The following is a 71,753-nucleotide window of genomic DNA, read 5'->3' as shown; positions in this document are numbered from 1 at the left end:
AATAAAGGGAATTACGAGGGTATGAGACGGGAATTGGGTAAGATTGATTGGGTGGTGTTTCTGGGGGGATTGACAGTGGATAGACAATGGCAAGCATTCAAAGATAGAATGGAAGAATTCCAGAACATGTTTATACCGGTTTGGCATAAAAATAAACCTAAAAAGGTGACTCAACCGTGGATAACGAGGGAAATTAGGGACAGCATAAAATCAAAAAAAGGGCACATCAACTGGCAAAAAAAAGCACCAGACCGGAAGATTGGGGGCAGTACAGGATACAGCAAAAGAGGACAAAGGGATTAATCAGGAAGGGGAAAATAGAATACGAAAGTAAACTTGCAGCAAACATAAAGACAGACTGCAAAAGCTTTTATCGGTATATCAGGAGGAAAAGACTGGTAAAATCCCAAGTCGGTCCCTTGCAGTCCGATTCGGGAGAATATATAATGGAGAATAAGGAAATGGCAGACCAATTAAACTCATACTTTGGTTCTGTATTCACAAAGGAGGACACAAATAACCTCCCAGGAATATCGACAAACATAGGGACTAATGAGAGGGAGGAGCTGACAGAAATTAGTATCTCTAGGGATATGGTGTTGGGTAAGTTGAGGGGACTGAAGGCCGACAAATCCCCGGGGCCTGATAAACTACATCCTAGGGTACTTAAGGAGGTGGCCCTGGAGATAGCAGATGCTCTAAGGATCATCTTCCGGAACTCCATTGACTCGGGAACAGTACCCGTGGATTGGAGGCTAGCTAATGTTACCCCAATATTTAAAAAGGCTGGTAGAGAGAAAGCAGGGAATTATAGACCAGTAAGCCTTACATCGGTTGTGGGCAAAATGCTAGAGTCCATTATTAAGGATAAAATAGCGGAGCACTTGACAAATGGGGAAAGGATCGGACAGAGTCAACATGGATTTACAAAGGGTAAATCGTGTTTGACTAATCTGCTGGAATTTTTTGAGGAAGTAACTGGTAAAATAGATGGGGGAGAGCCAGTGGATGTGGTGTACCTTGACTTCCAGAAAGCCTTCGATAAGGTTCCACACAAAAGATTATCATGCAAAATTAAGGCTCATGGGATTGGGGGCAAAGTATTAACGTGGATAGAGAACTGGCTGGCGGATAGAAAACAGAGAGTTGGAATAAACGGCTCGTTTTCGGAGTGGCAGGCAGTGACCAGCGGGGTGCCACAAGGATCTGTCCTGGGACCCCAGCTGTTCACAATATATATAAATGATCTGGATCAGGGAATTGGATGCAATATTTCCAAATTCGCTGACGACACTAAACTAGGAGGAGGGGTGGGCTCTGATGAGGATGTCAGGAGGCTACAGTGCGATTTGGACAGGTTGGGGGAATGGGCGGATACGTGGCAGATGCACTATAATGTGGATAAATGCGAGGTTATCCACTTTGGGGGTAAAAACAGGAGGGTGGATTATTATCTAAATGGCAATAGATTGGGAGATGGGTGTTCTTGTGCACCAGTCACTGAAGGAGAGCATGCAGGTGCAACAGGCGATTAAGAAGGCAAATGGTATGTTGGCCTTCATATCAAGGGGGTTCGAGTATAGGAATAGGGATACCTTACTACAGCTGTACAAGGTGCTGGTGAGACCGCATCTGGAGTATTGTGTACAGTTTTGGTCGCCCCATCTGCGGAAGGATGTTCTTGCCATGGAAAGAGTGCAACGGCGATTCACCAGGCTGATACCTGGAATGGCGGGAATGACCTACGAGGAGAGATTGAATAGTTTGGGCTTGTACTCACTGGAGTTTAGAAGATTGAGAGGGGATCTCATCGAAACATATAAAATTATGGCAGGCCTGGACAGGCTGAATTCAGAGAGAATGTTTCCAATGGCAGGGGAGCACAGAACCAGGGGCCACAGTCTAAAAATAGCGGGCAAATCATTTAAAACAGAGATGAGGAAGAATTTCTTCACTCAAAGAGTGGTGAGCCTGTGGAATTCCCTGCCACAGAGGGCTGTGAAGGCTAATTCAATAAATATTTTCAAGAGAGAATTGGATATATTTCTGAAGGCTAAGGGGATTAAGGGTTACGGAGAAAAGGCGGGGACGGGGTACTGAACTGGTAAGATCAGCTATGATCTCAGACGAAGATCAGCCATGATCTCATTGAATGGCGGAGCAGGCTCGAAGGGCCGAATGGCCTACTCCTGTTCCTATCTCTATGTTTTCTATGTACTGTTCTAAGAAACTGTCCTGAAAACATTCTATGAACTCCTCATCTAGGCTACCTTTGCCCATCTGATTTTTCCAGTCTACATGTAGATTAAAATCCCCCATGATTATTGCCATACCTTTCTGACAAGCTCCCATTATTTCTTCCTTTATACTCCATCCTACCGTGTGGTTACTGTTAGGGGGCCTGTACACCACTCCCACAAGTGATTTCTTGCCTTTATCATTTCTCATCTTAACACGCAGGTGCAGCAAGCAATTAGGAAAGCAAATGGTACGTTAGTCTTTATTACAAGAGGATTGGAGTATAAGAGTGAAGAAGTCTTACCACAATTATATAGGGCCTTGGTGAGACCACACCTGGAGTATTGTGTACAGTTTTGGTCTCCTTACCTAAGGAAGGATATACTTGCCATAGAGGGAGTGCAACAAAGGTTCACCAGACTGATTCCTGGGATGGGGGAATTGTCCTATGAGGAGAGATTAAGTACACTAAGCCTATATTCCCAGGAATTCTGAAGAATGAGAGGTGATGTCATTGAAGCATACAAAATTCTTACAGGGCTGGACAGGGTAGATTCTGGGAGACTGTTTTCCCTGGCTGGGGAGTCTGGAACCAGGGGTCACAGTCTCAGAATAAGTGGTCGGCCATTTAGGACTGAGATGAGGAGAAGTTTCTTCACCCAGAGGGTGGTGAATCTTTGGAATTCTCTGCCCCAGAGGGCTGTGGAGGCTCAGTCATTGAGTATAATCAAGGCTGATTCACTCATGGGGAATCAAGGGATATAGGGATTGGGTGGGAAGGTGGAGATGAGGTAGAAGATCAGCCATGACCTTATTGAATGGCGGAGCAGGCTCAAAGGGCCGAATGGCCTGCTCCTGCTCCTATTTCTTATGTTCTTAAGAAAGCTGTTTGCTATAGCCGGCTGCCCCACGACTAATACACAGAGGATTTCAGTTACGTGGAGAGACTGGAGAAGCTGGGATTGTTCTCCTTGGAGCAGAGAAGGTGCAGCAGAGATTTAATAGAGGTGTTCAAAACATGAAGGGTTTTGATAGAGTAAATAGGAGCATGGGAACAGGAGGAGGCCATTCAGCCCCTCCAGCCTGTTCCACCATTCAATGAGATCATAGCCGATCTGTGTCTTAACTCCACCTACCTGCCTTGGCTCCATATCCCTTTGCTCCCTTGCCTCTCCCCAGTGTGAACTTGCTGGTGTCTGGTCAGAGCCCCGGAGCTTTTAAAACTCTTCTGACAGACAGAACATGTAAACACTCTCTCATTGGTGTGAACAAGCTGGTGTTGCTTCAGGGCCCCAGAGTACTTAAAGCTATTCTGACAGACAGAATATTTAAACGCTCTCTCATCAGTGTGAACTCGCTGGTGTGTGGTCAGAGCCCCGGAGCATTTAAAGCTCTTCCCACAGTCAGAACATTTAAATGGCCTCTCATCGGTGTGAACAAGCTGGTGGTCCTTCAGATCCCTGGGGCATTTAAAGCTCTTCCCACAGTCAGAACATTTAAATGGTTTCTCATCAGCGTGAACAAGCTGGTGTGTCAGCAGCTGGGATGAATAAACAAATCCCTTCCCATACAGGGAGCAGGTGAACGGACTGTCCTTGGGATGACTGCGCCGATGAACATCTGGCGTAGACGGGGAACTGAATCCCTTCCCGCCGTCCCCACCTTTACCCGGTTTCTCCCCGGTGTAACGGTGCACATGTCTCGCCAGGTCAGGCGATCGGCTGAAGGCGAGTCCACACATGGAACACATGTGCGGTTTGTCCGTGCTGCGATCGCTGCTCTCTCCTTCCATGTCCAAAGGCCGATGATATTCAGGGCCTGATGAATCGAGCGACTGTGTCAGATCTTGACGTGATGTTTGGTTTGAGCTTCCTGTCTGTAAATGCTCCACTTCTAAAACTCTGTAAAAGGAGTGTAGAAAGTAGTAAGAGGGAGAATGTTGCCTCATGTCCCCCTTTCCCAGCCCAGGGGCAGTGAAGCTGATTTTCAGGCCCCAGCTGCTGCACAGGTTGGTTGAAAGAATCAACAGTAAAGGCGGCTGCAATCCCCACAAGCGCCCACGCTCCAGAAAGTGCTCCGGCCTCCGCGCTGAGTTGCGGCTGACCCTGCACATGCGCCCCATGGCCCCGCCCTCTCCTGCTCCACAGGCACCCGGCCCGCACCGTGCATGCTCAGCACACACCCTGGGCCCCTGTCAATCATCCTCCCCCATGCCTGCACGCTGGGCCCCTGAGCTCCAGGCTGCTACGCGGGGCTTTCTTTGTAAAGTCGGTGTTGGTGAAGAGCCGCAATCAGTGAGGGAAACATAGAAACATAGATGATAGGAGCAGGAGTAGGCCATTCGGACCCTCGAGCCTGCTCCGCCATTCAATGAGATCATGGCTGATCATCCAAATTCAGTACCCCGTTCCCACCTTCTCTCCAAATCCCTTGATCCCTTTAGCCTTAAGAAATATATCCAACTCCTTCTTGAATATATTTAATGCATTGGCCTCTACTGCCTTCTGTGGTAGAGAACTCCACAGGTTCACCACTCTCTGGGTGAAGAAATTCCTCCTCATCTCAGTCCTAAATGGCTTACCCCTCCATCCTTAGACTGTGACCCCTGGTTCTGGACACCCCGGCCATCGGGAACATCTTTCCTGCATCTAGTCTGTGTAGTCCTGTTAGAATTTTATAAGTTTCAATGAGATCCCCTCTCATTCTTCTAAACTCCAGCGAGTATAATCCCAATCGACCCAATCTCTCCTCATACGTCATTCCTGCCATCCCAGGCATCAGTCTGGTGAATCTTCGCTGCACTCCTTCCATGGCAAGAAAATCCTTCCTCAGATAAGGCGACCAAAACTGCACACAATACTCATGATGTGGTCTCACCAAGGCCCTGTACATCCTTGTTCCTGTACTCAAACCCTCTCGCTACGAAGGCCAACATACTACTTGCCTTCTTAACCGCCTGCTGCACCTGCATGCTTACCTTCAGCGACTGGTGCACAAGGACACCCAGGTCTCGTTGCACTTCCCCTTCTCCCAATCTATTGCCATTCAGATAATAATCTGCCTTCCTGTTTTTGACACCAAAGTGGATAACCTCGCATTTATCCACATTATATTGTATCTGCCATGCTTCTGCCCAATCACCCAACCTGTCCTAATCATATTGGAGTTTCTCGGCATCCTCCTCACAGCACACACGCCCACCCAGCTTTGTGCTGTCTGCAAACTTGGAGATATTACATCTAGTTCCCTCGTCTAGATCATTAATATATATTGTGAATAGCTGGGGTCCAAGGACTGATCCCTGGGTACCCCACTAGTCACTGCCTGCCACTCGGAAAAAGAGCCGTTTATTCCAACTCTTTGCTTTCTGTCTGCCAACCAGTTCTCTATCCAAGTCAATACCTTACCCCCAATCCCATGTGTCTTAACTTTACACGCTAATCTCTTATGCGGGTCCTTATTGAAAGCCTTTGGAAAGTCCAAATACACCACATCCACTGGTTCTCCCTTATCTATTTTGCGAGTTACATCCTCAAAAAATTCCAGTAGATTAGTCAAGCATGATTTACCTTTTGTAAATCCATGTTGACTTTGTCCGATCCTGTCACTGCTTTCCAAGTGCTCTGCTATTACATCTTTTATAATGGACACTAGCATTTTCCCCACTACCGATGTCAGGCTTACCGGTCTGTAATTCCCTGTTTTCTCTCCACCACCTTTTTTGAATAGTGGGGTAACATTAGCTACCCTCCAATCCATGGGTACTGTTCTAGAGTCTATCGAATGTTGGAAAATGACCAGCAATGCATCAACTATTTCTAGGGCCACTTCCCTGGTGATTGTAATTTTCTTGAGTTCCTTCCTCCCTTCCATTTCCTGATTTACAGCTATTTCTGGGATGTTACTTGAATCCTCTATAGTGAAGACCGATGCAAAATACCTGTTCAATTCAACTGCCAACTCCTTATTTTCCATTAGTAATTCCCCAGACTCACTTTCTATAGGACCAACGCTCACTTTGTTAACTCTTTTCTTTTTTAAATATCTATAGAAACGCTTACTATCTGTTTTTATATTTCTAGCTAGCTTTCTCTCGTACTCTAATTTTTCTCTCCTTATTAATCTTTGAGTCATTCTTTGCTGTTTTTTATATTCTGTCCAATCTTCTGACCTGCCAGCCATCTTTGCGCAATTATATGCTTTTTCTTTATGTTTGATATTTTCTTTAACTTCTTTAGTTAACCACGGATGGTGGGTCCTCCCCTTGGAATTTTTCATTCTCGTTGGAATGTATCTATTCTGTGTATTCTGAAATATTCCCTTAAATGTCTGCCACTGCAACTCTATTGAACTATTCCTTAACCTAACTTGCCAGTTCACTTTAGCTAGCTCTGCTTTCATGCCCTCATAATTGCCTTTAATTAAGTGTAAAATACTAGTCTTGGACCCACACATCTCTCTCCAACTGAATGCAAAATTCAATCATATTATGATCGCTGCTACCTAGGGGCACCTTCACTATGAGGTCATTAATTAATCCTATCTCATTGCACAATACCAGGTCTAGTATAACCTGCTCTCTGGTTGGCTCTAGAACGTGCTGTTCTAAGAAACTATCCCGAAAATATTCCATGAACTCCTCATCTAGGCTACCTTTGCCCACCTGATTTTTCCAGTCTATATGTAGATTAAAATCCCCCATGATTATTGCCATACCTTTCTGACAAGCTCCCATTATTTCTTCCTTTATACTCCATCCTACCGTGTGGTTACTGTTAGGGGGCCTGTACACCACTCCCACAAGTGATTTCTTGCCTTTATCATTTCTCATCTTAACACGCAGGTGCAGCAAGCAATTGGGAAAGCAAATGGTATGTTAGTCTTTATAACAAGAGGATTGGCGTATAAGAGTAAAGAAGTCTTACTGCAGTTATATAGGGCCTTGGTGAGACCACACCTGGAGTATTGTGGACAGTTTTGGTCTCCTTACCTAAGGAAGGATATATTTGCCTTAGAGGGAGTGCAACAAACGTTCACCAGACTGATTCCTGGGATGGGGGGATTGTCCTATGAGGAGAGATTGAGGAGACTAGGCCTATATTCCCTACAATTTCGAAGATGAGAGGTGATCTCATTGAAACATCTAAAATTCTTACACGGCTTGACAGAGTAGATGCTGGGAGACTGTTTCCCCCTGGCTGGGGAGTCTAGAACCAGGGGTCACAGTCTCAGAATAAGGGGTCGGCCATTTAGGACTGAGGTGAGGAGAAATGTCTTCACCCAGAGGGTTGTGAATCTTTGGAATTCTCTGCCCCAGAGGGCTGTGGAGGCTCAGTCGTTGAGTATAATCAAGGCTGAGACATAGATTTTTGGACTCATGGGGAATCGAGGGATATGGGGATTGGGCGGGAAGGTGGGGATGAGGTAGAAGATCAGCCATGATCTTATTGAATGGCGGAGCAGGCTCGAAGGGCCGAATGGCCTGCTCCTGCTCCTATTTCTTATGTTCTTAAGAAAGGTGTTTGCTATAGCCGGCTGCACCACAACAAATACACAGAGGATTTCAGTTATGTGGAGAGACTGGAGAAGCTGGGATTGTTCTCCTTGGAGCAGAGAAGGTGGAGCGGAATTTAATAGAGGTGTTAAAAACAGGAAGGGTTTTGATAGAGTAAATAGGAGCATGGGAACAGCAGGAGGCCATTCAGCCCCTCCAGCCTGTTCCACCATTCAATGAGATCATGGCCGATCTGTGTCTTAACTCCACCCACCTGCCTTGGCTCCGTATCCCTTTGCTCCCTTGTCTAGCAAAAATCTATCGCTCTGGGATTTAAAATGATTAATTGAGCTGGCATCGACTGCTTTCTGTGGGAGAGGGTTCCACACTTCTACCACCCTTTGTGTGAAGAAGTGTTTCCCAACTTCTCTCCTGAATGGCCTGGCTCTGATTTTAAGGTGATGTCCCCTTGTCCTCGACTCCCCCACCGGCAGCAAAAGTTTCTCTCTATCTACTCTACCAATTCCTTTCAAAATCCTAAAATCCTCAATCACTCCTTAACCTTCTAGATTCCAGGGAATACAAGCCTAGTTTATGTAATCTCTCCTCATAATCTAACCCTTGGAGCCCGGGTAACATTCTGGTCAATCTGCGCTGCACTCCTTCCAAGGCCAGTATATCCTTTCTGAGGTGCGGTGCCCAGAACTGTACACAGTGCTCCAGGGAGTTCCTGGGAGTTAATGTGCGTAGGTCCCTGAAGGAGACAGGACATATTGAGAGAGTGGTTAACAAAGCATATGGGATCTTGGGCTTCATAAATAAAGGAATTGAGTACAAAAGTAGAGAAGTTATGCTGAACCTTTATAAAGCGCTGGTTAGGTCACAACTGGAGTATTGCATCCAGTTCTGGTCACCAAACTTTAAGAAGGGTGTGAAGTCCCTTGAGAGGGTGCAGAGGAGATTTACCAGAATGGTTCCGGGGAAGGAGGATCTTAGCTACAAGGACAGGTTGGAGAAGCTGGATTTGTTTTCATTGGAGCAAAGGAGGTGATTTGATAGAGGTGTACAAGATTATGAGGGGTTTGGATAGGCTAGACGGGGAAAGGCTGTTCCCACTAGTTGATGGTAGAAGGACTAGGGGACACAGATTTAAGGTTTTGGGCAAGAGATACAGGGGAGGGGTGAGGAAAAACTTTTTTACGCAGCGAGTGGCGAGGACCTGGAACTCGCTGCCGACGGAAGTGGTGGAAGCGGAGACACTCAATGTTTTCAAGGGGAGGCTGGATAGGCACTTGAGGGAAATAAACTTGCAGGGCTACGGGGATAGAGCGGGGGAATGGGACTGACTGGATTGCTCTACAGAGAGCCGGCACGGACTCGATGGGCCGAATGGCCTCCTTCTGTGCCGTTATGACTCTATGACTCTCTGGGGACTAACCAGGGCTTTGTATAGCCGTAGCTTATAAGGAGAAACTGGTTCCAGTGGCAGGAGGGTCGGTAACCAGAGGACACAGATATAAGGTCATTGACAAAAGAACCAGAGGCGAGGTGAGGAGAATTTTATTTACGCAGTGAGTTGTGATCTGGAATACGCTGCCTGAAAGGGCGGTGGAAGCAGATTCAATAATAACGTTCAATGGGGATTTGGATAAACACGTGAAGGGGAAAAATTTGCAGCACTATGGGGACAGAGCAGGGGAGTGGGACTAAATGGAGAGCTCTTTCAAAGAGCCGGCACAGGCACGATGGGCTGAATTGCCTCCTTCTGTGCTGTATGATTCTAGGAGCCACTCCTAGAGCGGAGTGGTGCCCGCAGGGATCGCTTGGCAGGAAATTGGGAGTAGGTGGTTCACACGCAGACAGCACCTGATTTCGAGATGCTGTCCTTTTAAAATTGGCCCTCCAAAGGCAAGGAGGGACTCGGTCCCTTTAATGAAAATCACATTGAAAAGGAGAGTCCCTGTCCCTTTAAGAGCCCTCTGCCCACCACTCCCACCTTTTTCTTAAAGTCTTTGAAATTATCATAAAAGTTCATGCAGAAAAAATGTGAGTGTGTGACTGTATTTTTGTGAGTATTTGTGTCTGTGTGTCTGTCTGACTGTATGTGTGTGTGTCTGTGTAGAATAGCATCATAGAATGATACAGTACAGAATCTCCTCTTAATCTTCTCTGCTCCAAGGAGAAGAACCCCAGCTTCTCCCGTCTCTCCACAGAACTGAAGTCCCTCATCCTTGATCAAATTCTCCTAAATTTATTCTGCACCCTCTCAAGGCCTTGACATCCTTCCTAAAGTGTGGTGCCCAGCGGAAGCCTAGCCAGTGTTTTATAAAGGCTTAGCATAACTTCCTTGCTTTTGTACTCTATTCCTCTATTAATAAAGTCAAGGATCCTGTTTGCTTTATTAACAGCCTTCTCAACTTGTCCTGCCACCTTCTAAGATTTGTGTACATACCCCCCGAGGCCTCTCTGTTCCTGCACCCTCTTTAAAACTGGACCATTTAGTTTATATTGCCTCTCCTCATTCTTCCTACCAAAGTGAATCACTTCACACTTCTCTACGTTAAATTTAATCTGCCACGTTTCTGCCCATTTCACCAGTCTGGCTACTTCCTCCTGAAGTCTATTACTATCCTCATTGTTTGCTACATTTAAAAGTTTTGTGTCATCTGTAAACTTTGAAATTATGCCCTGTATACCTGATAGGCAATAAGCAAGCTGTAAAGCCATAAAAGGCGTTCCGCCCTTCGTCCAATCAGGATGCAACAGCGAGTAACTCGCTGTCACAGCATGACAACTCAATGCTGCACCGGGAGGCCAATCACAGCACGACAACTCAAGGCCAATCACAGCATGACAACTCAATGCTGCATCGGGAGGCCAATCACGGCATGACAACTCAAGGCCAATCACAGCGTGACAACTCAAGGCCAATCACAGCATGACAACTCAAGGCCAATCACAGCATGCCAACTCAAGGCCAATCACAGCATGACAACTCAAGGCCAATCACAGCATGACAACTCAAGGCCAATCACAGCATGACAACTCAAGGCCAATCACAGCATGACAACTCAAGGCTGCACCGGGAGGCCAATCACAGCACGACAACTCAAGGCCAATCACAGCATGACAACTCAAATAGCTGATGCCAAAGGCCAATTACAATGTAAGAACTGGGTGTGCTCAAAAGAATCAAACTGTATCGAAACTGAAACTGTAAGGGTGATTATTGTAATGAAGATCTGAAGCAATAAAGATCACCTGAATCTACTACCGGACTTCAAATCTCATTTAAGAACTAAGAGATCTATCAATACCCAAATCCAGGTCAGTAATATATACCAAAAAAAGCAGTGGTCCGAATCAATGTTTACGTTACTGCATGGTCACAAAGCGATCTGGAGGTCCAGCGCAGCCGGCTCACCGCCATATAAATAGAAAAAACGCGCCTGTGCGGAAATTTCAATGTGCCGCACAGCCCGTTAAAGGGGCCACGCACTTAAAAAAAATTAGAGGGAACATTGGTCCTAATACTGACCCCTGGGGAACGGGTTCTTTAGGAACCCATTTTATGCCTGCAAAACAGATGTGGTCCATTCAAATTTGTAGACCATGATTTGATCTCTCTCTCGTTAAAAGAACCAGTGCAGCATCTGTCACATTCCTGACGGGAAGTTGGGAGGAACTGAGCCTTATCCCCAAAATGTAACTAAATAAAAGCAGGGACCATTCAATCCAACAGGTTTACTAATCAAGTAAAAGCAGCAGCCATTTGATGCAACAGGCCTCCCATCACAACACAATTTTAATTGGTCAATTAAAAGCTGTTTACCTCCCTCCAGTCTGAAAAGAAACCGTTCACCAGAAAATGGCAGAAAATTGGGAGGGGCGAGAGCAAACCACCTGATTTCTTGCCAAGTACTCACGGGAGCAGGGGATTTGCCCTACTTTAAATGTCAAGTCTCTTACATATACATTATAAAAAGGGAGACGCTGTCCCTTTAAAATCAGTCATCTGTGGGGACACGGTCCCTTTAATGAAAAATCACATAAAAGAGAGCGCCTGTCCCTTTAAGAGAACCCACACCACTCCCATATTTCTCTTAAAGTGCTTGAAATTAATAATTAAAAATGCTGAAAATTAATATTAAAAGCATTAATACAGGGAGAAAAAATATTTTTACTCACAAGTATTTGCTCCTCAGGTTTTCTAGTTTCATCAATGTAAAAACAACTTTTTTTTAAAAAGTATCTTCTGCAAAACAAAATTAGTTTGAGCTGTAAAATGTGAAAGGAACATTAAAAATAAACTTTCCCAGGCTCACAGATTCTGACCAGGCCCCTTTACAAAATGGCTGCAGGCCGATCCGTCCAATGAGCCGGTTCCAGGTGCCGCCTCCTCCTTCGCCGTGATTGGTTGGAGGACCAAAGCCCCTCGGTCGGTCCTCCAGGCTCAGCCTCCCCTCGCTCATTGGTGGAGAGCTCAGTGTCAGTCAGTGCACGCCGGCGACGCCGTGACGTTGCAGGGTGGGCAGTTGGAGCAGGCGGGAAATTAATTTAAAATTAGAACCTCCCGTCAGCCTCCTCTGTCCCAATCAGCCGGCGCAAGTCCCACCCCTCAGACTCCCCGATTGGTTGGAGGACCCGCCGCCGGCTCACTCTTCCAGCCCCGCCCCACTCACTCCCTATTGGTCAGAAACTCCCATCAATCAGGCTCTGGGCCCGGGTTACGTGTCCCTGGAGCGCGCTCCGCCAAACTGAAGAAGCTCCGCTCGGGGCCCGGATCCGCGGACTTTCAGGTTTGGATTCCCCTTTATTCTCTCCCCTCCTCTGATCTCAATCGGATCCGAGGGAAAACTCACTTTCCCTCACTGATTGCAGCTCTTCACCAACACCGACTTTACAAAAAGATCCCCGCGTGGCAGCCTGGAGCTCAGGGGCCCAGCGCGCAGGCGCGGGGGAGGATGATTGACAGGGGCCCAGGGTGTGTGCTGAACATGCGCGGTGCAGGCCGGGCCCCTGAGCTCCAGGCTTTCTGGAGCTTTCTGGAGCGCTTATGCTTGTGGGTATGGCAGCCGCCATTACTATTGATTCTTTCAACCAACCTGTGCAACAACTGGGACCCGAAAATCAGCTTCTCCATCTCCGCCGCGTCTGTTCTGACGATGCCACCTTCCATACCAGTGCTTCCGACATGTCTTCCTTTTCCCTCAACCGAGGATTCCCCTCTACTGTGGTTGACACGGCGCTTGACCGTGTCCGTTCTATTTCCCACACTTCTGCCCTCACCCCTTCCCCTCCCTCCCAGAACCATGATAGGGTTCCCCTTGTCCTCACCTTTCACCCCACCAGCCTCCACATTCAACGGATCATCCTGCGCCATTTCCGCCACCTCCAACGTGATCCCACCACCAAACACATCTTCCCCTCACCTCCCCTTTCAGCATTCCGTAGGGACCGCTCCCTCCGCAACACCCTGGTCCACTCCTCAATCACCCCCAACAGCCCCGCTCCTTCACCTGGCACCTTCCCGTGCAAGCGCAGGAGATGCAACACCTGCCCTTTTACCTCCTCCCTTCCCACTGTCCAGTGCCCCAAACACCCCTTCCAGGTGAAACAGCGATTTACTTGTACTTCTTGCAATTTAATATACTGTATTCGCTGCTCACGATGCGGTCTCCTCTATATTGGGGAGACCAAACGCAGATTGGGCGACCGCTTTGCGGAACACCTCCGTTCAGTCCGTACGGGTGACCCTGAGCTTCCGGTTGCCCGTCACTTTAATTCACCGCTTCACTCCCACTCTGATCTCTCTGTCCTCGGCCTATTACATTGTTCCAATGAAGCTCAACGTAAGCTCGAGGAACAGCACCTCATTTTTTGATTAGGCACTTTACAGCCTGCCGGACTCAACATCGAGTTCAACAATTTCAGATCATTATCCCTGCCCCCATTTTTCATGCTGTATGATTTTTGCCATTCCCATTTGCAACATTTTATCTTTCCTGCCTCTTGCAAAAGTACAGGATGTTTTTTCAATTCCTTCCACCCCTCCTAACACCTGGTCTCTGCACCTGCTTAATGTCTGTTACATCTCCAGCTTTTTCCAGTTCTGATGAAGGGTCCCAGACCTGAAACGTTAACTCGGTTTCTCTCTCCATGTTTCTCTCTCCACAGATGCTGCCTTGCCTGCTGAGTATTTCCAGCATTTTCTGGAATATGCAGCCTTGTTTTTCCAATAGTTCAACAGACGCCTTTGTTACGTCTCACCTTTCACAACTCTCACCAGATTGTGTAAGCTTTGACCTTGAACAGTCGAGCAGGCCACAGTCAGTCTGCCCTCCTGTTCCGTTCTGGGCACGGCCCCTCAGGAAGGATATACTGGCCTTGGAGGGACGCAGCACAGATTCACCAGAATGATACCGGAGCTGAAAGGGTTAAATTATGAGGACAGGTTGCGCAGACGAGGCTGGTATTCCCTCGAGTATAGGAGATTAAGGGGTGATCTAATTGTGGTGTTTAAGATGACTAAAGGATTTGATAGGGTCGAGAGAGACCAACTATTTCCTCTGGTGGGGGTGGGGGGGCGATTCTAGAACAAGGAGGGGCACAACCTTAAAATTAGAGCTTGACCGTTCAGGGGTGATGTCAAGAAGCACTTCTTCTCACACAGGGTGGTGGAAATCTGGATCACACTCCCACAAAAAGCTGTTGAGGCTGGGGGTCAACTGAAAATATCAAAATGGAGATTGATAGAATTTGTTGGTTATGGGTATTAAGGCTTACAGAGCCAAGGCGGGTAGATGGAGTGAGATACAGATTAGCCGTGATCTGATTGAATGGCGGAATTGGCTCGAGGGGCTGAATGGCCCCGCCCTGTTCCTAGGTTCCTTCCCCACCCTGTGCAGATTGTGAATCTCCATCACCTGTTGTAGAGGTGAGTAAAGGGGATTTAGTCCATCTATGACCAGACCATAACCACAAGCCCGTCTGGGTATCACACCTATACGGTCCGTGAGGTTATTATTGTGGTGTATGTGCCTTTAAGAGCCCCTGTGTACTGTAATGCCGGTAGTGACCACTTGGGCTATATAAGCCTGTATAGTGTCTTGTATCTTTTAGTTCACCTCCAGACTTTGTTCAGTAAACACCTGTTAAACCAACTCCTGCATTCCGTGTCTCCATTAACACACGGACACAACAGTGGCGACGAATTGGAAACGGACTTACCTGCAATTCGGCAGCACCTCAAGGAGATCGATTCCTCAGACGAAGGTCGAAGAAAAAAAAAAAGAAAAAACTGTGGTTTCACCAGCTAGCCGGGCTGGTGGCAGGTACTGCAATAATACTTCCTGGGCGGCGGGCTGGGGCTTGATTGGCTGGCTCTGCAGCGGGGCCGAACAGCGAAGGCGGAGGCAAACAGAGAAGGAGGGTGGAGCACTCGGGAGACGGCCAGCGCTGCAAAGCAGGTCGGCGTTCGGACCAAGCAGAGGGAGGGAAAAGTCCCAGAGAGTCCGGCGGGAACAAGTCTCCAACTATTAAAAATATCTGTATAAATAAAAACCGCGGAGAACAGCGTTGTCAGCAGCGGCAGCGGCGGGAAAGTGCGGGAGGCGCCATTTTTTTCGGCAGGGAAGAAAGGAAAGCACGGGAGGCGCCATTTTTTTTCAGGATGCCTAAGACTGGCAATATTACTGCTTTCGATAGTGATGTAGAGGATTGGACCACATATGTGGAAAGAGTGGAGGTATATTGCACAGCAAATGAAATAGAGGATGATAAAAAGGCATCGGTACTTCTAAATCTAATGGGCGCAAGGACATACGGGCTGTTACGAAACTTAATCACTCCAGCCAAACCAATGGACAAGAATTTTAAGGAGATTGTTGATACCCTACAGGAGCACTTAAATCCAACACCACTGCTGATAGCTGAATGATTCAAATTCTTCAGGAGGAATCAGCACAAGAATGAAAGTAACGCTGATTACCTCACCGAATTAAGGAATCTGTCAAAGCACTGCCAATTCGGGGCAGGACTGGCAGATTCTCTTCGAGACAAATTCGTCTGCGGTCTCCTAAGTGAAGGAACACAGAAAAGGCTACTTTCTGAGAAAGATTTAACACTGGACAAGGCTTTCAGTGTGGCTGTATCATACGAAGCAGCAGCAAGAGGAGCTGCAGAGATACAACAAAAGCCACAGGACTTCGGCACCCATGAAATGACACAGGGTTTCGAGAGATGTTATCGCTGCGGCAGATCCACCCATGACCAGAGGGACTGCTGGTTCAAGGACAAAGCATGCAGGCAATGCGGAAAGATGGGACACATTGCACGTGTATGCCGATCTGGAAACAAAAAATCCACTGACAGAACAAAAATCAATGAGGAACAGTACAGAAAGGTACAAATGATGGCGGACAGTAGCTCCGAAGACCAGAAGAGCAATAGCGACTCCGGAAACAAAAGACTAAGCTGTCTCAAATTACAAAATGTAATTGCCAAAGAAGATTACCAGACCATTTGGGTTACCCTCACGATAGTGGGGTCCTCAGTTAAAATGGAGCTAGATACAGGATCAGCTCTGACCGTCATAAGTCGACGGGATTACGAGCGGCTATTTCTGCATATACCTTTGAAAGACACATCCATTATCTTGAAAACATATACGGGGCAGAAAGTATACCCCAGAGGGAAAATAAGGGTGCCTGTTGTATACAACGGCAAGGAAATACAGAAGTTGTATTTATACGTTCTGCAAGATGGTGGTCCACCGCTGTTGGGACGTGAATGGATCAGGAAGATACGTTTAGACTGGCACTCCATTCAGGCACTGACGGTGACCAGTAAGAAAAAAAATGATGATGACATCATACCTGAACGATTAAAAGACATCTTGGCCAACGCCAAAGAAGTGTTTCAACAGGAACTAGGAACCTTGAAAGGCGTCACCGCCTCAATAAAAGTGGAAGATGTGGCAATTCCCAAGTTTTTTAAGGCAAGGCCAGTGCCATACGCAATTCGTCCAGCAGTCGAGGCAGAGCTGGAGAATTTGGAAAAGGCAGGCGTGCTATCCAAGATAGATTGGAGCGAGTGGGCAACACCCATCGTCCCGGTCATGAAGAAAACGTTGAATAATGATAAATCTGAAGAACAGAGAAAAATTCGCATCTGTGGGGACTTCAAGGTGACTGTAAACCCAGTCCTTCACACGGTACAGTATCCTCTTCCAAGGATAGAAGATATTTTCGCCTCACTATCCGGAGGGAAACATTTCACCAAAATTGACTTGGCACAGGCATATCTATAGATGGAGGTTGAGGAGACCTCTAAAAAGTATCTCACGATAAACACACACAAAGGCCTGTAGCAGTACAATCGACTGGTTTTCGGAGTAGCATCAGCTCCAGCTATCTGGCAAAGAGCTATGGAGCAAGTCCTGCAAGGGATTCCGGGGACTCAATGCTACCTAGACGACATCCTTGTAACAGGAGAAAATGACAACGAGCATCTTGCCAATTTGGAGCAGGTGCTCACTAGGCTGAGAGAACGGGGCCTACGAGCAAATCGCCCCAAGTGCGAATTTTTCCAGAAACAAATATCATATTGTGGCCACGTAATTAACGAAGAAGGGTTGCATAAGTCACCTGAAAAAATTGAAGCGGTCATAAAAGCCCCAGCACCTGAAAATGTCTCATAATTAAGGTCGTTCCTGGGATTGATAAATTACTATCATAAATTTTTACCGAACTTGTCAACTGTTCTGCACCCTCTTAACGAACTGCTACAAACGGGAGTAATTTGGAAATGGAGCGAAGGCTGTAAACGTGCCTTCCATAAATGCAAAGGCTTGATCACGTCCAAGGAAGTTTTGGCTCATTACAACCCATCACTGCCAATTAGACTGGCGTGCGATGCATCCCCTTACAGCGTAGTAGCGGTATTATCGCATAGATTCCCTGATGGCTCGGAGCGGCCGATAGCTTTTGCGTCACGCTCATTGAACTCAGCTGAGCGTAACTATGCCCAGATCGACAGGGAAGCACTCAGCCTGGTATGGGGAGTGAAGAAATTCAACCAGTACCTACACGGTCAAAAATTTACCTTGTTGACTGACCATCAACCCCTCGTCTCCATATTCAACCCTAAAAAGGGCGTTCCCATTATGACAGCGCAAAGGCTACAGAGGTGGTCCCTTTTCCTAGGGGCACACCAATATGACATAGAATACAAAGGATCAAAACAGCATGGAAATGCTGATGGTTTATCGCATTTACCGTTGCCAACGGTAGAAGAGTGGAGATGTTCCACTCAACCATAGTGGAATGTCTACCAGTTACAAATTCTACCATTGAAAAGGAAATGAGAAATGATCCGACTCTCTCACGAGTCTACGATTTAACGGTGAAGGGATGGCCAGCACATGGCGAACCACTGTTGCCAGCATTCTCGCAAAGAAGAGAACAGCTGTCAGTGTGCCGAGGAACCTTGATGTGTGGATCCAGAGTGGTGATTCCACCCAAACTCCAGGATAAAGTGCTAAAGGAGCTTCACGAGGGGCATCTGGGTGGAGTGAAAATGAAGAACCTAGCCAGAGCGTTTGTGTGGTGGCCAGGTATCGATGGAGACATCGAAGAAATGACCAAGGGCTGTCTAGGATGCCAGAAGGTTCAAAACGCCCCACCACAAGCCCCTCTACATCCATGGGAGTGGCCCTCATCTCCATGGCAAAGGGTACACATCGACTTTGCTGGTCCATTTATGGACTCAATGTTCTTAATCGCGGTTGATGCACACTCCAAGTGGCCGGAGGTAATAAAGGTGTCCTCCACCACCACGGAAAAAACCATCACAGTATTAAGGACCATATTTGCCAGGAATGGGCTGCCTGAACAGATCTGTTCTGATAATGGACCGCAATTTGTGTCCGAAGAATTCAGGAAGTTCTTAAAAAACAATGGGGTTAAGCACTACACGTCCGCCCCATACCATCCCGCCACCAATGGATTGGCTGAAAGGTTTGTCCAGACCTTCAAGAAGGCCATAAAGGCCATGGGCAATGAAGACATAAAGCTACAGCATAAGGTAGATAAGTTCTTGTTTGCATACAGGAATGCAACACATGTGGTTACAAACCAAACTCCCGCCATGATGTTTTTCAATAGAAGACTAAGATGCCGGCTGGATTTGATCAAGCCAAACATCAGAAGGGACGTAGAGAACCGGCAATTTCAAGGCATGAATGAAAGGCCAACTAGAACCTTCCAGATAGGTCAACAAGTTTTGGCCTGGGACTACCGTACCGAGAAATGGCAGCAGCCTGGAACTATTTGCACACGACTAGGACCGCTGATGTATACCGTGGACATTGGAGAAAGCATAATAAGGCGCCATGCTGACCAGATCATAGAGTCATCCGAAAAGGGACAACCTACACCACAACTCTATACGCCTAATGATGAAGCAGAGATACCCATAGTATCTACCTCCGATCCGGTGATACTGGAACCAGATGAACCCGACACTGGCATTCAAGCCGAATCGACCTTGCCAAAAGAACCTACTACACCACCGAAAACAATACACCACTGAGGCATTATCCGGCCCGAGTCAGGAAGCCTCCAGAGAGACTGACTTATAATTGATTAAGTGCAGCAAATGTGTAGATTATTGTTCTTGTAAACATGTTAATTAATGATTACTTAAAATGTTATGTACTGGTTGTCTAAAAGGGGAGGAATTGTGGTGTATGTGCCTTTAAGAGCCCCTGTGTACTGTAATGCCGGTAGTGGCCACTCGGGCTATATAAACCTGTATAGTGTCTTGTATCTTTTAGTTCACCTCCAGACTTTGTTCAGTAAACACCTGTTAGACCAACTCCTGCATTCCGTGTCTCCATTAACACACGGATACAACAATTATTAGATTCACACCCAGATGTTGTGCCTTTACTTGTCGACCTATTCTATGTGATAACATGAACAGTCCACCGGCATGCTCGAGGCCTTCCACGACCGGTGGGTACCGGAGGGACTGGCGTGCATCATCACCACCGAAAATAGAATTTAAATTTCATTTGTTAAGTTCCCTTTAAACTTTTTTTTGTTATGTTACAGGTTTTATTGGTTGTGCCCCTTTAAAAAGGGGGCACATGGTTGACTTTTAATAGGCATTTGCCTGTGATAAGGGAAAAAAATAACATGAACCGTCAAATCAAGGGAATCATCAGCACAACAGATTGAAAGATTAAACAAAAGTACAGGAATTTATAAAACATTCATCCATTCCATGTTCATGTCGCCCCAGCTGTCTACAGGGCCCTGCGCTACAGAACAGTGTGAACTCGCTGGTGTCTCAGAAGGTTACTGGAGTGTTTAAAGCTCTTCCCACAGTCAGAACATGTAAACGGTCTCTCATCAGTGTGAACAAGCTGGTGTCCCAGCAAGGTAGATGAATCACTGAATCCCTTTCCACACATGGAGCAGGTGAACTCCCTCTCCCCAGTATGAACTCGCTGGTGTCTCAGCAGGTTATTGGAGTGTTTAAAGCTCTTCCCACAGTCAGAACATGTAAACGGTCTCTCATCAGTGTGAACAAGCTGGTGTCTCAGCAGGTGATTGGAGTATTTAAAGCTCTTCCCACAGTCAGAACATGTAAATGCTCTCTCATCAGTGTGAACAAGCTGGTGTCCCAGCAGGTGATTGGATCTTTTAAAGCTCTTCCCACAGTCAGAACATGTAAACGGTCTCTCATCAGTGTGAACAAGCTGGTGTTGCTTCAGGTCCTCGGTGCATTTAAAGCTCTTTTGACAGACAGAACATTTAAAGGGTCTCTCATCAGTGTGAACTCGCTGGTGTTGCTTCAGATCCTTGGAGCATTTAAAGCTCTTCCCACAGTCGGAACATTTAAACGGCCTCTCATCAGTGTGAACTTGCTGGTGTGTCAGCAATTTAGATGAATCAGTGAATCCCTTTCCACACACAGAGCAGGGAAATGGCCTCTCCCCAGTGTGAACTCGCTGGTGTCTGGTCAGAGCCCCGAGGCTTTTAAAACTCTTCCCACAGTCAGAACATTTAAAGGGTCTCTCCCCAGTGTGAACAAGCTGGTGTTGCTTCAGGTCCCCGGAGCTTTTAAAGCTCTTCCCACAGTCAGAACATTGAAATGCTCTCGCCCCAGTGTGAACAAGCTGGTGTTGCTTCAGGTCCCCGGAGCTTTTACAGCTCTTCCCACAGTCAGAACATTGAAATGCTCTTTCCCCAGTGTGAACAAGCTGGTGTTTCAGCAGGTTGTATGGATCAGTGAATCCCTTTCTACACACGGAGCAGATGAACGGACTGTCCCCAGGGTGACTGTGCGGATGAACTCCTGACGTAGACGGGGAACTGAATCCATTCCCACCATCCCCACCTTTACCCGGTTTCTCCCCGGTGTGATGGTGCACGTGTCTCGCCAGGACAGGCGATCGGCTGAATCCGAGTCCACACACAGAACACGTGTGCGGTTTGTCTGCGCTGCGATCGCTGCTCTCTCCTTCCATGTGCAAAGGCCGATGATACTCAGGTCCTGATGAATCGAGCGACTCTGTCTGACCCTGATTTGATGTTTGGTCTGAGCTTCCTGTCTGCAAATGCTCGACTTCTAAAACCCTGTAAAAGGAGTATAGAAAGGGGTAAGAGGGAGAATGTTGCCTCATGTCACCCTTTCCCAGCCCAGGGGCAGTGAAGCTGATTTTCAGGCCCTAGCTGCTGCACAAGTTGGTTAGCCTTCCATCAGTAGTAGGGAAAATGCTAAAGAGTCTATTATAAAGGATGTGATAACGGGGCACGGTGGCATAGTGGTTAGCACTGTTGTCTCACAGCGCCAGAGACCCGGGTTCGAATCCGGCCTCGGGCGACTGTCTGTGTGGCGTTTGCACATTCTCCCTGTGTTTGCGTGGGTTTTCTCCGGGTGCTCCGGTTTCCTCCCACAGTCCAAAGATGTGCGGGTTAGGTTGATTGGCTATGATAAATTGACCCTTAGTGTTAGGGGGATTAAATACATGGGGTTACAGGGATAGGGTGGGATATGTGTTGGTGTAGGGGTTACGGGGATCGTGTGGGATATGTGTCAGTGCAGGCTCGATGGGCCGAAATGGCCTCTATCTGCACTGTGGGGTTTCTGTGAAAATATCAACGGGATTAGACAAAGTCAGCATGGATTTATGAAAGGGAAATCGTGTTTGACAAACCTACTGGAGCCTTTTGAGGATGTAACTGGTAGAATAGATAAGGGAGAACTGGTGGAAGTGGTGTATTTGGATTTTCAAAAGGCCTTTGATAAAGTCCCACATAAAAAGAGGTTAGTGTGCAAAATTAAGGCAATGGGATTGGGGGTAATATACTGGCATGGATTGAAAATTGGTTGACAGACAGGAAACAGAGAGTAGGAATAAATGGGTCTTTTTCAGGGTGGCAGGCGGTGACTAGTGGGGTACCGCAGGGAGCAGTGCTTGGGCCCCAGCTATTCACAATATATATCAATGATTTGGATGAGGGAACCAAATGTAATATTTCCAAGTTCACTGATGACATGAAACTAGGTGGGATTGTGAGTTGTGAGGAGGATGCAAAGAGGCTTCAAGGCGATTTAGACAAGTTGAGTGAGTGGGCAAATACATGGCAGATGCAGTATAATGTGGATAAATGTGAAGTTATCCATTTCAGTAGGAAAAACAGAAAGGCAGAGTATTATTTAAATGGTGATAGATTGGGAGATGTTGATGTACAAAGGGACCTGGGTGTCCTTGTACACCAGTCACTGAAAGCAAACATGCAGATGCAGCAAACAGTTAGGAAGGCAAATGGTATGTTGGCCTTCATTGCAAGAGGATTTGAGTACAGGAGCAAGGATGTCTTACTACAGTTATACAGGGCCTTGGTGAGACCACACCTGGAGTACTGTGTGCAGTTTTGGTCTCTTTACCTAAGAAAGGATATACTTGCCATAGAGGGAGTGCAGCGAAGGTTCACCAGACTGATTCCTGGGATGGCAGGACTGTCGTATGAGAGATTGGGTCGACTAGGCCTGTATTCACTAGAGTTTAGAAAGATGAGAGGGGATCTCGTGGAAACGTATAAAATTCTGACAGGGCTAGACAGACTGGATGCAGGGACGATGTTTCCCCTGGCTGGGGGGTCTAGAATGAGGGGTCACAGTCTCAGTATACGGGGTAGGACATTTAGGACTGAGATGAGGAGAAATTTCTTCACTCAGAGGGTGGGGAACCTGTGGAATTCTCTACCACAGAAGGCTGTGGAGGTCAAGTCACTGAATATATTTAAGAAGGAGATAGATAGATTTCTAGACACAAAAGGCATCAAGGGGTATGGGGAGAGAGCGGGAATGTGGTATTGAGATAGAGGATCAGCCCTGATCATATTGAATGGCGGCGCAAGCTCAAAGGGCCGAATGGCCGACTCCTGCTCCTATTTTTCGACGTTTCTATGAAAGGATCGACAGTCCGAGGGCTCCGCAGGCACAGAATGGAGCGCCTCAGGGGCACGTGACCACGGGCAGCGGGCGGGCGGGATGGACGTGTCCGCCGACCAATAGGGAGCGAGATCGCGGGAGCAGTGGGCGGGCGATACGCGCTGGGACCCCGTGACGTCAACACCACTTGGTTGACTGACATTCGGTGCTGACCCTTGACCTCCCTTTCCCCCGCTCCCCAGGATAGGTTGCACATTCCAGCTGCACACTGTGGGGGGGCTCAGCTGATCCCGGCCTGGGATGCAGTTGGGGAGACTGCAGTTAGCCTCAGTGCCCTGGGCTCCTGCTACCGATCACTGTCCAGTCACCCCCAGCAGCAAAGGCCGAGTCTGCAAAGGGGGCTTCATTTTGTCTGTGATGCCCCCAAGGTTGAATAGGCGGCCAACAATCACTGCAACCAGTGACTGTGGAACTGTATCCCAGTGCCTACCTGCCCTTTACAATTGAGGGGGTGAAACTTGAATGACAGTTAATAAAACTAAAAATCACAATTTATCTCGCGCCTGTAACTGAGTCAAATGTTCCAAGGCGCTTCACTGGAGTGTTAGCAAACACAATCTGACCCCGAGACACATAAGGAGATATTCGGCAAATCACCAAAAGCTTGGTCAGAGAAATCGGTTTGAAGGAGCATCTTCAAGCAGGAAAGAGAGGTGGAGAGGTTTAGGGAGCGAATTCCAGAGCTTAGAAACTTTGAAACATAGAAGATAGGAGCAGGAGTAGGCCATTTGGCCCCTCGAGCCTGCTCCGCCATTCAATGCGATCATGGCTGATCATCCAAATTCAGTACCCTGTTCCTGCCTTCTCTCCATATCCCTTGGTCCCTTTAGCCTTAAGAAATATATCCAACTCCTTCTTGAATATATTTAATGAATTGGCCGCCACTGCCTTCTGTGGTAGAGAATTCCACAGGTTCACCACTCTCTGGGTGAAGAAATTCCTCCTCATCTCTGTCCTAAATGGCTTACCCCTTATCCTTAGACTGTGTCCCCTGGTTCTGGACTCCCCGACCATCGGGAACATCCTTCCCGCATCTAGTCTGTCTAGTCCTTTTAGAATTTTAGAAGTGTCAATGAGATCCCTTCTCATTCTTCTAAACTCCAGCGAGTATAAGCCCAATTGACCCAATCTCTCCTCATACGTAATTCCTGCCATCCCAGGTATCAGCCTGGTGAATCTTCGCTGCACTCCCTCCATGGCAAGAACATCCTTCCTCAGATAAGGCGACCAAAACTGCACACAATAATCAAGATGTGGTCTCACCAAGGCCCTGTACAACTGCAGCAAGGCATCCTTGTTCCTGTACTCAAACCCTCTCGCTACGAAGGCCAACATACTATTTGCCTTCTTAACCGCCTGCTGCACCTGCATGCTTACCTTCAGCGACTGGTACACAAGGACACCCAGGTCTCGTTGCACTTCCCCTTCTCCCAATCTATTGCCATTCAGATAAAAATCTGCCTTCCTGTTTTTGACACCAAAGTGGATAACCTCGCATTTATCCACGTTATATTGCATCTGCCATGCTTCTGCCCAATCACCCAACCTGTCCAAATCATACTGGAGTTTCTTGGCATCCTCCTCACAGCACACACGTCCACCCAGCTTTGTGTCATCTGCAAACTTGGAGATATTACATTTAGTTCTCTTGTCTGGATCATTAATATATATTGTGAATAGCTGGGGTCCAAGGACTGATCCCTGGGTACCCCGCTAGTCACTGCCTGCCACTCGGAAAAAGAGCCATTTATTCCAACTCTTTGCTTCCTGTCTGCCAACCAGTTCTCTATCCAAGTCAATACCTTACCCCCAATCCCATGTGCTTTAACTTTACACGCTAATCTCTTATGCGGGACCTTATCGAAAGCCTTTTGAAAGTCCAACTAAACCACATCCACTGGTTCTCCCTTATCTATTTTACCAGTTACATCCCCAAAAAATTCCAGCAGATTAGTCAAGCACGATTTACCTTTGTAAATCCATGTTGACTTTGTCTGATCCTGTCACTGTTTTCCAAGTGCTCTGCTGTTACATCTTTTATAACGGACTTGAGCATTTTCCTCACTACCGATGTCAGGCTGTACTTCCCCGTTTTCTCTCTACCACCTTTTTTGAATAGTGGGGTAACATTAACTACCCTCCAATCCATGGGTGCTGTTCCGGAGTCTATTGAATTTTGGAAGATGACTAGCAATGCATCTACTATTTCTAGGGCCACTTCCTTAAGTACCAGGAATTCCAGGAATGACGTATGAGGAAAGATTGGGTCGATTGGGATCCGTCTGTCCCTTTCTCCCTTTTTAAACAGTGGTACCACGTTAGCAGTCCTCCAGCACCACACCTGTAGCCAGAGAGGATTGGAAAATGATGGCCAGAGCCTCTGCTATTTCCTCTCTTGCTTCTCTTAACAGCCTGGGATACATTTCATCCGGGCCTGGGGATTTATCCACTTTCAAAGATGCTAAACAATACTTCCTCTTTCACTATGATTATTTCACCTAATATTTCACACGCCTCCTCCCTGATTGCGATGTCTGCATCATCCCTCTCTTTTGTGAAAACAGACACAAAGTGTTCATTTCGGACCATACCCATGTCTTCCGCCTCCACACATAGATTACCTTCATGGTCTCTAATAGGCCCTACTCTTTCTTTAGTTATCCTCTTGCTCTGAATGTATTTATAAAACATCTTTGGGTTTTCCTTGATCTTACCTGCCGATATTTTTTCATGCTTTCTCTTTCCTAATTTCCTTTGTAATTTCCCCCCTGCCCTTTCTCCACTCCTCTGGGGATTCTGTGGGATTGAGCCCTCAGGGACTGTCAGAAGCCTCCCTTTTGATCTTTATCCTACCCTGTGTGCCCCTTGACATCTAGGGGGCTCTAGACTTGTTGGTCCCACCCTTTTTCTTTAAGGGAACATCCTTTCGCTGAGCCCTCACTAGCTCCTCCCACTGCTCCGACACGGATTTACCTTCAAGTAGCTGCTTCCAGTCCACTTTGGCTAAATCACATCTCAGCTCAGTAAAATTGGCGTTTCCCCAATTGAGAACTTTTATACCTGGTCTATCTGTGTCCTTTTCCAGAACTACCCTAAATCTAACTGAATTATGATCACTACCCCCACAATGCTCTCCCACTGATACCCCTTCCACCTGTCCGGCTAAGGTTAATGGGAGATCTGATAGAGGGGAAGTTGGCTGTGGTTGTTGGAGGTTATTCATCTCAATCACATGACATCACTGCAGGAGTTCCTCAGGGCAGTGTCCTAGGCCCAACCCTCTTCAGCTGTTGCATCAATGACCTTCCCTCCATCATAAGGTCAGAAGTGGGGATGTTTGCTGATGATTGCACACTGTTCAGCACCATTTGAGACTCGTCAGATACTGACGCAGTCCGTGTCCATATGCAGCAAGACCTGGACAACATTCAGACTTGGGCTGACAAGTGGCAAGTAACATTCGCACCACACAAGTGCCAGGGAATGACCATCTCCAACAAGCGAGACTCTAACCATCTCCCCTTGACATTCAATGGCATTACCATCGCTGAATCCCCCACCATCAACATCCTGGGGGTCACCATTGATCAGAAACTGAACTGGACCAACCATATAAATACTGTGGCTACAAGAGCAGGCCAGAGGCTGGGAATTCTGCGGCGAGTGTCTCACCTCCTGACTCCCCAAAGCCTTTCCACCATCTACAAGGCACAAGTCAGGAGTGTGATGGAATACTCTCCACTTGCCTGGATGAGTGCAGCTCCAACAACACTCAAGAAGCTCGACACCATTCAGGATAAAGCAGCCCGCTTGATTGGCACCCCATCCACCACCTTAAACATTCACTCCCTCCACCACCGGCGCACTGTGGCTGCAGTGTGTACCATCTACAAGATGCACTGCAGCAACTCGCCAAAGCTCCTTCAACAGCACCTTCCAAACCCGCGACCTCTACCACTTAGAAGGACAAGGGCAGCAGACGCATGGGAACATCACCACCTACAAGTTCCCCTCCAAGCCACACACCATCCTGACTTGGACCTGTATCGCCGTTCCTTCACTGTCGCTGGGCCAAAATCCTGGAACTCCCTTCCTAACAGCATTGTGGTTGTACCTACACCATATGGACTGCAGCGGTTCAAGAAGGCGGCTCACCACCATCTTCTCAAGGGCAATTAGGGATGGGCACTAAATGCAGGCCCAGCCAGCCAGCGACGCCCACATCCCATCAATGAATAAAAAAAAACCATGAAGGGTTTGAATGGAGTAAATAAGGAGAAACTGTTTCCAGTGGCAGAAGGGTCGGTAACCAGAGGACACAGATTTCAGGCAAAAGAACCAGAGGCGACACGAGGAAACAGATTTTAAACACAGCCAGTTGTGATCTGGAATGCGCTGCCTGAAAGGGCGGTGGAAGCAGATTCAATAGTTACTTTCAAAAAAGAAGTGGGTAAATACTTGAAGGGGAAACATTTACAGGGTGAGGGGGAAAGAGCAGGGGGGAGTGGGACTAATTGGAGAGCTCGTTCAAAGAGCCGGCACAGGCACGGTGGGCCGAATGGCCTCCTTCTCTGCTGTTTCATTCGATGGTTCCGTCCCCATAATGAGACCTTCTCAGCCCCGGTGTCCTCCTGGTGAATCTGCCCGGCACCCCCTCCGAGGCCAGTGTGTCCCTTTCTGAGGTGCGGTGCCTAAAACTGAAGGCAGTCCTCCGGATGGGGCCTGAGCAAGGCTCTGGACAGCTGAAGCATGGCTGTGGATATCTGGAGTTGTGGTGTAGACAGTCTGACCTTGTCAAGTTAAGTGGGTGGCAATCAGGAGCAGGTGCCCTTTCCTCCCAGGGTGCTGTCACACTAACTTAGGGCTCGTAGGATTGGGGGTAATATTAGCATGGATTGAGGATTGGTTAACGGTCAGAAAACAGAGAGTAGGAATAAACGGCTCATTTTCAGGCTGGCAGGCTGTAACTAGTGGGGTCCCGCAAGGATCAATGCTGGGGCCACAGCTATTCACAATCTCCATCAATGACTTAGATGAGGGGACCGAGTGCAATGTATCCAAGTTTGCTGACGATACAAAGCTAGGTGGGAAAATAAGTTGTGAGGAGGACACAAAGAGGCTGCAAAGGGATACAGACAGGTTAAGTGAATGGGCAAGAACCTGGCAGATGGAATATAATGTGGAGCTATAGTAGGGGGTGATTTACAGCCAAATACGGAGGAAAAAACAAGTCAGCTGGGAAGGCAGAGCAAATATGTGAAGGCAAAAGGGAATATGGCAAAGCTGGAAGGCATTTATTTTAATGCAAGGAGTCTTGCAAATAAGGCGGATGAACTGAAGTTGTTGTTGAACACATGGGAGTACGATATTGTTGCTATCACGGAGACATGGTTGAGGGAGGGTCAGGACTGGCAGCTCAATATTCCGGGGTATAGAATCTTCAGGCGAGACAGAGGGGGGTGTAAAAGGGGAGGGGGTGTTGCAATATTAATTAAGGAGTCAATTACTGCTGTAAGGAGGGATGATATATTAGCGGGTTCCTCTAATGAGGCCATATGGGTAGAACTTAAAAACAAAAAGGGGGCAAGCACTTTGCTGGGAGTGTACTATAGGCCCCCAAACAGTCAGGGGGAGATAGAGGAACAGATATGTAGGCAAATCTCAGAGAAGTGCGAAAATAATAGGGTAATAATAGTGGGGGATTTCAACTTCCCCAATATTAATTGGGATAGTCAGAGTGTGAAAGGCTTAGAGGGTGCAGAATTCTTAAAGTGCATCCAGGAGAGCTTTTTGAGCCAACATGTAGAAAGTCCTACAAGAGAGGGGGCGGTACTGGACCTAATTCTAGGGAATGTAGCCGGGCAGGTGGTGGAAGTGTCAGTAGGAGAGCATTTTGGCGATAGTGACCATAATTCGGTGAGATTTAAGGTGGTCATGGAAAAAGACAAAGACGGCCCGGAAATAAGGGTTCTAAATTGGGGGAAGGCCGATTTTAATATGATAAGGCAGGATCTGGCCAAAGTGGACTGGGAGCAGCTACTTATAGGAAAATCCACATCAAAGCAGTGGGAGACTTTCAGAAGGGAAATAGAGAGAGTACAACACCAACATGTTCCTGTAAAGGTCAAGGGGGGGACCAACAAGCAAAGGGAACCTTGGATGACAAGGGATATACAAAAATGCATTAGGAAAAAAAGGGGGGCTTTTGGCAGTTACAAAAGACTAAAGACGGAGGAAGCCCTAGAGGAGTATAAAAAGTGCAGGGGCATACTTAAAAAATAAATTAGGAGAGCGAGGAGGGGCCATGAAATAACACTGGCGAGCAAAATAAAGGAAAATCCTAAGATGTTTTATAAGTATATTAAGGGCAAGAGGATAACCAGGGAAAGGGTAGGGCCCATTAGGGACCAAAGTGGCAATCTGTGTGTAGAGCCAGATGATGTAGGCGGGGTTTTAAATGAATTTTTTGCATCTGTGTTCACTATGGAGAAAGACGATGTAGACATAGAAATCGGGCAAGGGGACTGTGATATACTTGAACATATTAGCATCGAGAGGGAGGAGGTACTAGCGGTTTTAGCAGGCCAAAAAGTGTTTAAATCCCCAGGCCCGGACGAGATGTATCCCAGGCTGCTGTGTGAGGCAAAGGAGGAGATTGCAGGGGCTCTGACACAAATTTTCAGAACCTCTCTGGCCACAGGGGATGTACCAGAGGACTGGAGAACAGCTAACCAGGGAATTACAGGCCAGTGAGCCTAACATCTGTGGTAGGGAAATTATTGGAAAAAATTCTGAGGGACAAAATTAGTCTCCACTTGGAGAGGCAAGGATTAATCGGGGATAGTCAGCATGGTTTTGTCAAGGGTAAATCATGTCTGACCAATCTGATTTAATTTTTCGAGGGGGTGACTAGGTGTGTGGATGAGGGAAATGCTGTGGATGTGGTATACATGGACTTCAGTAAAGCTTTTGACAAAGTCCCGCATAGGAGGCTGGTCAAGAAGGAAAGAGCCCATGGGATCCAGGGTGCCTTGGCACGTTGGATCCTAAACTGGCTGAGTGGCAGGAGGCAGAGGGTGATGGTCGAAGGTTGCTTTTGTGACTGGAAGCCTGTGTCCAGTGGGGTACCTCAGGGATCGGTGCTGGGTCCCTTGCTGTTTGTGATCTACATAAATGATTTGGATGAGAATGTAAAAGGTATGATCAGTAAGTTCGCAGATGACACGAAAATTGGTGGGGTGGTAAATTGCGAGGAGGAAAGCCTCAGGCTACAGGACGATATAAACGGGTTGGTCAGATGGGCGGAAAAGTGGCAAATGGAATTTAACCCTGAAAAGTGCGAGGTGATGCATTTTGGACGGACAAATAAGGCAAGGGAATACACAATGAGTGGTAGGACCCTAGGAAGTACAGAGGGTCAGAGGGACCTTGGTGTACATGTACATAGATCCCTGAAGGCAGCGGAACAGGTAGATAAGATGATTAAAAAGGCATATGGGATACTTGCCTTCATTAGCCGAGGCATAGAATATAAGAGCAGGGAGGTTATGATGGAGCTGTACAAAACGCTGGTAAGGCCACAGCTGGAGTACTGTGTGCAGTTCTGGTCGCCTCACTATAGGATGTGATTGCTTTGGAGAGGGTGCAGAGAAGATTCACCAGGATGTTACCTGGGATGGAGCGCCTCAGCTATGAAGAAAGACTAAACAGGCTGGGGTTGTTTTCCTTGGAGCAAAGAAGGCTGAGGGGGGACCTGATTGAGGTGTACAAAATGATGAGGGGCATAGATAGGGTAGATAAAGAGGAACTTTTCCCCTTAGTAGGGGGGTCAATAACAAGGGGGCATAGGTTCAGGGTAAGGGGCAGGAGGTTTAGAGGGGATTTGAGGAGGAACTTTTTCACCCAGAGGGTGGTTGGAGTCTGGAACTCACTGCCTGAAGGGGTGGTAGAGGCAGGAACCCTCACAACATTCAAGAAGCATTTGGATGAGCACTTGAAATGCCATTGCATACAAGGCTATGGACCAAATGCTGGAAAATGGGATTAGATTGGACAGGGCTTGATGGATGGGCGGCGCGGACACGATGGGCCGAAGGGCCTCTTTCTGTGCTGTATAACTCTATGACTATGACTCTATGAATGTGGAGAAGTGTGAAGTGATCCGCTTTGAACATAAGAACTAGGAGCAGGAATCGGCCACTTGGCCTCTCGAGCCTGCTCCGCCATTCAATAAGATCATGGCTGATCTTGGGCTCAAAGCCACTTCCCTGCCCGCTCCCCATAACCCTTCACTCCCTTATCTTGCCAAAATCTGTCTCTCTCCACCTTAAATGTATTTAATGACCCAGCCTCCACGGCTCTCTGGGGCAGAGAATCCCACAGATTTACGACCCTCAGAGAAGAAATTCCTCCTCATCTCAGTTCTAAAAGGGCGACCCTTTATTCTGAAACTGTGCACCCGAGTTTTAGATTTCCCCACGAGGGGAAACATCCTCTCTGAATCTACCTTGTCGAGCCCCCTCAGTATCTTATATGTTTCAAAAAGATCACCTCTCATTCTTCTAAATTCCAGTGAGTATCGGCCCAGCTTGCTCAACCTTTCCTCATAAGTCAATCCCCTCATCTCAGGAATTAATCTAGTGAATCGTCCCTGAACTGCCTCCAATGCGAATATATCCTTCCTTAAATACGGAGACCAAAACTGTACGCAGTACTCCAGGTGTGGTCTCACCAATACCCTGTACAGTTGTAGCTGGACTTCCCTGCTTTTATACTCCAACCCTCTTTGGTAGGAAAAATAGAAAAGCAGAGTATTTTTTAAATGGTGAGAGATTGGGAAATGTTGTTGTTCAGAGGGACCTGGGTGTCCCTGTACACGAGGCACTGAAAGTTAACACGTAGGTGCAGCAAGCAATTAGGAAAGCAAATGATATGTTTGTCTTTATTACAAGAGGATTGGAGTATAAGAGTGAAGAAGTCTTACTGCAGTTATATAGGGCCTTGGTGAGACCACACCTGGAGTATTGTGGACAGTTTTGGTCTCCTTACCTAAGGAAGGATATACTTGCCTTAGAGGGAGTGCAACAAAGGTTCACCAGACTGATTCCTGGGATGGGGGGATTGTCCTGTGAGGAGAGATTGAGGAGACTAGGCCGATATTCCCAAGAATTGTGAAGAATGAGAGGTGATGTCATTGAAACATCTAAAATTCTTACAGGGCTTGACAGGGTAGATGCTGGGAGACTGTTTCCCCCTGGCTGGGGAGTCTAGAACCAGGGGTCACAGTCTCAGAATAAGGGGTCGGCCATTTAGGACTGAGATGAGGAGAAATTTCTTCACCCAGAGGGTGGTGAATCTTTGGAATTCTCTGCCCCAGAGGGCTGTGGAGACTCAGTCATTGAGTATAATCAAGGCTGAGACATAGATTTTTGGACTCATGGGGAATCGAGGGATATGGGGATTGGGTGGGAAGGTGGAGATGAGGTAGAAGATCAGCCATGATCTTATTGAATGGTGGAGCAGGCTCGAAGGGCCGAATGGCCGACTCCTGCTCCTATTTCTGATGTTCTTAAGAAAGCTGTTTGCTATAGCCGGCTGCCCCACGACAAATACACAGAGGATTTCAGTTATGTGGAGAGACTGGAGAAGCTGGGATTGTTCTCCTTGGAGCAGAGAAGGTGCAGCGGAGATTTAATAGAGGTGTTCAAAACATGAAGGTTTTTGATAGAGTAAATAGGAGCATGGGAACAGGAGGAGGCCATTCAGCCCCTCCAGCCTGTTCCACCATTCAATGAGATCATGGCCGATCTGTGTCTTAACTCCACCCACCTGCCTTGGCTCCATATCCCTTTGCTCCCTTGTCTAGCAAAAATCTATCGCTCTGGGATTTAAAATGATTAATTGAGCTGGCATCGACTGCTTCCTGTGGGAGAAGGTTCCACACTTCTACCACCCTTTGTGTGAAGAAGTGTTTCCCAACTTCTCTCCTGAATGGCCTGGCTCTGATTTTAAGGTGATGTCCCCTTGTCCTCGACTCCCCCACCGGCAGAAAAAGTTTCTCTCTATCTACTCTACCTTTCAAAATCCTAAAATCCTCACTCACTCCTTAACCTTCTAGATTCCAGGGAATACAAGCCTAGTTTATGTAATCTCTCCCTCATAATCTAACCCTTGGAGCCCGGGTAACATTCTGGTGAACCTGTGCTGCACTCCTTCTAAGGCCAGTATATCCTTTCTGAGGTGCGGTGCCCAGAACTGTACACAGTGCTCCAGGGAGTTCCTGGGAGTTAATGTGCGTAGGTCCCTGAAGGTGGCGGGACATAGTGAGAGAGTGGTTAACAAAGCATGTGGGATCTTGGGCTTCATAAATAGAGGTATTGAGTACAAAAGTAGAGAAGTTATGCTGAACCTTTATAAAGCGCTGGTTAGGCCACAACTGGAGTATTGCGTCCAGTTCTGGTCACCACACTTTAGGAAGGATGTGAAGGCCCTTGAGAGGGTGCAGAGGAGATTTACCAGAAAGGTTCCGGGGATGGGGGATCTTAGCTACAAGGACAGTTTGGAGAAGCTGGATTTGTTTTCATTGGAGCAAAGGAGGTTGCGGGGTGATTTGATCGAGGTGTAAAAGATTATGAGGGGTTTGGATAGGCTAGATGGGGAAAGGCTGTTCCCACTAGTTGATGGTACAAGGACTAGGGGACACAGATTTAAGGTTTTGGGCAAGAGATACAGGTTGGACGTGAGTAAAAACTTGTTTATGCAGCGAGTGGTGAGGACCTGGAACTCGCTGCCGACGGAAGTGGTGGAAGTGGAGACACTCAATGTTTTCAAGGGGAGACTGGATAGGCACTTGAGGGAAATAAACTTGCAGGGCTACGGGGATAGAGCGGGGGAATGGGACTGACTGGATTGCTCTACAGAGAGCCGGCATGGACTCGATGGGCCGAATGGCCTCCTTCTATGCCTCTATGACTCTATCACTCTCTAGGGTCCAACCAGGGCTTTGTATGATTTTGAGCAACTCTATCAAATCTCCTCTTAATCTTCTCTGCTCCAAGGAGAAGAACCCCAGCTTCTCCCGTCTCTCCACGTAACTCAAGTCCCTCATCCCTGGTCCCATTCTCGTCAATTTCTTCTGCACCCTCTCTAAGGCCTTGACATCCTTCCTAAAGTGTGGTGCCCAGCGGAAGCCTAGCCAGTGTTCTATAAAGGCTTAGCATAACTTGCTTGCTTTTGTACTCTATTCCTCTATTAATAAAGTCAAGGATCCTGTTTGCTTTTTAACAGCCTTCTCAACTTGTCCTGCCACCTTCTAAGATTTGTGTACATACCCCCCGAGGCCTCTCTGTTCCTGCACCCTCTTTAAAACTGGACCATTTAGTTTATATTGCCTCTCCTCATTCTTCCTGCCAAAGTGAATCACTTCACACTTCTCTACATTAAATTTAATCTGCCACGTTTCTGCCCATTTCACCAGTCTGGCTACTTCCTCCTTAAGTCTCTTACTATCCTCATTGTTTGCTACATTTAAGAGTTTCGTGTCATCTGCAAATTTTGAAATTATGCCCTGGATCCCCAAGTCCAGGTCATTAATATATATCAATAATAAAGCAGTGGTCTGAATCAATGTTCACGTTAACGGATGTTGCCTGGCCTGCTGAGTTTTTCCAGCATAGAAATACAAGTTGTTGTTGTTCACATTGTTGTAGGTGAGCTCTGAACAGGCCCCGCCCCTCCCCCTCCCCCTACTCCGCATGCACCGCTCCAAGGGCAGCGCGGGCTCTGAACAGGCCCGGCCCCCTTCTCCGCATGTGCCTCTCCAAGGGGAACGCAGGGTCCGAAAAGGCCCCGGCCCCGCCCCTCCCCCTACTCCGCATGCGCCGCTCCAAGGTGAGCGCGGGCTCTGAACAGGCCCCGCCCCTCGCCCTACTCCACATGCACCACTCCAAGGTGAGCGCGGGCTCTGAACAGGCCCCGCCCCTCGCCCTACTCCACATGCACCGCTCCAAGGTGAGCGCGGGCTCTGAACAGGCCCCGCCCCTCGCCCTACTCCACATGCGCCGCTCCAAGGTGAGCGCGGGCCCTGAACAGGCCTCGCCCCCTCCCCCTACTCCGCACGCGCCGCCACAAGGTGAGCGCGGGCTCTGAACAGGCCCCGCCTCCTCCCCCTACTCCGCATGCGCCGCCCCAAGGTGAGCGCGGGCCCTGAACAGGCCTCGCCCCCTCCCCCTACTCCGCCACAAGGTGAGCGTGGGCTCTGAACAGGCCCCGCCCCCTCCCCCTACTCCGCACGCGCCGCTCCAAGGTGAGCGCGGGCTCTGAACAGGCCCCGCCCCCTCCCCCTACTCCGCATGCGCCGCTCCAAGGTGAGTGTGGGCTCTGAACAGGCCCTGCCCCCTCCCCCTACTCCGCATGCACCACCGGGCCCCGCTCCCGAGGATGAGCCGCTACCGCGCCTGCGCAGGGCCTCGCATTCTGGGTCGACCCGAGCAACCGCGAGAGTCCGGATCACTGGCGGAAAGTGAGTTTTATCAGGGTTTTGTATATATAGCGGAGAGAAGCGCGGGCGGGGAGATAAATAAAAAGAAAATACAAACCGCACCGTGCCAGCGCCCTCATGGCACCGAGCGGAGCGGATTGAGCGGCCGCAGCCCCTTGTCTTCTGCAGGGAGCCGGACTGGGCCACGTCATCAACTCCACGGCGGTGACTGACGGGAGCTCCGACCAATAGGGAGAGAGCGGGTGGAGCTCGGACGACTGAGGTGGCGGCGGGTCCTCCAACCAATCGGGGTGGCCGAGGGGCGGGACCTCCGCCGCCTGCTTCTCCCGCTGCTGAGACAAGTGGAATGCAGCAGAGGGCGCTCTTCTGAGTTTGGGGCTCAGGCCTGTTAGTGGAGTAGTGCAGAGGGAACTTTACTCTGCACTGGGCTTTACTCCCTCAGCACTGCACTGGAGGGGCAGCACAGAGTTTTAGACTCCAGTCTCTGGAGTGGGACTTCAACCCACAACCTTCTGACTCAGAGGAGAGAGTGCTACCACCTGAGCCACGGCTGACACTCTGTATCTAACCCGTGCTGTACCTGCCCTGGGGGTGTTTGATGGGACAGTGTAGAGGGAGCTTTACTCTGTATCTAACCCGTGCTGTACCTGCCCTGGGAGTGTTTGATGGGACAGTGTAGAGGGAGCATTACTCTGTGGCCATCCCCCTCTCAAACAGGTATACCGATTTGGATACTGTTGAGGGGGATGACTTACCAGAGGAAGGCAGCAGCAGCCAACTTCCTGGCACCAGGGGTGCTTCTGCTGCTCAGGAAGGGAGGAAAAAGAGTGGGAGAGCAATAGTGGTAGGGGATTCTATCATAAGGGGAACAGATAGGCGTTTCTGTGGCCGTAGACGTGACTCCAGGATGGTTTGTTGCCTCCCTGGTGCCAGGGTCAAGGATGTCACTGAACGGCTGCAGGGCATTCTGAAGAGGGAGGGTGAACAGTCAGAGGTCGTGGTTCACATTGGGACCAATGACATGGGTAGGAAGAGGGATGAGGTCCTGCAGCAAGAATTTAGGGAGCTAGGTAGCAGATTAAAGAGCAGGACCTCAAAGGTTGTAATCTCTGGATTACTCCCGGTGCCACGTGCTAGTGAGTATAGGAATAGGAGGATAGAGCAGATGAATGCGTGGCTAAAGAGTTGGTGCAGGAGGGAGGGCTTTAGTTTCCTGGATCACTGGGCCTGCTTCTGGGGGAGGTGGGACTTGTACAAGTCGGACGGGTTGCACCTGAACCAGAGCGGGACAAATATCCTTGCGGGGAGGTTTGCTTGCACTGTTCGGGGGGGTTTAAACTAAAATGGCAGGGGGTTGGGAACCTGAGCAGGGAGACAGAGGAAAGGGAAGCAGGGATAAAAGCAAAAGATAGGAAGGAGAAAAACAAAAGTGGCAGTCAGAGAAGTCAATGGTTTAAATCAAACGTGGCCACAGTAAATAATTCTAATAGGTCTAAGAGCGTTAAAAAAACAAGCCTGAAGGCTTTGTGTCTGAATACAAGGAGCATTTGTAATAAGGTGGATGAATTGGCTGCGCAAATAGAGATAAACGAATATGATTTGGTTGGGATTACGGAAACGTGGCTCAAGGATGGCCAAGACTGGGAACTCAACATCCAGGGGTATTCGATATTCAGGAAAGATAGGCAAAAAGGAAAGGGAGGTGGGGTAGCAGTACTGGTTAAAGAAGGGATTCATACAATTGTAATGAAGGATATTAGCTCTGGTGAGGTGGAACCTGTGTGGGTAGAATTGAGAAATACTAAGGGGAAAAAAACATTAGTGGGAGTGGTATATAGACCTCCCAACAGTAAGGCGGAGATTGGGGATGGCATGAAAAGGGAAATTAAAGAAGCGTGCAATAAGGGCACAGCAGTCATCATGGCTGACTTTAATCTACATATAGATTGGGCCAACCAAATTAGTAACAATAATGTGGAGGAGGAATTCCTGGAGTGTTTATGGGATGGTTTCCTGGACCAATATGTCGAGGAACCAACCAGAGATCAGGCCATCTTAGACTGGGTATTATGTAACGAGAAAGGATTAATTAGCAATCTTATTGTACGAGGCCCCTTGGGTCGGAGCGATCATAATATGATCGAATTCTTCATTAAGATGGAGAATGAAGCAGTTGACTCAGAGGCTAGGGTCCTCAATTTAAATAAAGGAAACTACGATGGTCTGAGGAGCGAGTTGGGTAGGATTGATTGGGGAATGGCAGTCAAAGGGTTGACGGTGGATAGGCAATGGCAAACATTCAAAGACCGAATGAATGAGCTACAGAATTTGTTCATCCCAGTTTGGCGTAAAAATAAAACAAAAAAGGTGACTCAACCGTGGCTAACAAGGGAAATTAGGGATAGCATAAGATCCAAGGAGAAGACATATAAATTGGCCAGAAAAAACAATAATCCTGAGGATTGGGAGCAGTTTAGGATTCAACAAAGGAGGACAAAGGGATTAATTAAGAAAGGGAAAATAGAATATGAGAGTAAGCTAGCTGGGAACATAAAAACTGACTGTAAAAGCTTTTATAGATATGTGAAGAGAAAAAGATTGGTGAAGTCAAGCGTAGGTCCCCTGCAGTCAGAATCAGGGGAATTTATAATGGGAAACAAAGAAATGGCAGACCAACTAAATTCATACTTTGGTTCTGTCTTCACAAAGGAGGACACAAATAACCTCCCAGAGATGCCGGGGAACATCGGGTCTGATGAAAGGGTGGAACTGAAAGAAATCAGTATTTGTAGGGAAATGGTGTTAGGAAAATTGATGGGACTGAAGGCCGATAAATCCCCAGGGCCTGATAATCTACATCCCAGGGTACTTAAGGAAGTGGCCCTAGAAATAGTCGATGCATTGCTGGTCATCTTCCAGAACTTGATAGACTCTGGAACAGTACCCATGGATTGGAGGGTAGCTAATGTTACCCCTCTATTCAAAAAAGGTGGTAGAGAAAAAGCGGGGAATTATAGACCGGTAAGCCTGACATTGGTAGTGGAGAAAATGCTCGAGTCTATTATAAAAGATGTAATAGCAGAGCACTTGGAAAGCAGTGACAGGATCGGACAAAGTCAACATGGATTTACAAAAGGTAAATCATGCATGACTAATCTACTGGAATTTTTTGAGGATGTAACTGGTAAAATAGATAAGGGAGAACCAGTGGATGTGGTGTATTTGGACTTTCAGAAGGCTTTCGATAAGGTCCCACAAAAGAGATTAGCGTGCAAAATTAAGGCACATGGGATTGGGGGCAAGGTATTGACTTGGATAGAGAACTGGTTGGCGGACAGAAAGCAAAGAGTTGGAATAAACGGGTCGTTTTCCGAGTGGCAGGCAGTGACTAATGGGGTACCGCATAGATCGGTCCTAGGACCGCAGCTGTTCACAATATATATTAATGATCTGGACGAGGGAATTGGATGTAATATCTCCAGATTTGCAGACGACACAAAGCTGGGTGGGAGGGTAAGCTTTGAGGAGGATGTCGTGAAACTCCAGTACGATTTGGACAGCTTGGGTGATTGGGCAGAAACATGGTAAATGCACTATAATGTGGATAAATGTGAGGTTATCCACTTTGGTGGCAAAAACAGGAAGGCAGATTATTATTTGAATTGCAATAGATTGGGAGAAGGGGAAGTGCAAAGAGACCTGGGTGTTCTTGTGCACCAGTCGCTGAAGGTAAGCATGCAGGTGCAGCAGGCGGTTAAGAAGGCAAATGGTATGTTGGCCTTCGTAGCAAGAGGGTTCGAGTACAGGAACAAGGATGTCTTGCTACAGTTGTACAGGGCCTTGGTGAGACCGCACCTTGAGTATTGTGTGCAGTTTTGGTCGCCTTACCTGAGGAAGGACGTTCTTGCCATGGAAGGAGTGCAGCGAAGATTCACCAGGCTGATACCTGGGATGGCAGGAATGACGTATGAGGAGAGATTGTGTCGATTGGGCTTATACTCACTGGAGTTTAGAAGATTGAGACGGGATCTCATCGAAACCTATAAAATTCTGTCAGGCCTGGACAGACCAGATGCAGGAAGGATGTTTATGATGGCCGGGGAGTCTAGAACCAGGGGTCATAGTCTAAGGATAAGGGGTAAGCCATTTAGGACTGAAATGAGGAGGAATTTCTTCACCCAGAGAGTGGTGAACCTGTGGAGTTCTCTGCCACAGAGGGCGGTGGAGGCCAGTTTATTAAATATATTCAAGAAAGAGTTGGATATATTTCTTAAGGCTAAAGGGATCAAGGGATATGGGGAGAAGGCAGGGACAAGGAACTGAATTTGGATGATCAGCCATGATCTCATTGAATGGCGGAGCAGGCTCGAAGGGCCGAATGGCCTACTCCTGCTCCTATCTTCTATGTTTCTATGTTTCTATGTATCTAACCCGTGCTGTACCTGCGCCGGGAGTGTTTGATGGTACAGTGTAGAGGGAGCTTTACTCTGTATCTAACCCATGCTGTACCTGCCCTGGGAGTGTTTGATGGGACAGTGTAGAGGGAGCTTTACTCTGTATCTAACCCGTGCTGCACATACCCTGGGAATATTTGATGGGACAGTGTAGAGGGAGCTTTACTCTGTATCTAACCTGTGCTGTACCTGCCCTGGGAGTGTTTGATGGGACAGTGTAGAGGGAGCTTTACTCTGTATCTAACCCGTGCTGTACCTGCCCTGGGCATGTTTGATGGGACAGTGTAGAGGGAGCTTTACTCTGTATCTAACCCGTGCTGTACCTGCCCTGGGAGTGTTTGATGGGACAATGTAGAGGGAGCTTTACTCTGTATCTAACCCGTGCTGTACCTGCCGTCACGAGCAAATTTGGCTAGGGTAAATAAAATCAGAGAGTTAAATGCGTGGCTCAAAGACTGGTGTGGGAGAAATGGGTTTTGCTTCCTGGGACACTGGCACCAGTACTGGGACAGGAGAGAGCTGTTCCGTTGGGACGGACTTCACTTGGCCAGTGCTGGGACTAGAATCCTGGCGAATCGAATAACTAGGGCTGTAGGGAGGGCTTTAAACTAATTAGTTGGGGGGAGGGTTCAAGAGAGCAAAAAATAAAAATGTCAGCGGAGAAGGCAATAGAGCAAGGGGTAATTAAAAACCAGAGCGTGTCAGGAAGGGACAGAATATATAAAGATAAAGGTAAAGTAGTAAAGGGGGTAAAAGCAGGAATAAATTGTCACAAAACATAGTTAAAGGTTCTTTATCTGAATGCACGCAGCATTCGCAACAAAATAGACGAGTTGACGGTACAAATAACTACACATGGGTATGATCTGGTGGCCATTACGGAGACATGGCTGCAGGGTGACCATGACTGGGAACTAAACATCCAGGGGTATTTGACTATTAGGAAGGACAGAAGGGAAAGAAAAGGGGGTGGGGTGGCTGTGTTAATAAAGGATGGAATCACTGCAATAGTGAGAAATTATATTGGATCAAAGGATCAGGATAGTGAAACGGTTTGGGTGGAAATAAGGAATAAGGGTTTAAACTAACTTGGCAGGGGGATGGGGTACAGAGTGGAGCTATAGTAGGGGGTGATTTACAGCCAAATACAGAGGGAAAAACAAGTCAGCTGGGAAGGCAGAGCAAATATGTGAAGGCAAAAGAGAATATGGCAGGGCTGGAAGGCATTTATTTTAATGCAAGGAGTCTTGCAAATAAGGTGGATGAACTGAAGTTGTTGAACACATGGGAGTACGATATTGTTGCTATCACGGAGACATGGTTGAGGGAGGGTCAGGACTGGCAGCTCAATATTCCGGGGTATAGAATCTTCAGGCGAGACAGAGGGGGGTGTAAAAGGGGAGGGGGTGTTGCAATATTAATTAAGGAGTCAATTACTGCTGTAAGGAGGGATGATATATTAGCGGGTTCCTCTAATGAGGCCATATGGGTAGAACTTAAAAACAAAAAAGGGGCAAGCACTTTGCTGGGAGTGTACTATAGGCCCCCAAACAGTCAGGGGGAGATAGAGGAACAGATATGTAGGCAAATCTCAGAAAAGTGCGAAAATAATAGGGTAATAATAGTGGGGGATTTCAACTTCCCCAATATAAATTGGGATAGTCAGAGTGTGAAAGGCTTAGAGGGTGCGGAATTCTTAAAGTGCATCCAGGAGAGCTTTTTGAGCCAACATGTAGAAAGTCCTACAAGAGAGGGGGCGGTACTGGACCTAATTCTAGGGAATGTAGCCGGGCAAGTGGTGGAAGTGTCAGTAGGAGAGCATTTTGGCGACAGTGACCATAATTCGGTGAGATTTAAGGTGGTCATGGAAAAGGACAAAGACGGCCCGGAAATAAGGGTTCTAAATTGGGGGAAGGCCGATTTTAATATGATAAGGCAGGATCTGGCCAAAGTGGACTGGGAGCAGCTACTTATAGGAAAATCCACATCAAAACAGTGGGAGACTTTCAGAAGGGAAATAGAGAGAGTACAACGCCAACATGTTCCTGTAAAGGTCAAAGGTGGGACCAACAAGCAAAGGGAACCTTGGATGACAAGGGATATACAAAAATGCATTAGGAATAAAAGGGGGGCTTTTGGCAGTTACAAAAGACTAAAGACGGAAGAAGCCCTAGAGGAGTATAAAAAGTGCAGGGGCGTACTTAAAAAAGAAATTAGGAGGGCGAGGAGGGGCCATGAAATAACATTGGCGAGCAAAATAAAGGAAAATCCTAAGATGTTTTATAAGTATATTAAGGGCAAGAGGATAACCAGGGAAAGGGTAGGGCCCATTAGGGACCAAAGTGGCAATCTGTGTGTAGAGCCAGATGAGGTAGGCGGGGTTTTAAATGAATTTTTTGCATTTGTGTTCACTATGGAGAAAGATGATGCAGACATAGAAATCGGGCAAGGGGACTGTGACATACTTGAACATATTAGCATCGAGAGGGAGGAGGTGCTAGCAGTTTTAGAAGGCCAAAAAGTGGATAAATCCCCAGGCCCGGACGAGATGTATCCCAGGCTGCTGTGGGAGGAAAAGGAGGAGATTGCAGGGGCTCTGACACTAATTTTCAGAACCTCTCTGGCCACAGGGGATGTACCAGAGGACTGGAGAACAGCTAACGTAGTACCATTATTCAAGAAGGGTAGCAGGGATAAACCAGGTAATTACAGGCCAGTGAGCCTAACATCTGTGGTAGGGAAATTATTGGAAAAAATTCTGAGGGACAAAATTAGTCTCCACTTGGAGAGGCAAGGATTAATCGGGGATAGTCAGCATGGCTTTGTCAAGGGTAAATCATGTCTGACAAATCTGATTGAATTTTTCGAGGTGGTGACTAGGGGGGTGGATGAGGGAAATGCTGTGGATGTGGTTTACATGGACTTCAGTAAAGCTTTTGACAAAGTCCCGCATAGGAGACTGGTCAAGAAGGTAAGAGCCCATGGGATCCAGGGTGCCTTGGCGCGTTGGATCCTAAACTGGCTGAGTGGCAGGAGGCAGAGGGTGATGGTCGAAGGTGCTTTTGTGACTGGAAGCCTGTGTCCAGTGGGGTACCTCAGGGATCGGTGCTGGGTCCCTTGTTGTTTGTGATCTACATAAATGATTTGGATGAGAATGTAAAAGGTATGATCAGTAAGTTCGCAGATGACACGAAAATTGGTGGGGTGGTAATTGCGAGGAGGAAAGCCTCAGGCTACAGGACGATATAAACGGGTTGGTCAGATGGGCGGAAAAGTGGCAAATGGAATTTAACCCTGAAAAGTGCGAGGTGATGCATTTTGGACGGACAAATAAGGCAAGGGAATACACAATGAGTGGTAGGACCCTAGGAAGTACAGAGGGTCAGAGGGACCTTGGTGTACATGTACATAGATCCCTGAAGGCAGCGGAACAGGTAGATAAGGTGGTTAAAAAGGCATATGGGATACTTGCCTTCATTAGCCGAGGCATAGAATATAAGAGCAGGGAGGTTATGATGGAGCTGTACAAAACGCTGGTGAGGCCACAGCTGGAGTACTGTGTGCAGTTCTGGTCGCCTCACTATAGGAAGGATGTGATTGCTTTGGAGAGGGTGCAGAGAAGATTCACCAGGATGTTACCTGGGATGGAGCGCCTCAGCTATGAAGAGAGGCTGGACAGGCTGGGGTTGTTTTCCTTGGAGCAAAGAAGGCTGAGGGGGGACCTGATTGAGGTGTACAAAATGATGAGGGGCATAGATAGGGTAGATAAAGAGGAACTTTTCCCCTTAGTAGGGGGGTCAATAACAAGGGGGCATAGATTCAGGGTAAGGGGCAGGAGATTTAGAGGGGATTTGAGGAGGAACTTCTTCACCCAGAGGGTGGTTGGAATGTGGAACTCAATGCCTGAAAGGGTGGTAGAGGCAGGAACCCTCACAACATTCAAGAAGCATTTGGATGAGCACTTGAAATGCCATTGCATACAAGGCTATGGACCAAATGCTGGAAAATGGGATTAAACTGGACAGGGATGGATGGGCGGCGCAGACACGATGGGCCGAAGGGCCTCTTTCTGTGCTGTAAAACTCTATGACTCTATGACTCTAATAATAAGGGGAAAAAGTCACTAGTGGGCGTAGTCAAAAGGCCTCCTAACAGTTGCAACTCTATTGGTCGGAGTATGAATCAGGAAATAGTTGGGGCTTGTAATAAGGGAACAGCTATAATCATGGGAGATTTTAACTTTCATATTGACTGGACAAATCAAATTGGGCAGGGCAGCTTCGAGGAAGAGTTCATAGAGTGCATTAGGGACGGGTTCCTTGAGCAGTCTGTAACTGAACCAACCAGGGGGCAGGCAATCTTAGATCTGGTCCTGTGTAATGAGACAGGATTAATAAAAAATGTCCTAGTAAAGGATCCCCTTCGAATGAGTGACCATAATATGGTTGAATTCCAAATTCAGTTTGAGGGTGAGAGAGTCGGATCTCAAACCAGCGTACTGAGCTTAAATAAAGGAGACTATGAAGGTATGAGAGCAGAGTTGACTAAAGTGGACTGAGGAAATAGATTAAGGTGTAAGACGGTACATGAGCAGTGGTGTACATTCAAGGAGATATTTCACAACTTTCAAGAAAAATATATTCCACTGAGGAAAAAGGGGCGTAAAAGAAAAGACAGCCATCTGTGGCTAAGTAAAGTAAAAAAGGATAGTATCCGACTGAAAACAAGGGCATATAAAGTATGAGCAAAGGGAACAAGCAAAGGGAACCTTGGATGACAAGGGATATACAAAAATGCATTAGAAATAAAAGGGGGGCTTTTGGCAGTTACAAAAGACTAAAGACGGAGGAAGCCCTGGAGGAGTATAAAAAGTGCAGGGGCATACTTAAAAAAGAAATTAGGAGGGCGAGGAGGGGCCATGAAATAACACTGGCGAGCAAAATAAAGGAAAATCCTAAGATGTTTTATAAGTATATTAAGGGCGAGAGGATAACCAGGGAAAGGGTAGGGCCCATTAGGGACCAAAGTGGCAATCTGTGTGTAGAGCCAGAGGATGTAGGCGGGGTTTTAAATGAATTTTTTGCATCTGTGTTCACTATGGAGAAAGACGATGCAGACATAGAAATCGGGCAAGGGGACTGTGACATACTTGAACATATTAGCATCGAGAGGGAGGAGGTGCTAGCGGTTTTAGCAGGCCAAAAAGTGGATAAATCCCCAGGCCCGGACGAGATGTATCCCAGGCTGCTGTGGGAGGCAAAGGAGGAGATTGCAGGGGCTCTGACACTAATTTTCAGAACCTCTCTGGCCACAGGGGATGTACCAGAGGACTGGAGAACAGCTAACGTAGTACCATTATTCAAGAAGGGTAGCAGGGAATTACAGGCCAGTGAGTCTAACATCTGTGGTGGGGAAATTATTGGAAAAAATTCTGAGGGACAAAATTAATCTCCACTTGGAGAGGCAAGGATTAATCGGGGATAGTCAGCATGGCTTTGTCAAGGGTAAATCATGTCTGACAAATCTGATCGAATTTTTCGAGGGGGTGACTAGTGGGGTGGATGAGGGAAATGCTGTGGATGTGGTTTACATGGACTTCAGTAAAGCTTTTGACAAAGTCCCGCATAGGAGACTGGTTAAGAAGGTAAGAGCCCATGGGATCCAGGGTGCCTTGGCGCGTTGGATCCTAAACTGGCTGAGTGGCAGGAGGCAGAGGGTGATGGTTGAAGGTTGCTTTTGTGACTGGAAGCCTGTGTCCAGTGGGGTACCTCAGGGATCGGTGCTGGGTCCCTTGTTGTTCGTGATCTACATAAATGATTTGGATGAGAATGTAAAAGGTATGATCAGTAAGTTCGCAGATGACACGAAAATTGGTGGGGTGGTAAATTGCGAGGAGGAAAGCCTCCGGCTACAGGACGATATAAACGGGTTGGTCAGATGGGCGGAAAAGTGGCAAATGGAATTTAACCCTGAAAAGTGCGAGGTGATGCATTTTTGACGGACAAATAAGGCAAGGGAATACACAATGAGTGGTAGGACCCAAGGAAGTACAGAGGGTCAGAGGGACCTTGGTGTACATGTACATAGATCCCTGAAGGCAGCGGAGCAGGTAGATAAGGTGGTTAAAAGGCATATGGGATACTTGCCTTCATTAGCCGAGGCATAGAATATAAGAGCAGGGAGGTTATGATGGAGCTGTACAAAACGCTGGTGAGGCCACAGCTGGAGTACTGTGTGCAGTTCTGGTCGCCTCACTATAGGAAGGATGTGATTGCTTTGGAGAGGGTGCAGAGAAGATTCACCAGGATGTTACCTGGGATGGAGCGCCTCAGCTATGAAGAGAGGCTGGACAGGCTGGGGTTGTTTTCCTTGGAGCAGAGAAGGCTGAGGGGGGACCTGACTGAGGTGTACAAAATGATGAGGGGCATAGATAGGGTAGATAAAGAGGAACTTTTCCCCTTAGTGGGGGGGTCAATAACAAGGGGGCATAGATTCAGGGTAAGGGGCAGGAGATTTAGAGGGGATTTGAGGAGGAACTTTTTCACCCAGAGGGTGGTTGGAATGTGGAACTCAATGCCTGAAAGGGTGGTAGAGGCAGGAACCCTCACAACATTCAAGAAGCATTTGGATGAGCACTTGAAATGCCATTGCATACAAGGCTATGGACCAAATGGTGGAAAATGGGATTAGACTGGACAGGGATGGATGGGCGGCACAGACACGATGGGCCGAAGGGCCTCTTTCTGTGCTGTAAAACTCTATGACTCTATGAAAACAAGGGCATATAAAGTAGCCAAATCTAGCGGGAGGATAGAAGATTGGGAAGCATTTAAAAGCCAGCAAAGAATAACTAAAAGATTAATTAAGAAAGGGAAGATAGATTATGAAAGTAAACTAGCAGAAAATATAAAAACAAATAGCAAGAGTTTCTACAGTTATATAAAAAGAAAAAGGGTGGCTAAAGTGAATGTTGGTCCCTTAGAGGACGAGACTGGGAAATTAGTAGTGGGGAACATGGAGATGGCAAAAACGCTGAACAAATATTTTGTATCAGTCTTTACATTAGAGGACACTAAAAATATCCCAACACTGGACAAACAGGGGGCTATGGGGGGGGGGGAGGAGCTAAACACGATTAAAATGACTAAGGAGATGGTACTCGGTAAGATAATGGGACTTAAGGTGGATAAATCCCCCGGACCTGATGGGTTACATCCTAGGGTCTTGAGAGAGGTAGCGGTGGGGATTGCGGATGCATTGGTGGTAATTTTCCAAAACTCCCTGGATTCAGGCAAGGTCCTAGCAGATTGGAAAACTGCTAATGTAACGCCCTTATTTAAAAAGGGAGGTAGACAAAAGGCTGGAAACTATAGGACAGTTAGCCTAACATCTGTGGTTGGTAAAATGTTGGAGTCCATTATTAAGGAAACAGTAACAGGACATTTAGATAAACATAATTTAATTGGACAGAGTCAGCGTGGTTTTATAAAGGGGAAGTCATGTTTGACAAATTTGCTCGAATTCTTTGAGGATGTAACAAACAGGGTGGATAAAGGGGAACCAGTGGATGTAGTGTATTTGGACATCCAAAAGGCATTTGACAAGGTGCCACACAAAAGATTACTGCACAAGATAAAAAATCACAGGATTGGGGGTAATATACTGGCATGGGTGGAAGATTGGCTATCTAACAGAAAACAGAGAGTTGGGATAAATGGTTCATTCTCGGGTTGGCAATCAGTAACTAGTGGTGTTCCGCAGGGGTCAGTGCTGGGACCCCAACTCTTTACAATCTATATTAACGATTTGGAGGAGGGGACCGAGTGCAACATATCCAAGTTTGCCGATGATACAAAGATGGGAGGGAAAGCAGTGAGTGAGGAGGACATAAAAAACCTGCAAAAGGACATAGACAGGCTAAGTGAGTGGGCAGAAATTTGGCAGATGGAATATAATGTTGGAAAGTGTGAGGTTATGCACTTTGGCAGAAAAAAATCAAAGAGCAAGTTATTATCTAAATGGAAACGACCTGCAAAGTGCTACAGTACAAAGGGATCTAGGGGTCCTGGTACATGAAACACAGAAGGTTAGTATGCAGGTACAGCAGGTGATCAGGAAGGCCAATGGAATCTTGGCTTTTATTGCAAGGGGGATGGAGTATAAAAACAGGGAAGTCTTGCTTCAGTTATACAGGGTACTGGTGAGGCCACACCTGGAATACTGCGTACAGTCTTGGTTTCCATATTTAAGAAAAGATATACTTGCTCTCGAGGCAGTTCAGAGAAGGTTCACTCGGTTGATTCCGGAGATGAGGGGGTTGACTTATGAGGAAAGGTTGAGTAGGTTGGGCCTCTACTCATTGGAGTTCAGAAGAATGAGAGGCGACCTTATTGAAACCTATAAGATTGTGAGGGGGCTTGATCAGGTGGATGCGGGGAGGATGTTTTCACTGATGGGTGAGACTAGAACTAGGGGGCATAATCTCAGAATAAGGGACTGCCCTTTCAAAACTGAGATGATGAGAAACTTCTTCACTCAGAGGGTGGTAAATCTATGGAATTTGCTACCTCAGATAGCTGTGGAAGCTGCGACATTAAATAAATTTAAAACGGAGATAGACAGTTTCCTAACTGATAAGGGAATTGGGGTTATGGGGAGCGGGCAGGGAAGTGGATATGAGACTAGGTTCGGATCAGCCATGATCCTATTGAATGGCGGAGCAGGCCCGAGGGGCCGTATGGTCTACTTCTGCTCCTACTTCTTATGTTCTTTTTCTCTTCACATATCTATAAAAGCTTTTACAGTGAGTTTTTATGTTCCCTGCAAGCTTACTCTCATATTCTATTTTCCCCTTCATAATTAATCCCTTTGTCCTCCTTTGTTGAATCCTAAACTGCTCCCAATCCTCAGGTTTACTGCTTTTTCTGGCCAATTTATATGTCCTCTCCTTGGATCTTATGCTATCCCTAATTTCCCTTGTTAGCCATGGTTGAGTCACCTTTTTTGTTCAATTTTTGTGCCAAACTGGGATGAACAACTTCTGTAGTTCATCCATGCGGTCTTTGAATGTTTGCCATTGCCTATCCACCGTCAACCCTTTGAGTGACATTCCCCAATCAATCCTAGCCAACTCGCTCCTCAGACCATCGTAGTTTCCTTTATTTAAATTTAGGACCCTAGTCTCTGAGTCAACTACTTCATTCTCCATCTTAATGAAGAATTCGATCATATTATGATCACTCCGACCCAAGGGGCCTTGTACAACAAGATTGCAAATTAATCATTTCTCGTTACATAATACCCAGTCTAAGATGGCCTGATCTCTGGTTGGTTCCTCGACATATTGGTCCAGGAAACCATCCCGTAAACACTCCAGGAATTCCTCCTCCACAGTACAGGACATGAGTGGGGGGGGGAGGGAGTCCCTTTAAATGTGGAGGGGGTGGATGTTCCTTTAAATGTGGAGGGGGTGGGTGTCCCTTTAACTGTGGGGGGGGGGTGGGCGTCCCTTTAAATGTGGAGGGTGGTGGGTGTCCCTTTAAATGTGGAGGGGGTGGGAGTCCCTTTAAATGTGGAGGGGATGGGTGTCCCTTTAAATGTGGAGGGGTGGGTGTCCCTTTAAATGTGGGTGGGTGGGTGTCCCTTTAAATGTGGAGGGCGTGGGAGTCCCTTTGAATGTGAAGGGGATGGGTGTCCCTTTAAAATTGGAGGGGGTGGGTGTCCCTATTAAATGTGGAGGGGTGGGAGTCCGTTTAAATGTGAAGGGGTGGGTGTCCCTTTAAATGTGGAGGGGTGGGTGTCCCTTTAAATGTGGAGGGGTGGGTGTCCCTTTAAATGTGGAGGGAGTGGATGTCCCTTTAAATGTGGGGGGGCGGGTGTCCCTCTAAATGTGGAGGGGGTGGGTGTCCCTTTAAATGTGGAGGGGGTGGGTGTCCCTTTAAATGTGGAGGGGGAGGGTGTCCCTTTAAATGTAGAGGGGGTGGGTGTCCCTTTAAATGTGGAGGGGGTGGGAGTCCCTTTAAATGTGGAGCGGGTGGGTGTCCCTTTAAATGTGGAGAGGCGGGACCACGCATGCTCATTCGGCCTCTCACGACAACACGAGGCTGCCAGTGCGCCTGTGCGGGGCCTTCGGGGAGCAGCAGGAAGGCCGGGCCCGGGGAAGAGGCGAAATCAGCGGCCGGGGTAAAGTGTTGGGGAATCGATTTAAATCGAGGTGAGTGGGGAGCGGAGAGCGAGATTATAAAGTAAAATACGAGAAAAACCAAACCTGAGAGTCGAGCGATCGGGACCTCGGCGGACTCCGAATGGAGCGGATTGAGCTGCGCGGGTGGGCGGAGTGAGCCGGAGCAATGTGATTCTGAATGACGGGCGTGCTGACCAATAGGAAGAGGGCTCACCTGGGAGGACTGAACTGGGCGGCCTGGTCCTCCAACCAATGGTGGCGCGGCTAGGGGGCGGGACCTTCCCTCCCGGCGCTGAGGCTGGGGCCGGGTTCTGACGTCATCACAGGAAGAGGTCTAATCAGGTGGATGGAGGCCCGGCCTGTGACTGACGGGAGCTCTGACCAATAGGACGAGGGCTGAGCTGGGAGGACTGAACTGGGCGGCCTGGTCCTCCAAGCAATGGCGGCGCGGCAAGGAGGCGGGGCCTCCTCTCCGGCTCAGGTGCGCTGGGGCCGATTGTGACGCGCTGTCCCCAGGTGAGAGCAGCTCAGGCAGCACAGAGCTGGGGCTGGAATCTGGGAGAGGGGCCGCAGGCAGCACAGAGCTGGGGCTGGAATCTGGGAGAGGGGCCGCAGGCAGCACAGAGCTGGGGCTGGAATCTGGGAGAGGGGCCGCAGGCAGCACAGAGCTGGGGCTGGAATCTGGGAGAGGGGCCGCAGGCAGCACAGGGCTGGGGCTGGAATCTGGGAGAAGGGCCGCAGTCAGCACAGGGCTGGGGCTGGAATCTGGGAGAGGGGCCGCAGTCAGCACAGGGCTGGGGCTGGAATCTGGGAGAGGGGCCGCAGGCAGCACAGAGCTGGGGCTGGAATCTGGGAGAGGGGCCGCAGTCAGCACAGGGCTGGGGCTGGAATCTGGGAGAGGGGCCGCAGGCAGCACAGGGCTGGGGCTGGAATCTGGGAGAAGGGCCGCAGTCAGCACAGGGCTGGGGCTGGAATCTGGGAGAGAGGCTGCAGGCAGCACAGAGCTGGGGCTGGAATCTGGGAGAAGGGCCGCAGTCAGCACAGGGCTGGGGCTGGAATCTGGGAGAAGGGCCGCAGTCAGCACAGGGCTGGGGCTGGAATCTGGGAGAGGGGCCGCAGTCAGCACAGGGCTGGGGCTGGAATCTGGGAGAGGGGCCGCAGGCAGCACAGGGCTGGGGCTGGAATCTGGGAGAGGGGCCGCAGGCAGCACAGGGCTGGGGCTGGAATCTGGGAGAGGGGCCGCAGTCAGCACAGGGCTGGGGCTGGAATCTGGGAGAGCGGCCGCAGGCAGCACAGAGCTGGGGCTGGAATCTGGGAGAGCGGCCGCAGGCAGCACAGAGCTGGGGCTGGAATCTGGGAGAGGGGCCGCAGGCAGCACAGAGCTGGGGCTGGAATCTGGGAGAAGGGCCGCAGTCAGCACAGAGCTGGGGCTGGAATCTGGGAGAGGGGCCGCAGTCAGCACAGAGCTGGGGCTGGAATCTGGGAGAGGAGCCGCAGTCAGCACAGAGCTGGGGCTGGAATCTGGGAGAGGGGCCGCAGTCAGCACAGAGCTGGGGCTGGAATCTGAGAGAGGGGCCGCAGTCAGCACAGGGCTGGGGCTGGAATCTGGGAGAGGGGCTGCAGGCAGCGGGCCTGGCAAAGGGGCACAAGCTTCACAATACAAGCTTCTTTGAAATGCACAATTGTTTCCTACAGACAGCCTGGGTCACTCTGCAAAAAAAACTGTAACAGTTCATCATAACTCCCCTGCGTTAGGAGAGGCGTAGAGTGCAAAAGCAAGGAAGTTATGATGAAACTGTGTAAAAGACTGGAGTCGGCTGTGGCTCAGTGGATAGCAGAGTCAGAAGGTTGTGGGTTCAAATCCCGCTCCAGGGACTTGAGCATATAAAGCGAGGCTGACACTCCAGTGCGGTGCTGAGGGAGCGCTGCACTGTCAGAGGGACAGTGCTGAGGGAGCGCCGCACTGTCGGAGGGGCAGTACTGAGGGAGCGCCGCGCTGTCGGAGGGGCAGTACTGAGGGAGTGCCGCACTGTCGGAGGGGCAGTAATGAAGGAGCGCTGCAGTTTCGGATAAGCGGTCTTACGGATGAGACGTTAAACCGAGGCCCCCGTCTGCTCCCTCAGGTGGACGTAAAAGATCCTGTGGTGCTATTTCGAAGAGGTTATCCCCAGTGTTTAGAGCCCACTATTTATCCCTCAATCAAAATGACGAAAAAGCAGATTATCTGGTCATTATCACATTGCTGTTTGTGGGAGCTTGCTGTGCGCAAATTGGCTGCCGCGTTTCCCACATTACAACAGTGACTACACTTCAAAAGTACTTCATTGGCTGTAAAGCACTTTGAGACGTCCGGTGGTCATGAAAGGCGGTTAAGAAGGCAAATGGTATGCTGGCCTTCATTACAAGAGGATTTGAGTACAGGAGTAAAGAAGTCTTACTCCAATTATATCTTGTACGATAGCAAAATACTGCGGATGTTGGAAATCCGAAATAACAACAGAAAATGCTGGAAAAACTCAGCAGGTCAGGCAACATCTGTGGACAGAAATTTGAGTTGACGTTTCGGGTCGAATCCTTTGAAGAGTTTTGAAGAAGGGTTCGACCCGAAACGTCAACTCAAATTTCTGTCCACGGATGTTGCCTGACCTGCTGAGTTTTTCCAGCATTTTCTATTGTTATTTCCAATTATATCTTCTTCTTAGGCAGTCCCTCGGAACTGAGGATAACTTGCTTACACATTAAAAATGAGTTCTCAGGTGACTGATGAGTTCACGCAGGTGGGGCAGACGGCAGTTGAAGGGGCGGGTGGGTGGGGTGCTTGGGTTGACGTGCGCTCCTTGCGCTTGGCTTCCGCTTGCTCCCGGCAAAGAGACTCGAGGTGTTCGGCGCCTTCTCGGATGCTTCTTCTCCACTTTGTGCGGTCTTGGGCCAGGGATTCCCAGGTGTCGGTGGGGATATTGCACCTTTTCAAGGAGGCTTTGAGGGTGTCCTTGAAGCGTTTCCTCTGCCCACCTGGGGCTCTCTTGCCTTGCCGGAGCTCCGAGTAGAGCACTTGTTTTGGGAGTGCTCTATCGGGCATGAGGACAATGTGACCCGTCCTTCGGAGCTGATCGAGCGTGGTCAAAGCTTCGATGCTGGGGATGTTGGCCTGAGTCCGAACACTGACGTTGGTGCGTCTATCCTGCTGTTAGAACCGGGTTTTCCTGGTCCTCGTCTTGAGTTCCGTAGTACGAAGAATGATTTCAGGCTCGAGGGTTCGGAGAGTTAAAACAACATTTTATTACTTCCAACTGTTCGCAGTGGTCACACAGTATATTGAGGTCTTTTACAGTACATTCGTGTCCCGAGAGTCACACCGGGTTAGGCACGTGTTGCCAGCATTTACGTCCCCGGGAGGTGTCTGACTCTCTTGATGATCCACATGTCTTCTGGCTAAGAGCGAATACCGGTAGGGAAGCCCCTTTTATACAGTGGGACAAGGGTCATTACATCACTTCCCTGGCAACAAGCGTTCTCCAATGGGGATCACTTAAGCCCTTTCAGTTTGGCCATGATCTGGTCTTCAGTCTGGCGGGCAAGTCCTGACTTGTCTCACTGCTGCATATGCCTTCCTGAAGTACCGGATCGTGATTGGGCACCGCACAATAGCTAGTCAATCATCTTCTAGCTAGCAGTTAAGCCCTTTCAGTGACCTTTATTGCTCGTTAACACTTGGCCGCAGGCTGGGGCAGGTGTCTCTCTTTTCTGCTAGCTTTGCACTTTGCAAAGCTGGGGCTGTTCTTTAATCTAATCTAGACTTTCCTTGTGCGAAGCCATTTTTGTAAGCCAATTCATCGTCCATTTTATTCACATTTCCACGCTGCCAATGAATTTGCAGGATCTTGCGGAGGCAGCGTTGGTGGTACCTCTCCAGTGCACCTCAAAGCACTGGAGGGGTACCACCAACGCTGCCTCCAATTATATAGGGCCTTGGTGAGACCACACCTGGAGTACAGTGTACAATTTTGGTCGTCTTACCTAAGGAAGGATATACCTGCCATTGAGGGAGTGCAACAAAGGTTCACGAGATCCTGGGATGGCGGGACTGTTGTATTAGAAGAGATTGAGTAAACTAGACCTGTATTCTCTTAAATTCAGAAGAATGAGAGGGGATCTCATTGAAGCATACAAAATTATACATTAATTTGGGCTAACCAAATTAGTAACAATATTGTGGAGGAGGAATTCCTGGAGTGTTTACGGGATGGTTTCCTGGACCAATATGTCGAGGAACCAACCAGAGATCAGGCCGTCTTAGACTAGGTATTATGTAACGAGAAAGGATTAATTAACAGTCTTGTTGTACGAGGCCCCTTGGGTCAGATCGACCATAATATGATAGAATTCTTCATTAAGATGGAGAATGAAGTTGTTGACTCAGAGACTAGGGTCCTGAATTTAAATAAAGGAAACTACGATGGTCTGACGCGCGAGCTGGGTAGGATAGGGAGGTATTGCTTCAGTTGTACAAGGTATTGGTGAGACCGCACCTGGAATACTGCGTACAGTTTTGGTGTCCATACTTAAGAAAAGACATACTTGCTCTCGAGTCAGTACAAAGAAGGTTCACTCGGTTAATCCCGGGGATGGACATATGAGGAGAGGTTGAGTAGATTGGGACTCTACTCATTGGAGTTCAGAAGAATGAGAGGCGATCTTATTGAAACATATAAGATTGTGAAGGGGTTGGATCGGGTGGATGCGAGGAGGATGTTCCCGATGATGGGTGAAACTAGAACTAGGGGGCATAGTCTTAGTTTTGAAAGAGCAGCCCCTTATTCTGAGATGAGGAGGAACTACTTCACTCAGAGGGTGGTAGGTCCATGGAATATGCTGCCCCAAAAAGCTGTAGAAGCTACATCATTACATAAATTTAAAACAGAAATAGACAGTTTCCTAGAATTAAAGGGAATTAAGGGTTACGGGGAGCGGGCAGGAATTTGGACATGAGTCTAGGTTCGGATCGGTCATGGCCCTGTGGGTAGCGGAGTGGGCCCAGGGGCCGTGTAGCCTGCTCCTGCTCCTATTTCATGTGTCTAATTCTGTTAGATTCAGTAGATGGTTCTGTGATAGTAGATTGGCGGTTAGGATCAGATCAGCCATGATCTTATTAAATGGCGGAGCAGGCTCGAGGGGCCGATTGGCCTACTCCTGCTCCTATTTCTTATGTTCTTATGTTCCCTGTCTGCCCATTCGAAAGGCTCCTTTCTCTCTCTCTCTGCCCATCCGACATTCTCTTTTCCCTCTCTGTCTGCCAATCCGACAACTCATTTCACTCTCTGTCTGACCATCCAACAGTGTATTTTCCCTATCTCTCTGCCAATCCATCAGCCACTTTTCTCTCTCTGTGCCAATCCGACAGCATCTTTTCCTTTCTTCCTGCCAATCTAACAGCCTCGTTTCCCTCTCTGTCTACCCATCCAACAGTCTATTTTCCCTCTCTGTCTGCCAAACCGACAGTCTAATTTTCCTCTCTGTCTGGCCAGCCTTCAGCCTATTTTACACTGCTGTCTGCTCTTCTGACACTCTCTTTTCCCTCTCTGTCTGCCTGTACGACAGTGCCGTTTCCCTCTCTCTGCCCGTCAGACAGCCTCTTTTCCCTCTGTCTGCCCATCCAACATTCTCTTGTTGCTCTGTCTTTGCCTGTACGACAGTGGCGGTTCCCTCTCTGTCTGCCCATCTGACAGCCCATTTTCCCTCTCCGTCTGCCCGCCTGACACTAAATTTTCCCACTCTGTCTGCCCACCCGAAAGGCTCTTTTCACTGTCTGTCTGCCCATCCAACATTGTCTTTCCCCTCTCTGCCTGCGAATCCGACAGCCTCATTTCATGCTCTGCCTGCCCATCCAACAGTCTATTTTCCCTGTTCCTGTCAATCCAACAGTCTCATTACCCTCTCTGTCTGCTCGGCTGACAATCATAAGAACATAAGAAATAGGAGCAGGAGTAGGCCAATCGGCCCCTCAAGCCTGCTCCACCATTCAATAAGATCATGGCTGATCTGATCCTAACCTCAAATCCACTATCACAGAACCATCTCCTGAATCTAACAGAATTAGACACACGAAATAGGAGCAGGAGCAGGCTACACGGCCCCTGGGCCCGCTCCGCTACCCACAGGGCCATGACCGATCCGAACCTAGACTCATGTCCAAATTCCTGCCCGCTCCCCGTAACCCTTAATTCCCTTTTAATTCTAGGAAACTGTCTACTTCTGTTTTAAATTTATGTAATGATGTAGCTTCTACAGCTTTTTGGGGCAGCATATTCCATGGACCTACCACCCTCTGAGTGAAGTAGTTCCTCCTCATCTCAGTTTTGAAAGAGCAGCCCCTTATTCTAAGACTATGCCCCCTAGTTCTAGTTTCACCCATCATCGGGAACATCCTCCCCGCATCCACCCGATCCAACCCCTTCACAATCTTATATGTTTCAATAAGATCGCCTCTCATTCTTCTGAACTCCAATGAGTAGAGTCCCAATCTACTCAACCTCTCCTCATATGTCCATCCCCTCATCCCCGGGATTAACCGAGTGAACCTTCTTTGTACTGACTCGAGAGCAAGTATGTCCTTTCTTAAGTATGGACACCAAAACTGTACGCAGTATTCCAGGTGCGGTCTCACCAATACCTTGTACAACTGAAGCAATACCTCCCTATTTTTATATTCTATCCCCCTAGCAATGAAAGCCAACATTCCATTGGCCTTCTTAATCACTTGCTGCACCTGCATACTAACCTTTTGAGTTTCGTGCACCAGGACCCCCAGATCCCTTTGTACTTCAGTACTTTCAAGTTTCTTGCCATTAAGATAATAACTTGCTCTACGATTTTTCCTGCCAAAGTGCATAACCTCACACTTTCCAGTATTGTATTCCATCTGCCAAATCTCTGCCCACTTACTTAGCCTGTCTATGTCCCCTTGCAGGTTTTTTATGTCCTCCTCACTCACTACTTTCCCTCCCATCTTAGTATCATCTGCAAACTTTGATATGTTACACTCGGTCCCCTCCTCCAAATCGTTAATATAGATTGTAAAGCGTTGGGGACCCAGCACTGACCCCTGCGGAACACCACTAGTTACTGATTGCCAGTCTGAGAATGAACCATTTATCCCAACTCTCTGCCTTCTGTTAGATAGCCAATCCTCTATCCATGCCAGAATATTACCCCCAATCCTGTGATTTTTTTTATCTTAAGCAATAATCTTTTGTGTGGCACCTTGTCAAATGCCTTTTGGAAGTCTAAATACACTACGTCCACTGGTTCCCCTTTATCCACCCTATATGTTACTTCCTCAAGGAACTCCAGCAAATTTGTCAAACATGACTTCCCCTTCATAAAACCATGCTGACTTTGTCCTATTAAATTATTATCCAAATGTCCTGTTACTGTCTCCTTAATAATGGACTCCAAAATTTTACCTACCACAGATGTTAGGCTAACCGGTCTATAGTTTCCAGCCTTCTGTCTACTGCCCTTTTTAAATAAAGGTGTTACATTAGCAGTTTTCCAGACTGCCGGGACCTTTGCCAAGTCCAGGGAGTTTTGGAAAATTATTACCAATGCATCCACAATCCCTACCGCCACTTCCCTCAAGACCCTAGGATGTAAGCCATCAGGTCCAGGTGGTTTATCCGCCTTGAGTCCCATTATTTTACCGAGTACCACTTCCTTAGTGATTTTGATCGTGTTTAGCTCCTCCCCCCCCCCCCCCCCCCTTTAGCCCCCTGTTTGTCCAGTGTTGGGATATTCTTAGTGTCTTCTACTGTAAAGACTGATGTAAAATATTCATTCAGTGTTTTTGCACTTTGATAGGGAACAGTTTAAGAATTGAATGGGTTTGAATCACCCCATTACTCAGACAATAGGGCAGTTGTATCCCTTTTTGTTTTAGCCAGAGGGCTCCGGATGTGGGCGGGAACATTTCGGCCCCAGAACGAAGACACATCCAAACCCCTCCAAGCCTGTTTGAGTCAGCCAACCATGGCATTTCTCTTGTGTATTCGAACTTTTTGGCGCGAATTTTGCACACAGACCTTTTCAGTGCCAAACAGCAGGAGTTCGCAGGATATAATGATAGCTCCTGAGAAGCTATCTCTCCCTCCTATTTCCTTGGACTGCAGGTGAGCAGGTTTCTCACTCCTCAGCAAGGCAATCTAGTAAGGAGTTAGAGGGTGGTAATTTAGGGGAAATTGCTAAGATTGTTTAATTAACATTGTAGCCATTCATCCCTCATTTTGCCATCTGCCTTCCCCTATTTAAGCAATTTTTCATTAATTACTGTAATCCTGTGGTGTAGTTTTCTTTAGTTTAATATAAAGTTGGACTTTCTCATATCCAGACCAGTTGTCCATCTTTAATATCATTATTTATAAGTTCCTCCAGTTAGAACTGGAAGGTCAGGTTTAGCGATTCGAATCCGCTGTTTGGGATTGGTTAGAGGTGCAGTGGCAAAAGGCTGCCTGACCAGGAGAATTACCGTAAACCAGGTAAAAGATTGGAATTGGTCACAGTGCAGGCAAAGGCTGCTGACCAGGTAAATTACCGTAAACCGCAGAAAAGAAGCCCCCTACAAATTGGCGACCACGGCAGGACTGGAGGCAGTTTTTGATATGATATATGGTCTGGATCTGGAGAAAGCATCAGCTCTTGCTTTTCTTGCTTTCAGTCTGTGGGTAGCCCTGCAGATGTTAGCAGCAGTGTGTAAGCTGACCTATTATAGTATAGGTGGCTGGGTTAAGAAGGGTGAGATGACGAAGCAGGAGCAGGTGACAGAGACCAAGAATCGGGAGTCAGAGTTGGAAAAATGCCAGGCAGAGATAGAGCGCCTTGTGCAGGAAGCCACTGAGGCCAGAGATAGCGAGATGAGGCTGCGGGAAGAAAATGTCCACCTCATCTCAGAGGTTACAGCAGCTTATATGCTGGCCTGCGACCAAAGGTTTAGTGAAGCAGATCATGGCCCCTGTAGGGCAGAGATAGAAAGCCTTAACATGGCTTTAAAAGGAGCTAGGGGGATGATTTGCCTGATCGGCACAAAGGCAGGTCAGCTGGATTCTACCAGCAGCACAAATCAAACCGCCCCACAGGCAACACCCAGGGAAAGGCTGGCTAGGGAATTAGAGATCCCAGGACAGCAGCCCGCCGCTCCGGGTTTTGAGGAACTCTGGCAGCAAGAAGGGGTGGACAATGGGGTGCTAGGAGAACGCCAGCAGGTCCCGCTAGGCAGGCGGGGACCAGGACCAGTGTACCACCTCCGACAACAGAAGTACAGTCCGCCCATGAGCGATACTAACCCAGGGGATGTTCAGCATACCTATCTGGTACCCTATGATACCCAACAGCTCCGAGGCCTGGAGAAACATATTCCCATGCTCTCTGAAAAGGGAGACCCCTCAATGCACTTCCAACAAGTAGAACTGGCAGCCGGTGCTAACGGCTGTGATGATGAAGAGAAAGCCAAAATGTTGCTTTTCTCTGTGGATAGAAACATAGAAGATAGGAGCAGGAGTAGGCCATTCGTCCCCTCGAGCCTGCTCCGCCATTCAATGAGATCATGGCTGATCATCCAAATTCAGTACCCTGTCCCTGCCTTCTCCCCATATCCCTTGATCCCTTTAGCCTCAAGAAATATATCCAACTCTTTCTTGAATATATTTAATGAACTGGCCTCCACCGCCCTCTGTGGCACAGAATTCCACAGGTTCACCACTCTCTGGGTGAAGAAATTCCTCCTCATTTCAGTCCTAAATGGCTTACCCCTTATCCTTAGACTATGACCCCTGGTTCTGGACTCCCCGGCCATCAGAAACATCCTTTCTACATCTAGTCTGTCCAGACCTGACAGGATTTTATAGGTTTCGATGAGATCCCCTCTCAATCTTCTAAACTCCAGTGAGTATAATCCCAATCGACGCAATCTCTCCTCGTACGTCATTCCTGCCATCCCAGGTATCAGCCTGGTGAATCTTCGCTGCACTCCCTCCATGGCAAGAACGTCCTTCCTCAGGTAAGGCGACCAAAACTGCACACAATACTCAAGGTGCGGTCTCACCAAGGCCCTGTACAGCTGCAGCAAGACATCCTTGTTCTTGTACTCGAACCCACTTGCTACGAAGGCCAACATACCATTTGCCTTCTTAACTGCCTGCTGCACCTGCATGCTTACCTTCAGCGACTGGTGCACAATAACACCCAGGTCTCTTTGCACTTCCCCTTCTCCCAATCTATTGACATTCAAATAATAATCTGCCTTCCTGTTTTTGCCACCAAAGTGGATAACCTCACATTTATTCACGCTATAGTGCATCTGCCATGTTTCTGCCCAATCACCCAACCTGTCCAAATCGTACTGGAGTTTCACGACATCCTCCTCACAGCATACCCTCCCACCCAGCTTTGTGTCGTCTGCAAATTTGGAGATATTACATCCAATTCCCTCGTCCAGATCATTAATAGATATTGTGAACAGCTGGGGTCCTAGGACCGATCCTTGCGGTACCCCACTAGTCACTGCCTGCCACTCGGAAAATGACCCGTTTATTCCAACTCTTTGCTTTCTGTCCGCCAACCAGTTCTCTATCCAAGTCAATACCTTGCCCCCAATCCCATGTGCCTTAATTTTGCACGCTAATCTCTTATGTGGAACCTTATCGAAAGCCTTCTGAAAGCCCAAATACACCACATCCACTAGTTCTCCCTTATCTATTTTAGCAAGCTCTATCAGACCCTTTCAGATGAGGCTAAGACAGGGCAGAAGGGTTTTGAGGACCTGAAGGAGGAAATACTGGAAGCCATGGGTGCGAACGACGGCAATCCATTTGATCGCGTAGGGAAAAACCTGCAGAAGGAAGGGGAGACCCACAAGCATTTGCAGACAAGCTGTGGCCCGTCTACAACAGCGCCTGTACAGTGGGACAAAGTAGTGCACAACTGAACGAGCGGCAGCGGACCCAATGGCTTCATTGCCTGGTGTCCAATTGCCTACCCCAGATAAAAGTAAAGGCTGATACTTGGTTTGACCACCGAGACCCCCAAGTAACCAAAGAGACTGTAATCCGGCAGCTCACGGTAGCATATAGGAACGGGAGGAATAGTGGGACCCCCGAGCAACAGGGTAAGGTCCACGAGGTTATACCTGGGGCACTTTACAAGAAAGAGTGGCGCCAGGAGGGGAGCTGTCCCTCCCAGAACAAGGTCACTTGTTACAGGTGCGGGGAGGATGGCCATTGGCGCAGGTATTGTAAAAAGCCTGGGAGAGACAATAAAGCCAGGACCCCCGCAGCCCCAACTCAGAAGGCAGAGACAGAAACTCCTCCCGATACAGTCAAGTCCGTCCTGGAATCGTTAAATTCTCTCCTCAGGGCCAATCAGGGAAAGGTAGCAGCTATCAGTGGTGCTGCAGCCCCCTCGCCCACCTCTGTCTCCCCACAATGACTGGCCGATTTGCTGGTCAAGGAGCATGCACGTGGAGGCACTTTCTGGGACCCATATGAGTCCGGGCCAGTGGCAGCGATTACAGGCAGGGATGGGACACAGGGAAAATCAGGTAAATTGTATAAATCTGACAAGGCAAGTTCAAGTTCACAGCCTGTAAAGATAGGTGCTGTGGCTTGTTTCCAGGGAAAAGTTGTCCAGCCCACAAATTGGGACACTTCCCTGCCCCAGTGGGATCTAAGTTTTGGCTAAAGCTTAAATTTGAACAAGTTATGTGGCTCAGAAACAGAGAAACAGCAACCTGAGATTAGAAATCTGCAGACTGCTGCAAGTCCATTCATGGAAAGACTGCCCACGCATGCTCAGTCGCTGGTCTGGAGACAGGAATTCCCTAGACTTTTGAACGAGATGTTCGCGCAGGGGCAGTCGCGTGCCTGAGGGGAGAGGTTTCCTAAGACCAGGTTCACAGAGGTGTGGTTCCCCAGCCCGTGGCCCAAGCAGCTCTTACTCAGTTTTCCCACGCAGGCACAGTCGCGCGCCTGAGAGGAGAGATTTGCCAACACTGGGTTTGCGCAGGTGTGGTTGCGCGCTTGAGGGGAGAGGTTTCTCAATACCAGGTTTGCGCGGGCGCAGTTCCCCAGCCCGTGACCCAAGCAGCTCTTCCTCAGTTTTCCCATGCAGGAGCAGTCACGCGCCTGGGAGGAGAGGTTTCCCAAGACCAGGTTCGCACAGGCGCAGTCGCGGACACGGAACCCAAAGCGAGTCTTTTTCTCTGTGAGGCCGAGCGCGCAGGCACAGTCGGCCGTTTAAAGGTCCCTGTTTCCCAATCTATACACGCAGGGGCAGTAGCCTGCTTGGAAGACCCAACGGTTCTTCCTACCCTTTTTAGAGAGATTGTATGCGCCGGCGCAGTTGCCTGCGGGACCCCAGCAGCAGCTCCTCGGTTTTCCCACGCAGGAGCAGACATCTGTTTAAAGACAGAGGTTTCACAGCCTCTGCAGCGAGACTGCGGGGAAAAGATTCGCGCAGGCGCAGTTCCCGAGCCTATAAACCCAGTGGCTCCTCTTCGGTTTTCCCGCGCAGGCACAGTCGCCTGTTTGAAGACAGAGGCTTCACAGCCTCTGCCGTGGGACGCCGGGGAGGAGGTTTGCGCAGGCGCAGACGCTTGTTTGAGTACAGAGCTTTCACAGCCTCTGCAGGGGGACTGCGGGGAAAAGATTCGCGCAGGCGCAGTCGCCTGTTTAAAGGAACAAGCTTCCCAGCCCACTTCTAGAGTGGTCCCCCACATGATTTGGGACCCTGGGGAGGCAGGGATAGCAATCCCTCTTGCAGGGGACATAGGGAAGGAGCGGGCACCAGGTTTTGGACCTGGGGAAGAAGATTTTCAGCCACCAGCAGCAGGTGGTGAGGGAATACCTGCCCCCAGTACAGGGGTGGGTAGGGAAGAGGAGACAAATCCGGAGTGCCGGCAGGCTGCCAGGCATATTATACCATCCGGGCTGTTTGCACCAGGGGGAGAAGTATCCCAGCCAGCTAGGGCTGCGACTCAGGCTCAGGGTACACCAGCCAAAGTTTCCCCCACAGAGCCGCCCCTCGGAAGGTCTCAGCGGGTCCGCAAGCCCAAGAAAAGATGGTCACCAGAGTACCTGCCACGGAGAGCAATCTCCCGAGCCCGGGAGGAAACAGATCACAGAGGTCCCCAATCAGCAGCCATAAGCTGCAAGGGACCGGAAGCAGGAGGCAGTCCAGCTTCGCTGCAGGCAGCAGTAATCTGCGACAGTGCCAGAGATTAGCCTGGCTGTCCGGAGATGGGCGGCATTTGTATTATAGCTTTGTGATAATTTACATTGTATAGCTTGTTTGTAAGGTGCTTGAATTTTAAGTTTTGATATAACTAGTAGGTTTTAAAGTTTAAGGCCTAGAAATTCGGTTGATAGCGCCACCGATTAGCGCCAAAAAAAGCATTAAAAGGGGCTATAAGCAATTTCAGGCGGGTCGCAGGGAGTTTAGCACCACGTCCCATATTGGCTATGGGTTTAGCGCTGGCGCTAAATCCTAGCGTGCGCCCAAGGGCGCACGCTGGCCATGACGTAATTTCAAGGTGCAATGCCTCTTTAATGCCCCCGCTGAAAATTGGGTAGCGCCAGAACTTTTAGCGCCTGGCACTATTAGTGACAGCTCAAGGGAACGTTACCAAGGCACTCTCGCCATCCAGTGGTGCTATTTAAAGGGGACACCACTGCTGTGAGAAGGTCAGCCCTTCTGTGAGCACAATCTGTTGGGTGCCTACATCTTGTGGCGCTTCTGCATTGGGAGATCCTTACAGCCATTGACCCAGCGGCGCCAGAGGATCTTTGGCCCTGTGAGCAGCACCTAGCTGCTGGTAAGACATTTAAAAGGTCCCTTATTCACTGGTATGATGGGGGCTGCTTTGGAAGGGAACCTGCTTCTGCTGGGGCATTTTTAGAGTGCACAGAGACGGATGGAGAGAGGCCCAGGAGTGGGCAGACAGAGGAGGTCCAAAAGACGTCGCCACACCATGCCTTACACAGCGAGGGTTTTCAGAGACCACTTCCACTACAAAAACATGTCGGAGGAGCAGTTTGTCAGAAGGCTCCTATTCCATTAGGAAGTACTGACTGAGCTGTTCCAACTGCTTCAGGATGATCTTCTGCCACGCATACGGTGCAGGACATCTCTGTCGGTGCCTGTAAAGGTTCCCCTTTAAGAACTGGCCGGCTACTGACTTTCTCGTGATCATCGATGACTGACTGCACCCAGCCGCCCCAATATTCGGTAGCGCCACCATGTTAGCACCTTAAGTCGACCGTGCAATGCCAGAATTAGCGCCATGATCACTTTTTAGGCGTGCTACAACCCAATATCATGGTAGATGGCGCTAATTTTCAAATGGCGCTAAAAATTAGCCCTGCGCCATCTCCAGTACCCCACTGGAGGCTATAACCAATTTCTAGGCCTAAGTTTGAGTGTGCCGAATGCTTTTATTTTGGTCCGAGGTCGAGGGACTCGACCATGTCTCCACCTAAGGCAGCAGGTCAGTGAGAGACCTGGCTGCATGTCCTTTTAAGTTCTTTTACAGGAGAGTGGACCAAGGAGTAGCCCTGTTCGCCCAGCCTGAGCTGGGCATCGAATGAAGATATGGATACAGAATGTTGGGGATCGCCTCGCCACTGGACGAATCCAGGAGGAGACCCCGCAGTAGCCTTCGGGAAAACCGGACAGGGTCCGGAAGAACTTGCCTACTCATCCTACGCAAAAGAGATGGTCCCAGCTGGGTGGGACATGGCCCCAACCCAGCACTATCCTGACCGAATTTCGCTTGCGGGAGACCTCGCTATTGGGGATTCATGGTGGGGAAGCGCGGGCTCCTTGTCAAATAGGGCTGCGTTCCCCGGGAGTGGGTGATGATGGCCTGGGAAAGATTGTAAAGGGGAGGGGGAGAACCAAGAGTCGCATGGGTGCGTTCAGGGAAGGGAGGAACTCACCCGGGGCCCAGGGGCAAAGTTGGAATGTAAGTGTGGCTGGGAGGGATGAGTGGGTGGCCGGATCTGGGATCCAAGTTTGAGTGTGGGGCCAGTGAGAGCCGCCACACAGGCACCCATCATTCTCTCCAGCCAGTTGAGGGAAGATGGGAGGGCGAGGGACTGGGAGTCACAATCCCATACTCTCCGGTCTCCGTCTATGAATCATGAGGCATACCCGCCTCCACAAAGGGACAAGGGAACGGTTCGGGGCTGGCGGATCAGACTGTTGTGTAAAATCCATTCTCTGTGTTTTTAAGTTTAAGACCATTAAAGGGGGGGGGGTGGAAGGAACATTTACTGCCCGGGTGGGAGGAGCAATACCCACTCGAATTACGTGACCCATCATTGGCACGTGATGGTTGGGGGTTTATTTTAAATGTTTAATGGAGATTCTTGTATTTTGTGTTACAGTTCCAAGCTCTGCAGAGGTGTAGGATCCTGTCCGTGCTTGGGATCATTTTGATTACATTGTATAACGAAGATTGCAACATTTTGTAATATGTTATGATGTAACAAGTGATGCAGGGGTATGAGATGCCTTTTTGTAAACTGACGTATCTGTAGATGCCTACTGTTCGGTTTTTCTCGAATTTGAGGGGAATAGACGGGTCAGGGGATCAGTGGTAGGTAGCTATTAGGTAAATACAGGGGATGGTTGTTTGTCGGGGGTCAGAAAATTTTGCTCACTTCTTCGAGTGGATACTACAAGCAAGTAGGAAGTATCCAAAGGGATGAATGTAGGGGTTCACAAAAAATCCCTCAACCCCGAAGCTACTGGAGATATTAATCTACATCGTGGAAATTGTCTCTGGGTTGGACAATGTTTTAAAAGGTGCCCAGAACCGCAAAAGGCTGTGTTGAGCTGGACAGCATGTGAACAACAGCGGAATCGAGAAACTTCGTGGAAAAATTTGCACACTTCAAGACAGTACATTTTATTAATAAAACTTCCCTGGAGTTTGGTAAATTGCAAAGGGGTTTAAAAATGGCCGTCAGAAAGCATGGCCAGGACAATGGGGCTTGGAATAACAGCTCGCAGCTCGTGGGTGTCTGTGAAAAGTGGGAGGGTCAAGCAGTGGCAGCCAGATTCTGTCAATCAAAAACAGGATTTTCCCTTCCCTGCTGACAATCGATGTTTATTTACTGAGACTGCTGTCTTGTTGCCATAAGGGATTAAACCACTTGAGCAGTGATCACAATGAATGGGTTTCTGTTTACATAGTAATCCAACCCCATTCAAAATCCCTTACACACAACGAGACAAACCGAAACTACGGAAAGGACTTTGATAGGGAACAGTTTAAGAATTGAATGGGTTTGAATCACCCATTACTCAGACAACAGCCGAGGCATTGAATATAAGAGCAAGGAGGTTATGATGGAGCTGTATAAAACACTGGTTAGGCCACAGCTGGAATACTGTGTGCAGTTCTGGTCGCCACACTACAGGAAGGATGTGATCGCATTAGAGAGGGTGCAGAGGAGGTTCACCAGGATGTTACCAGGGCTGGAGCGCTTCAGCTATGAAGAGAGACTGGGCAGATTGGGTTTGTTTTCCTTGGAGCAGAGGAGGCTGAGGGGGGACATGATTGAGGTGTACAAAATTATGAGGGGCATAGATAGGATGGATACTGAGGAGCTTTTTCCCTTAGTAGAGGGGTCAATAACTAGGGGGCATAGATTCAAGGTAAAGGGCAGGAGGTTTAGAGGGGATTTGAGAAAGGACTTTTTCACCCAGAGGGTGGTTGGAGTCTGGAACTCACTGCCTGAAAGGGTTGTGGAGGCAGGAACCCTCACAACATTTAAGAAGCATTTGGATGAGCACTTGAAATGCCATAGCATACAAGGCTACGGGCCAAATGCTGGAATATGGGATTAGATTAGACAGGGCTTGATGGCCGGCGTGGACACGATGGGCCGAAGGGCCTCTATCCGTGCTGTATGACTCTATGACTAATAGGGCAGTTGTATCCCTTTTGTTTTAGCCAGAGGGCTCCGGCTGTGGGCGGGAACATTTCGGCCCCAGAACAAAGACACATTCAAACCCTTCCAAGCCTGTTTGAGTTAGCCAATCATGGCCTTTCTCTTGTGTATTCGAACTTTTTGGCGCGAATTTTGCACACAGACCCTTTCAGTGCCAAACAGCAGGAGCTCGCAGGATATAAAGATAGCTCCTCAGAAGCTAGCTCTCTCTTTCTTATTTCCTTGGACCGCAGGTGAGCAGATTTCTGACTCCTCAGCAAGGCAACCTAGTAAGGAGTTAGAAGGTGGTAATTTAGGGGAAATTGCTAAGATTGTTTAATTAACAATGTAGCCATTTATCCCTCGTTTTGCCTTCTGCCTTCCCCTATTTAAGCAATTTTTCAGTGATTACTGTAATCGTGTGGTGTAGTTTTTTTTAGTCTAATAAAGTTTGACTTTCTCACATCCAGACCAGTTGTCCGTCTTTAATATACCATTAATTATAAGTTCCTCCAGTTAGAACTGGAAGGTAGGGTTTAGCGATTCGAAACTGCTGTTTGGGATTGGTCAGAGGTGCAGTGGCAAAAGGCTGCCTGACCAGGTGAATTATCGTAAACCAGGTAAAAGATTGGAATTGGTCACAGTGCAGGCAAAGGCTGCTGACCAGGTAAATTACCGTAAACCCCAGAAATGATGACTGCCTACAGTCTGCCCATCCATCAGTCTCAGTTAACTGTCTGTCTGCCCATCCGACAGCCCATTTTCCCTCTCTGTCTAGCTGGCCGACAGCATATTTTCCCTCTCTGTCTGCCAATCCGACAGCCACTTTTCTCTTTCTGTCTGTGAATCCGTTAGCCTCTTTTCCCTCGCTGTCTACCCATCCGACTGTCTCTTTCCATCTCTGTCTAGCCATCCGACAGCCTCTTTTCTCTCACAGTCTGCCAACCTGACAATCTCTTTCTCCACTCTGTCTGCTGACCCGACAGTCTATTGTCTCTCTCTGTCTAACAGTCAGACAGCCACTTTTCCCTCTCTGTCTATCCAAATCGACGTTAATTTTTCCCTGTCCACCTGGAAGTATGACAGTGGCGTTTCCCTCTCTGTCAGACCATCCAACACTAGATTTTCCCTCTCTGTCTGCCAATCTGAAAGGGAGAAGGGGAAGTGCAACGAGACCTGGGTGTTATTGTGCATCATTCCCTGAAGGAAGCATGCAGGTGCAGCAGGCTGTTAAGAAGGCAAATGGTATGTTGGCCTTCATAGCGAGTGGATTCGAATACAGGAGGAAGTATGTCTTGCTGCAGTTCTACAGGGCCTTGGTGAGACCACATCTTGAGTATTGTGTGCAGTTTTGGTCATCTTATCTGAGGAAGGATGTTCTTGCCATGGAGGGAGTGCAGCGAAGATTCACCAGACTGATACCTGGGCTGGCAGGAATGACGTATGAGGAGAGATTGGGTCGATTGGGCTTATATTCGCTGGAGTTTAGAAGAATGAGAGGGGATCTCATTGAAACTAATAAAATTCTAACAGGACTAGACAGATTAGATGCAGGAAGGATGTTCCCGATGGTCGGGGAGTCCAGAACCAGGGGTCACAGTCTAATGATAAGGGGTAAAACATTTAGGACAGAGATGAGGAGGAATTTCTTCACCCATAGTGGTGAACCTGTGGAATTCTCTACCACAGAAGGCGGTGGAGGCCAATTCATTAAATATATTCAAGAAGGAGTTAGATATATTTCTTAACACTAAAGGGATCAAGGGATATTTGGAGAAAGCAGGGACAGGGTACTGAATTTTGATGATCTGCCATGATCTCATTAAATGGCCGAGCAGGCTCGAGGGGCCGAATGGCCTACTCCTGCAACTATCTTCTACGTTTCTATGTTTCTTTTCCCTCTCTGTCCGTCAGGCAGCCTTTTTTCCCTCTCTGTCAGCCTGTCCAACACTACATTTTCCCTCTCTGTCTGCCCATCCGACATTCTCTATTCCCTCTCTGTCTGCCAATCCGTCAGTCTCATTTCCCTCTCTGTCAACCCATTCTTCAGTCTCTTTAGACTCTCTCTCTGCACGTGAGGCAGTCCCTTTTCCCTCTCCTTCTATCTGTCCAACAGCCTCTTTTCCCTCACTTTCTGCCCGTCCGACGGTCTCCTTTGCCACTCTGTATGCCAATACGACATTCTCTTTTCCCTATCTGGCTCCCCATCCATCAGCCTCTTTTCCCTCTCTGGATTCCCATCTGACATTCTCTTTTCCCTCTCTCTACCCGTCAGACAGTCTCTTTTCCCTCCGTGCCTGCCTGCCTGACTGATTCTTTTCCTCTCTGTCTGCACATCCGACAATCACATTTCCATCTCTGTCTTGCCGAACGACAGTGTATTTTTTCTCTCTGTCTACCCGTCAGACAGTCTCTTTTCCCTCTCTGTCTGGCAATCCATCAGTCTCATTTCCCCCTCTGTCTGTCAATCCGGCATTCTCGTTTTCCTCTCTGTCTGCCCATCCATCAGTCTCTTTACCCTCTCTCTGCACGTCAGAGACTTTCTTTTCCCTCTCTGTCTAGCTGTCCGATAGCCTTTTTACTCTCTCTGACTGACAAACCGAGAGTCTCTTTTCCCTTTCTGTCTGCATGTCAGAGAGTCCCTTTTCCCTCTTTCTCTTGCCGTCCGATAGCGTTTTTTCTCTCTCTGTCTGACAAACCGACAGTCTCCTTACGTAGAAACATAGAAACATAGAAGATAGGAGCAGGCGTAGGCCATTTGGCCCTTCGAGCCTGCTCCGCCATTCAATGAGATCATGGCTGATCATCCAAATGCAGTACCATGTCCCTGCCTTCTCCCCATATCCCTTGATCCCTTTAGCCTTAAGAAATATATCCAACTCTTTTTTGAATATATTTAATGAACTGGCCTCCACCGCCCTCTGTGGCAGAGAATTCCACAGGTTCACCACTCTCTGGGTGAAGAAATTCCTCCTCGTTTCAGTCCTAAATGGCTTACCCCTTATCCTTAGACTATGACCCCTGGTTCTGGACTCCCCGGCCATCATAAACATCCTTCCTGCATCTAGTCTGTCCAGGCCTGACAGAATTTTATAGGTTTCGATGAGATCCCCTCTCAATCTTCTAAACTCCAGTGAGTATAATCCCAATCGACACAATCTCTCCTCATACGTCATCCCTGCAATCCCAGGTATCAGCCTGGTGAATCCTCGCTGCACTCCTTCCATGGCAAGAATGTCCTTCCTCAGGTAAGGCGACCAAAACTGCACACAATACTCAAGGTGTGGTCTCACCAAGGCCCTGTACAACTGTAGCAAGACATCCTTGTTCCTGTACTCGAACCCTCTTGCTACGAAGGCCAGCATACCATTTGCCTTCTTAACCGCCTGCTGCACCTGCATGCTTACCTTCAGTGACTGGTGCACAAGAACACACAGGTCTCTTTGCACTTCCCCTTCTCCCAATCTATTGCCATTCAAATAATAATCTGCCTTCCTGTTTTTGCCACCAAAGTGGATAACCTCACATTTATCCACATTATACTGCATTTGCCATGTTTCTGCCCAATCACCCAAGCTGTCCAAATCGTACTGGAGTTTCACGACATCCTCCTCACAGCTTACCCTCCCACCCAGCTTTGTGTCGTCTGCAAATTTCCAGATATTACATTCAATTCCCTCATCCAGATCATTAATATATATTGTGTACAGCTGGGGTCCTAGGACCGATCCTTGCAGTGCCCCACTAGTCACTGCCTGCCACTCAGAAAATGACCCGTTTATTCCAACTCTTTGCTTTCTGTCCGCCAACCAGTTCTCTATCCAAGTCAATACCTTGCCCCCAATCCCATGTGCCTTAAATTTGCACGCTAATCTCTTATGTGGGACCTTATCGAAAACCTTCTGAAAGGCCAAATACACCACAACCACTGGTTCTCCCTTATCTATTTTACCAGTTACATCCTCAAAAAATTCCAGTAGATTAGACAAGCATGATTTACCTTTTGTAAATACGTGTTGACTTTGTCCGATCCTGTCACTGGTTACCAAGTGCTCTGCTATTACATCTTTTATAATAGGTTCTAGCATTTTGCCCACTAACAATGTCAGGCTTACAGGTCTATAATTCCCCGCTTTTTCTCTACCACCTTTTTTGAATAGTGGGGTAACATTAGCTACCCTCCAATCCATGGGTGCTGTTCCAGAGTCTATCGAGTTCTGGGAGATGATGAGCAATGCATCTATTATTTCTAGGGCCACTTCCTTAAGTACCCTGGGATGTAGATTATCAGGCCCTGGGGATTTATCGGCCTTCTGTCCCATCAATTTTCCTAACACCATTTCCCTACCAATGCTGATTTCTTTCAGTTCCACCC

General features: G+C 48.3%; 2 protein-coding genes across 2 annotated transcripts in view; both read right to left on the bottom strand.

The window, feature by feature from the left end:
• Positions 1-12,875, bottom strand: part of LOC147096576 (uncharacterized) — an 18,202-nt gene extending 5,327 nt beyond the window's left edge. The window contains exons 1-2 of the mRNA XM_085973841.1: positions 12,838-12,875; positions 3,375-3,959 (exon numbers count right to left, since the gene is read on the bottom strand). Coding sequence (XP_085829967.1) covers positions 3,375-3,959; positions 12,838-12,875 — 623 coding nt within the window. The remainder of the gene's footprint in view (positions 1-3,374; positions 3,960-12,837) is intronic.
• A 6,290-nt stretch (positions 12,876-19,165) lies between these two features.
• On the bottom strand, positions 19,166-50,590 carry LOC147096575 (uncharacterized). Its single transcript, XM_085975379.1, has 2 exons — positions 50,481-50,590; positions 19,166-21,378 (listed from the first exon to the last, which is right to left on the bottom strand). Exon 2 carries the CDS (start codon positions 21,267-21,269, stop codon positions 20,058-20,060), a length of 1,212 nt encoding a protein of 403 aa, XP_085831505.1. The 5' UTR covers positions 21,270-21,378; positions 50,481-50,590; the 3' UTR covers positions 19,166-20,057.
• Positions 50,591-71,753: the final 21,163 nt, after the last annotated feature.

Source organism: Somniosus microcephalus, unplaced genomic scaffold (assembly GCF_052327205.1).
Source record: "Somniosus microcephalus isolate GS21.2 unplaced genomic scaffold, FLI_Smic_1.0 unresolved_chr1, whole genome shotgun sequence".
In the NCBI taxonomy this organism is placed as follows: domain Eukaryota; kingdom Metazoa; phylum Chordata; class Chondrichthyes; order Squaliformes; family Somniosidae; genus Somniosus; species Somniosus microcephalus.
Note: the sequence above shows the minus strand (reverse complement) of the source record. Positions and strands in the feature narration are given on the sequence as shown.

Excerpts from the sequence above, each read along its gene's own strand:
- LOC147096575 (XM_085975379.1), bottom strand. The coding sequence starts at position 21,269 with ATGGAAGGAGAGAGCAGCGATCGCAGCGCAGACAAACCGCACACGTGT.